Source organism: Cornus florida, unplaced genomic scaffold (genome assembly GCF_030987335.1).
Source record: "Cornus florida cultivar Cherokee Brave unplaced genomic scaffold, ASM3098733v1 CherokeeBrave_3.0.0_Hap2_Chr11, whole genome shotgun sequence".
NCBI classification, from domain to species: domain Eukaryota; kingdom Viridiplantae; phylum Streptophyta; class Magnoliopsida; order Cornales; family Cornaceae; genus Cornus; species Cornus florida.
Window position 1 is genome coordinate 91,725,700 of NW_026775581.1, and position 51,385 is coordinate 91,777,084.

At 33.4% G+C, this 51,385-nt stretch overlaps 4 protein-coding genes across 5 annotated transcripts; 1 reads left to right on the top strand and 3 right to left on the bottom strand.

The window, feature by feature from the left end:
- Positions 1-2,488: 2,488 nt before the first annotated feature.
- Positions 2,489-7,684, bottom strand: LOC132282686 (protein HOTHEAD). The gene is made up of 6 exons (XM_059784436.1): positions 7,377-7,684; positions 7,146-7,243; positions 5,020-5,661; positions 4,165-4,553; positions 3,048-3,613; positions 2,489-2,912 (listed from the first exon to the last, which is right to left on the bottom strand). The coding sequence occupies exons 2-6, from the start codon at positions 7,234-7,236 to the stop codon at positions 2,858-2,860; spliced, it is 1,743 nt and encodes a 580-aa protein (XP_059640419.1). The 5' UTR covers positions 7,237-7,243; positions 7,377-7,684; the 3' UTR covers positions 2,489-2,857.
- A 2,211-nt stretch (positions 7,685-9,895) lies between these two features.
- Positions 9,896-26,713, bottom strand: LOC132286956 (SPX domain-containing membrane protein At4g22990-like). Of its 2 annotated transcripts, none has more exons than XM_059789397.1 (12): positions 26,426-26,710; positions 26,240-26,315; positions 24,896-24,962; positions 22,857-22,977; positions 20,499-20,810; positions 18,481-18,585; positions 17,867-18,321; positions 16,780-17,081; positions 14,702-14,886; positions 12,187-12,377; positions 11,111-11,244; positions 9,896-10,272 (listed from the first exon to the last, which is right to left on the bottom strand). In XM_059789397.1, exons 3-12 carry the CDS (start codon positions 24,946-24,948, stop codon positions 10,034-10,036), a joined length of 2,097 nt encoding a protein of 698 aa, XP_059645380.1. In that variant the 5' UTR covers positions 24,949-24,962; positions 26,240-26,315; positions 26,426-26,710; the 3' UTR covers positions 9,896-10,033. The 2 variants fall into 2 exon arrangements, with proteins under 2 accessions (XP_059645380.1, XP_059645381.1); XM_059789398.1 differs by lacking the exon at positions 9,896-10,272 and adding an exon at positions 10,285-10,525 and having other exon boundaries at positions 26,426-26,713.
- Positions 26,714-35,370: 8,657 nt separating this feature from the next.
- On the top strand, positions 35,371-40,480 carry LOC132284483 (calcium-dependent protein kinase 26-like). Its single transcript, XM_059786594.1, has 5 exons — positions 35,371-35,526; positions 35,982-36,925; positions 37,054-37,350; positions 39,108-39,527; positions 39,938-40,480. The coding sequence occupies exons 2-5, from the start codon at positions 36,337-36,339 to the stop codon at positions 40,201-40,203; spliced, it is 1,572 nt and encodes a 523-aa protein (XP_059642577.1). The 5' UTR covers positions 35,371-35,526; positions 35,982-36,336; the 3' UTR covers positions 40,204-40,480.
- Positions 40,481-41,208: 728 nt separating this feature from the next.
- LOC132286067 (UDP-galactose/UDP-glucose transporter 4-like) lies at positions 41,209-44,506 on the bottom strand. The gene is made up of 7 exons (XM_059788320.1): positions 44,072-44,506; positions 43,557-43,585; positions 43,229-43,430; positions 42,777-43,019; positions 42,565-42,666; positions 41,921-42,028; positions 41,209-41,794 (listed from the first exon to the last, which is right to left on the bottom strand). The coding sequence occupies exons 1-7, from the start codon at positions 44,195-44,197 to the stop codon at positions 41,534-41,536; spliced, it is 1,071 nt and encodes a 356-aa protein (XP_059644303.1). The 5' UTR covers positions 44,198-44,506; the 3' UTR covers positions 41,209-41,533.
- Positions 44,507-51,385: the final 6,879 nt, after the last annotated feature.

Consider the following 51,385-nt stretch of genomic DNA (forward strand, 5'->3'; position numbering starts at 1 on the left):
TTTTTCTTCATACACTAAAGTAATTGGTTCTTGAGATGAGTTATTGTGTTTGAGGATCATTGAGATGATAGGTCACTGAACATACACTAAAGTATGGCTGAGTGATTGGTGGTTGGTGATCGGCGACGAGGGCTTGGATTTGTGGTCGTGTTGTGCATTATGTCCGGCGAGCAGAGAGCTCGGCTATGATCATTGCTGGATTTGATCATTGTTGCTGCAAGGGATGGGTTTGATGGAGATGAAGTGTGTGTTTGGTTATAACGATAACAAGGGTATTTTTGTCCTTTTATGTGAATAAGGGCATTCCGGTTTTCTATTTTAAACATATGCATCACGTGATGACACATGCCATCAAAACCTGTCGGATTTCTGCCGATGGAGTCATCTGCAACAAAATTGAATAGTTCAAGGGGTTAGTTGTAACTTTTGTAGTTCAAGAGGGTTAGTTGCTGATATGCCAATAATTTAGGGAGTTTTTTTGCATTTGACCCTTTAATATATAAGATCTTTATAGATCTTTAAAAGTTCAAAACTCAAATCAATAATTAATTAAAGACATTATTAATGTAACATTAAAATGAATGTTAACATGGAATCTAATTGAATAATGGAGCTCACAGCATTGGAAAACACAAAAATAAATAATAAAAAAAATCCCATGAATCAAGTGTCAGTACTTACCAAAAAAAAGTAGCACTAGAAGTTTGCGTATATACCACCACATCTGAACATAGGGAACCTCAAGGTTATTTAGAAATCGAAAATGAACCCAAAACCAAGTTAATTCTATCACAGATTATATCTCTCATCAAGATCAGAATTGCATCTGCAATGCTCAAGGATTCTAGAGAGGCTGGTCACATCCTTCTCGACTGGGATTTTCCTCCCTCTTGTCTCAGCCCTCCGCTGCAACAACTATTTCATCTAGCATGGATGTATAAATTAATGTGATGTATTATATGGCTACTATTCTGGTTGTGACATCAAGATCATATCATTAAAGCCCACCACAACATCAAATATATATCAACAAGATATTAGCTAGACAATAATATTTTATGCAAGCATGCAATTATGCACAAACGCTCCACAGCATGCGCTTTATGATAAACTTTCCTACATATACCAGCGCTGATGTAGGAAAGTTTATCATATTAATACAATTTGCTTAAAAAAAAAAACTTTCAGACATCTTATTCAATTTCAAATCATGAATAACCTCTTCTTCTTCTTCTATTTATTTTTATTTTTTAAGATCATGAATGACTTGACCTGGTTTAATTTCTAGAATATTTACATACAATTTTCTAAAGCAAGAAGCTGATAAGACCACAGCTAACATAGAACATAACTTACAAATTAAGGAAATATATGCATGAAACACACATGCACTATAGTTTTCTGATCATACCTTTTGCATGAAATGCAAGCTATATATATATATATATAAGAGCCACCCTTCATATTACTTGTTTTAAGCTGAAACAGTCATAGGGCAACTCTCCTTTGGCAGCTTCTCCGATTTATGATCGTCGTAATTCGCCAGCAACTGCCAAGAGAGTGTTGCCTTACAACTGGTTCGCTCATCAGAACCAGACCATTGTCATGTTTCTGCACCCATGGCTTGAACCACCTCTGGTTTAAGTGGACATATATACCTTCAACTTCTTTATAGGCTTGAAGAAATAGCATATGCCATTGGGTTATGCCATGGATATCCTAATTTGATGCTTGCTTTTTACACATTCCATGCAGTGCTACTTTTATCTTAAAAGCTCCTTGCATGTTTGTGTATAGATTCTATTTAGCTTTATTTCAACCTCTGAATATTTTACATCTCTCTAGCTCTCTCCATTTGTGTGTGTGTGTGTGAAGGGAGTAAGATATAAAGGAGTCAAGGGAGATGCCTTCTTTTGCTTACAGGAGGTGACAGCAAAACTTGGGGGCCTTGAGGTATATCTTATGTCATATTCTATCTGATCATGTTTAATTTATGGCTTTATGTTTTGGACTTTGGGTGTGTTTCCTGAAAATCTGAAGTTTTTTTTTTTTGAAACAACTCTCGAATTAAAATGCAATTGATGATATCTAACCAGAGCGATTGCCAGAGAGTGTAAAATTATCTGCAATTACTTTTCATATTTTTATCTCTTTTCAGGAAGCAACAATTAATTTATCACTTTTAAAAGGTACAATACATACACACCTAAAAATTAACAGAGGGAGATTAATATTGGTGAGTTTGAAAAACCAGCAGCAAATACCTTTACAACTAGCAGGAAAAGGATTGTCTGTTTTATAGTTAGGTTATGGGGTTTTGCAATTGGTTTGCATTTGTACTCATGGGGTGTGCTTGTTGTTTTGCCTCATGCTTTTCCATCTCTTTTGGGGGCCCTCTGTACATTCCTTCTCTTTCTATAAAGCTTACCTTTTAACTTAAAAAAAAAAATAGCAGGAAAAGGCACTACCCTATCAAAGGTATAAGCAGTACTTGTCAATCACCAAAAGCACTAGAAATAAGCAACCAAACCAGATGCTCAAAAACACTACACTAGGATATTCCAAATTTTGGACAACTCATTTGTAGCAGCTCCAATATTTTTTAAGCCAGCCATACTCAAATCGACCAATTTACCGGAAAATGAAGTTCAACTAGCTAGTAACTGTGTATTTGTGTGTATATTTTCAAATAACCATAACCACTAAAGAAGCCACAAAGATGACCGAATTAATTTGTCCTTTTTTTTTTTTTTTGAGAGACGTTATTGTGAAATCCAACTCAATAAGTATTCATGACTCATACATGCATATAGGTCACATCATCCTCAAAATCAAAATATACATTTAAAGTTGATAATTACTTTGAATTATCGCTTGCAAGTCTCTCACTCAGTATCCTAACTCCCATGTACCTGCATCATAGCCAAAAAAAAAATTGTCTGAATGAACATTATAATAGTAATAATCATATAAATGACAATATATATATGACAACGCTAAATGTATGTTATATATCTAAATATATACATATATATTAAATTAATTACCTTCCAAGCATCATAACAGTGGCTTGAGGATTAGTTCCAGGAGAGTAATTGAAGGTGGAACCATCGATAACTCGTAGTGCATCCACACCAAGAACTTTATAGTCATGATCAACAACCCTATTAACTTGGCAGCCTCCATGGTAGTGCCATATGGTCATGACAGTGTCCTTACAAAATTGTTCCAGCGACGTGGAAGTGTTGTTGTGCCTAGGCAACAAGTTGACCGGAGACTGTGCTGTCATGTTGAGAAGGGCCGGCACTGATAAAAAATCGAATCTGAATTTAGAGAATGACCTAGATTCGATTATCCTCTCAATAATCCTAATGCCCTCGACACATCTGTGTAAGTCCTCAGGCTCCTTGAAGTAATTAAATGTGACGGATGGATTGTCGTTAGGGTTCTTATTTCGGAGCTCTAGATGGCCAGTTGAGAGGGGTCCCATGATCTTCTCAAGGATGAATCCTCCTCTAAAAGCTGCTTCATCAAGACTACTCATGCTTTCAATTGCTTTGGCTATGGCTTCTGGTGTTCTTTGTTTTGGCGGGACTGTAGAGAGCTGGCCAATCTGCAAATGTGTAACAAATTATACAAAAACTTAATTTCTTATTTTGAAGTAAAAATGTGATACAAATTTTACACTTCTTGGAGTGGTCTACTAGCCTTGAAATGGAATATATGTAACGGATAGTTTATAACTGAATTTCAGTTAGGTTTACTGGGCTGATTTTATTGGGCTGCTCAATGGCCCACTTTGATTGGAAGGTTTTTCTAAAGTCTGGACTATTTTGTTTAGTCATTGACCAGTCTTGGGGATAGCCCAACTCTGTAAATATTTGCAATATATAAAATAAAAATACAAACATATGATCAAGAACCACCATTTTATAGCCCGCCCTCTACAATAGCTTTCTAGTTATACTACTTGGACTATGACATTAGTTATTGACTTATTGTTAATTATTAAATAGAGCTTGTATAATTCTAACTAATAATATATTATATATATTGAAAAAAATCCTTTTTCAAAGTTGAAATGATATGGAATTATAATATTTTTACACAATTATAATGACTTAATAAAAATTGGTGAAATGAAATAAGGTATATATAATATACCTTAGGAGAAAACATGCCAAAGTCTCTCTGTGGGCTTCCACCCGCGAAGTTTTCTCCACTGGCAGCTTCAATATAGCTCCCGAACTGAGTGATTCCGACAACTTGAATGAGGGACACCTCGACGGGGACGGGAGAGGGAATGAAAATGGCATTCATAGGGTTATCAGACATGCCTTGGCCAACCAAGGGCTGGTGGTGCACCACCGTGATGTTATGGGCCTTGAGGTGGTCTTGAGGGCCCACTCCACTCAACATCAGAAGTTGCGGGCTTCCAAGTGCACCTGCAGATACAATGATTTCATTCTTGGGCCCTCTATTTAGATATGCTCTGTGCTTAATCCCGGACGAGTCTCTGAAGGCCACTCCATGGGCTAACGGCCTTGTTTTACCTAAAGAGAGTGAATCATTTCACTTAATTGTAAAACAAATGAACCAATCAACCAACCATGTACCATAGGGCTTGTTGTCCAATGGTCTCAAATATTCCATGGTTACAATTCACGCTTTTAATTTTCATTGCCAATATATATACAACTAATTCTAGTTGGACCTATTTCCTCAAATGATTCTTATCTCTTTGATACAGTAAAAACAGAGTGAAAAAAATGAAAATTTATGTGGCAAATCCGGTGATGATAATAATGCAGTGGATTCAAAGTGTAATTCGATCCACTACATTAAAAAGATAAAAATTCTTTTAATTAATGGACAATAATCAAGATGGTACAAACTCTCTGACAAAAAGTGTTAGTCTCTATCAAATACCAAATGAATTATGATTGTAGACCATTTAATTATTTCTGAGAGTAAATCAAACAAACTTTAATCAAGTGGTTTGAGAACCTTTTTACGTACCTTTAATTCGAAACAAGATCTTATGAACAGAAGCATGCAGAAGAACAGTGAGTCCCTTAGGGTTTGCATACTGGAGCAAATCAGCAGCTGTATGCCGGTGACCGTCACGGTCGAATATGGTCCCACCAACCTTAGTCCCATTCAAATGATCATACGTGAAACCATTGTAAGGCAGAACACCAACTTCAACCAGTCCATCCCTCACCGCAGATTGCCACTGCATCATCGGTGGCTCAAATGCCACCACCTTTTCCACCCACTGGTACGAATCGTTCACCAGCCGGCCGTCCCATCCCACTTGCCTCACGTAGTCCGTGGCGGCGCGTGTGTAGAACCCTGCATTCAGGCAGCTCCCACCACCCAAAATCCTACCACGGGCGTTTATGACTCCGTCCTCGGAGATGAAACGCTGCGACGGAGATGTTGGGGAAGGGTCGGAGAGTGGTTGGCCGAATGCGGCCAAGTCGGTTATGTTAGGGTTTCCATAGGGCGAGCCACCTCGTTCAAGTAGTAGGACACTGTAGTTTTGGGAGAGAGTCGCCGCCAAAGGGCAGCCGGCGGTACCTCCGCCGATGATGATGTAGTCATAGTATGATATGTCCGGGGCTGAGGTTGCTTCATGCATGAATGTGTAGTTTGAGGCTGTGGAGAGAGCCAGAGAATAAAATTAGTTAAAATTATACTATTTTCGTTTATTCTTTCTTTCTTTCTTTATTTTTAAAATATATGTCTTCTTTTTTTTTCTTTTTCTTTTTTTGATAATTTAGACGCCTAGCTTGCAGAACTCTCTCTCGCACAAAAGTGGTGGATTTTGGTAGGTGTTTCGTTGTGAGAGAGTCAATTAAACCGAATCTTGTATGTCATTTTCATTTAATTAGAAAAACGTAGAAATTGACTACTCATATTTTTGCCAAACTTTGACAGAGAAGTACAAATGAGTGGCTAAAGTACTTTTGTGCATTTAGATTTCAAATTCAACCCCATTTGTGAAATCACTTTTAAGGAATGAGTTAAATTCTTACAGTATATCACAATTTTAGTAGAGGGCATGCACATGTGACATGGCATGAGTCGAAGGGTTATGAAAAACAAAAAAAAAAAAAAAGGGAGAAAAAATTGTGCATGTGTTCGTTCTCTAGAAATTGCAGTGAGAAAACAACAATGCATTTAAAGAGTCATTATGAGGGAAGGTGTTAGTTGCAACTAATTAAATGCAGGAAAGAAGTGGAAAATTTAATGATACCATCAGCAACTTTTGTTGGTAGTTGACACTTGACGTTACAAATTTAACCAAACTAAGTGTTTTCTTTCTGTATACAAATTAAAGTTTATTTACCAGGGGAAAAAGTGTGTAAAAAAATAAAAAATAAAAAAGTACACCAACGACTAAGACATCATGAGCTTTGGGCATGTAAGCCCCATAAAGGAAGTGCATTACTTAACTAACTTTTTTGCTTATTTATGTAACACACGGAAAGGAAGCCAAAAGATGAGCAAATAAATAAAATTTAAAAAAGAAAAGAAAAGAAATTAAACTTTTAATTGAATCGATCTCTAGCATTTCCCACTTTGGTGAAACCCTTATGTTTGCAATTCCTAGCATTTCCCACACTCCTTTTATATTTGTCAAACTCAAATAATTTTGCCTTCAGAGTTTTGACTTCACATGAGAAGAAAACACTACTAGGAAATTAGAAGAACTAAAGAAAAAATATTCTCACTTACTTACCAAAATATATATATATATATATTCTCACACACACACACACACACACAAAAAAAAAAAAAAAAAAAAAAAAAAAAAAAAAAAAAAGAGATCTTTAAATCCGGTTTAACCCAAAGAAAAACACAAGTCATGCATTCCTGGTTGTACATTTTGGACCAACAATTTCCGCCATAAAACGACATATAATTCCTTAATTATGTGAAAATTAATGCTATCAAGAGAATTTTCTGGTGACAACAATTAACCACAAACTCGATCTCTTTATATTAGTAATCACTGGATTGCGATGTTTATTATGCTTTTAATTTTAATTCTTATTCATTTCAAAAACTGTTAAATGTGTGATGAGAGACTGCCTAGCTAGAAAATTAGCATCAAAATCCAGGTAAATTTTTCATACCTGTTTCCGCGAAACAAACGCCATGAAAGAAGAGAATCCCAGCAAGAGCAGCAGCACATATCAATCTCCAGTACCACCCAAAATCCATCATGCCACACCTAATGATCAGTAGTACTCTCACTCAACAATATATTCCACCATAGATGAGTCTTTAATTGTATATATATGATATATATATATATATATATATATATATATATATAATGTTTGTATATTTAAAGGAAAGCAAACCTGATATTCCTTTATATAACCTTTGAAGCTGAACGATTTATGCGGCAGTAACTTCAAAAGGGTACAAAGATTTCTGGTTAGATATATGAGGGACCAATAGCTACTACAAACAAAGTATATGGTTGTAAGGACTAAAAACACGTAAAGATTGAAGAAAATGCAGGAAGTGTGAGACACACAATAGGCTAGTGTTTTGGCAAATTTAGAGCCAGACAAAGGCACACACTAGTAGTGGTTGTGCATTTCACTTACTTTGTAAAACCATATATATATAAATTAAAGAAGCTAGTCGATACTAATTAATAGTCGAAATGAGTTTGTTTGAGAGAGAGAGAGAGAGAGAGAGAGAGAGAGAGAGAGGGGAAGAGAGTGAGTGAGTGAGTGAGTGAGTGAGTGAGTGAGAGAGAGAGACGTTAGTCGGTGTGAGTTTATTGATAACTGCATTTAATTAATGCCTGCACATGGCTTTAAATATTTTTTCATAAATATTGTGGAAGATGAAGACATTTGTAGTCTTATCATGTAGGGCTTCAAATAAGTGTGGCTTTGAGCTTCAATGTTTTATTTGAAAACCATTTTAAAGTCTTAACTGTCTAACCTATTTGTTCAGACCAATAAAAGCCTTAATTGTTTTGTTTTAATGAATTGGTTAAATTGTTTGGCTAAGATAATGAAGTGACTAAATGGCCTAGACCGTCAAATTAAAATAAATTATCTATACTCTATTGTGTATTGTGATTTAAGATTTTGATAATGAAAAGAGAAAGAGTTTTTAGTTTCTTGTTTGTGAAGAGAAAGAGGAAGTACCATATTTTTCTTCTTTTCTTTTCTTTTTCTTTTTGCCCTTTTGAGCTATATCATAGATGACTCTTTCTTTTTTAACTCTGACGTAACTTAACCAAATCAAATTCGAAAAGTTTTCGTATTTTCTCCTTTCGATTACCTATCATTACTCAATTAAAATTTGTTAAGCTCAGAAGAGAGATTTAACGGGAAGAGGATCTTAAAAAAAACATGACTCTGTTGTGATGACGTTGGAAGGGAGTTTTTATGAGATTCAATCATTCAACTGCTCGTGTGAAGTAGTTCGGGTTCATTTAGTAGGCGGTTCATATTTTCATTTATTTTAGTTGGATTCTATTCTAACCGCACCACCAAACTCTTTTATCTCTCTGTATTTATTACCCTGACAAAATATATGTGGAATATTGTAGAAAAAAATAATAATAAATCCAAAACAGCTTATTTATCTCGACAGTTGGGCATTTGTTGCTTGTGTTGAATACTAATTACTACTATTTTTAATTTATTATGATAGCTGTTGTTTTACTATTTTTAATTTATTATTATAGTTGTTGTTTTAATAACGAAGAGTATCTCTACCTAAGGCATATAATTTTTCTCAACAGGTGTTACTTTCATGCTCCCGCTCTCACGCTCCGCGTGCGATCGCGCTCAAATTCTTCCTACTTATGACTTAATTCTGAAGTTCTTACATTCCCGCTCTCAAATACGCTTTTGCTCCCGTGACTTAGATCTCTACCTGTTTCACGAAAGAAATGTTATACTAACGAAAAGCTCTAATCTTAATCATCACAACTCATTTGAAAGAGAAATTATTCCATTATTTGTAAGCTCTAATTTTAATTATCATAGCGACTTATTCAGGAAAAAAAAAAAAAAAAAAAAAAAAATTATCATGGCGACTTTGTACTAACTCAACAATTTCCATTAAAAGTTTAATATTATTCTTATTGTAACTCCTCAAAATAAGTAATGCCGGTGCTAAAATGGTATTCATTAAGGACATGGTTAGTGACATACTACTACTTATATGGGCCCAAGTCATTCCAATCACTTAGACTCATTGACTTTCTAAGCAAACCATTGACTTTCCTGTTAAAAGACATTTACTTGCACATGCTTTTAGGTACAAATCCCTGGATATAAATCCAACATTTGATATTACTTTGAATATTTGATATTATTTTGTATCTTGTGTCACATTAAAATGTGTTACAGTATTAGATTTTTTTTTTTTTAAATGCAAAGTACTAATGAAACCGAACGTCAACTATAGTTTAATAGTACTTCCTCTCATTTCAAGGTAGAAAAGAGTTCAAATCAATATTTTCGAAAACCTCTCAAAATGACAAATGTGTTGGAGAAAAAGATGAATTTTCCTAGCAAGATTAATCTTCCAAATCTTGCTTTTTTCTCATCATTAAATGAGAACCAACTGCCAAAACTTATCGACTAAGGAAAAAAGAGGAGGGAAAAGAAAAGGAAAGGATAACATAGAAGAAAGAAAGGAAACAATAGTGTTAACCTCTTGTTGTATTTAGTTCCAGTATTTGGTTCCGTAACTCTAAAATTCATGAGAGTAACCAGATCCCACGCTAGTAGACTAATCTTAAGACACTTGCTGGAAAGCAATCATATAGGCACTTTTGACACTAAGATTACCATCACAAGTAAAACCCGAGACTACACAACTTTCACCACCCACAATGGACAGATTTCTAAAAAATTGAAAATTATATTAATAAATAAAAAATCGAGAGTTTTCTTTCTTTTCTTTTTCTTTTTTCGTTTTTTTTTTCCCAGGAGGATAAGAGAGAGAACTTGGAGACATTTTATCAGTACAACAGATTGAATCAGTACAGAGAATTGTAAGTACAGCAGGTGGCAATGATGGAGGATACGCAAATTAAGAGTGAAGGCAGTAAAGTGGCATTCAAGAGCTTGCTATCACCCAAGTACCCAGCCAAAGTTATCGTGGCATCTGCAATCACTCGAGCAATCGTCCCAGCTTCAGTTGAAAGCAGTCCGCCATTGTAGGTTCCACGAGAAAGCCTGGATGACATGACCCGGGAGAGGAGTGACAAGTTGACACCTGATTGATAACCAAATTATCGGCAAAGAAAAGTAGGTCAAAAACCACAAATACCAAATTCATAACCAACCCATGCTTCAAGCTGAGTTCAAAAATTAAGCAACTACAATCAATGTTTTACAACCATAAACGCTCCCCCCAAATCCTGTCTCAGCATGGGGATATAGTTCTACACCTTTCATTAGGAGCTGGAGAAATCACTTATTGTAGACAGCTGGTGGTTATGGGCATCAATCACAATAATAATATTTTTCTGAAATTTGTCATGAAATGCACAAATTATTACAATTTGGTTATATATGAATACAACTACACATCGAAGAAACATCTACTTCAAAAAACACAATCAATGCCTCTTCTGAGGTCTCATCATCTAAAATAGGGAATAACCTAACCCAACTTCATTCATTAGAAGGACCAATGTGCAACTGCGCAAGGAAAAAACTATTAATGCCAATGCTTGGTAAAGTGATGAGAGCTCAAGGTAATAGACTAACGGCCTGCACTCCATAGTCCCCTAACATCTTCCCACTCCATATAACAAAAGGCTGTATTATTTTTTTTTTCCTTGTTGGTACTCACACACACTTTCTCTTCCAAGACTTGAACCCCCGATCTCCCTTTGGGAGGTAAGAGGCTGATACCGCTAAGCTAATGACCCGTTGGTAACAAAAGATTATATTGCTAGGGTGCATCAACCATTTAGGAAAACAAGACACTTTTTCTCCTCCCGAGGAGAGTTCTTCCCCCTTCTGCATTCCTTTATCTTTTTCTGATATAACACTTTGTTGGCAAACATAATAAAAATAATTAAGTTCATTAACCATAAAAATCTTACCTTCTAGTACTTCCGCCGATACAAACATTATGAGCCCTGAGCAGACATATTGTGGCACAGAATATTGAATGAATATGTTGAAACTCAGGAGTATGCCCACGAAAACCATAATTTCAGATGCCAGTAATATTTGCCTGCAACCAGATCAGTGAGGGAAAATGAATCAGTATGCATCATGATATAAAACGTTCCCAGATCAGATGAGCTTTCATTCCATCATTATACATTTTATTAACACATAATGGGCAGTACTAAGTTCTTCTATTAAATGCAACAAATATTCATCAAGGTTTCAAACAAGCCTTCATTGGTTGACCATCAAATTCCAGATGATGTAAGACCTGTGTATGGACATACCAAACATTGCAGCTTAACATACAAGTAGAACCATCGGCAGACATGGCTTAACAGAGCACATGGTGCCAGATTCTAGATCCATGAATTTTCCAGAACTAGGAACAAGATGAAATCAAAAAAATTACCAACGATGTATCTTGAGAAATTAGGAGCAAAGCCTGTGGATGAGATATTTTTCACTATAATTCTGGTCATAATTTACCAAGGGGAGGGGGGGAGGGAGTAAGCAAGAATAGTTTTAGCCTTTTAGGGGAAGAAAAAATCAATATGTAAACTTTGTAATTCAGAAAAATAAATCAATATTCTGATTTTAAAAATAAAAATAATAAAATAAAATAAAATAAACTTTATACCAATGTTATAATATCATTGTCTTTACTAGCTTGCAAATGATAAGGAAACAAGGCTTATATTAATTTTAATTTTACAATGTTATTATCTTTACTATCTTGCAGCCATGTTATCATCAATACATATTCTCTGTCTCCATGAGTATTACAAAGTAGTTTCAGGAATATCTTGCTAAAGATAAACCAATATCTGCTTTCAATCCGACATGGGAATGGTAAATGTGATATTTTTTTTCCTTTTATCACTTTTGCAGGGAAACTCAATTGATATGTTAATATTACTTGTACATTTAAACATGTATACATCATATCAGAAAGTATTGTGGATGCTCGAGTCAATGAGATCAAAAGAACACCTTCCAAACTTACCTGTCTTCAAACATGTTGCTAATGTAGCTTCCAACAACTATGTTCACAGGAAGAACTGTTAGTCCAAGGCAAAAAAGAAAAATTGCCACTCCACTCGTAGACCATTCAAAATAGTATGTTGTAATTACGCTGGATTCTGAGAGTAAAATCTCCATTGCATATTTAAGCATGAAGTAAATCAGCAATTGAACCTGTAACATCATAGAAATTCTTTCTGAGAGACCTAAATTTGATCAACTTGTATCACCAGAAAAGAAAAAAAAAAAAAAAAAAAAAAAACTTCTATTTTGGAACTTCATATAAAAAAGATGAAATTGGGAGGGAAAAGGAAGTAATTGCCAAAAAAATGTCAGCACATAGGCAACTAATTTCTCCTGGTAAATTTCTATTTCATTTTCCTTGTGGGAAAATTTACAGAAAAAAAAAAATTATATAGTCTAATTGTTTCCCACGGAAGAATCAATAATTTTTAAGACTTGGTCGTTGTTGTTGTATACAGAAGTCTCCCAAGCAAGACTTGAACCCTAAACCTTCCTCTATGGAGGTGGCAGTAGATGCCATGCAAGTTAACAGCTGATGACAAAATCTTATTTAACAGAATTGGGTATGCCATAATGCATAATCTTGGGCTTTGATCTGTCTGATCCCTAAATCAGAGGGACGTAGTGAACAGCCGAAGATTGTCAATAAGCCCAGGCACCACTTCTAAATACATTCCATTCATTTCTAATTTTCTGTTTTTGGACAGCTGAACATTTCCTCTTCCACTCCATCACGGCAAATAGTATTTAAAATTTTTAGTTATTGCATTAAAGCATTTTAAGTTCTAAACTTAAGTCTTGCACAATTTAATTTCATATTCATGTTTTGACTCTTCTGAACAAATCACTTTTGAAGAGATATAACTGCAAAAAAATAAAAATGTAAAATGATTTTAACGATGATCATACTCTACTTGTCCACATTGTCAGTATTTAATCGTAGATAGAGAAATATAATAATCACATCAAACCAACAGCCAGTAACTATCTTCGTAACACAAACACAATAGCTACCCATCAGTTTCCTTGATCCCAGTGCATGCCTTTAAACTTCAGTAAAATTTCACATATCATCCAAGGCAACAAGAGATCAACTTAGACGTGATACCATCTTTGAGCTCTATCTAGTAACTTCCTTCTTAGATGTGATATGTCAAGAAAAGTGCGTTGAAATTTTTTTATGGAACTGATATTTCTTCAAAGTATTTGCCAAGTGTCTAAAGAGCTATGATGAGTGAATTAAATCCCATATTTCATGAAAATTTAAGAATGAGAGTGCAAAGGTCCTTCATACATAATGCAAATAGCAACTGAACTATGGCTTTCCAAAATTGAGACTGGCACAGAAGTCCAAAAACAATTCCCAATAATTCTCTTATGTGGTGTTCCATAGACTAGCATAAAATGATTTTTGCCAAAGAATGCATCCCTTGAATTCCAAAACTTAGCCCAGTATAAGAAGGCTACAAACATCTGTAGGCATTACCCTTTTCTACCAGTCCTTAACAATTTGAAGTTTACACACAACTAATTTGAATGAGGAATGATATCTTAACTTAACAATTATGACCAAGGCCTGTAGCTTAGTGGTACTTCCTAACCTTCCAAACTAAAAGGTCGGGGGTTCAACTCCCCCTAGGGGCAAAGTGGCTGAGCGAGTTTCTTGCCAAGATATAAAAACAAAAAATAAATCTTATCATTTATAAAGTATAATTCAAGTTTTGGCTAATGTTGACAGATTAATGTCATTCTTGGTCTCTCAATTGGGACATATATTGACCTAACGGTAAAGGTCAAAATTCCAGCCTGTGACTGCCTCCACAGAGAGTTCAGTTTAACAACTACAATAGTAGGATTATTTGCTGCATGGTTTCCTACAAACTATATCTTCCAGAGAACTCATTATGGAAAGATTTCTTAATGCGGAAAAATTTATATTAAAACATATTGCAGTGATAAATCAATGTTAAAGAAGATAGTCAGATCTCTTCTGGTGTAGACAGTCATGCAAGTATGGGACGGAGCGTTCAATAATATGCATTCAAGCTTTCTTGTATATATAGCCAAACATCTCTGTCAGACTGTCACAAGTCCTAAAAATAATTCTCCCGCCTTACATTCACTTTTCTGTGGTTCCAAGTTTTTAATTTGATTATCTAAAGAATATACAGGTAGGGATCTGGTCAACAACCTCAAAAAAGGAGGCTTTCTCGCAGTAGCAATTTGATGAAGAATCAAAGATCACATATACTGTCAGGTCACCTATTGCCGCTTTAACAAACAATGAATTTAATTTGGTATCACTGACACTCCTAGTTAATTTCTTGTAGGGTTGGATACCTAGAACCTTCTCTACACAATTGTTGCCCATTAATAATTGATATGCCATGTTAATAATGAAACCAGAAGCTTACATTCCAATGGACATTCAGGGATCTAGAAATTGAATTGAAAACTCAGAATCAAACACTTACCTTCACAGATGGTGTAAGTAATCTATATGCTGATCCTATAGAAGTGGCCGGTCCACGAGATTCCTCGGGAGCTTCTTCACTTTCATCACATTCTTGGTCATCATCTTCGTCTTTTTGGTTGTCCTCTGAACTTAGAAGTAACGGTTGTGCAAGACCTTTCTCTAGTCTATCATTCTGTACTGATTCTATCATTCAAAAAGGGAAAAAAGGAAAATCCATCATCTGCTGTTAAACATCCTTTTCATTTAATAAGTAATGCATGTATAACCCTGAAACTCTACGTTTAAGAGTGGCAGGAAATACCACTCAAGCTATCAGCTAGTGATCACTACTTAAACGTCTTTTCAATAAATTGATGATATATTTTTAATATTATAATCTGGAACAAGTGCGGCACCTTGATTTCCAGAATAAACTGTTTGAGTGATCGAGAAAAATAACAAAATTGATTGAAAATGTCAAAGTCAGATACGAAAAACAAGGAGAAATTTCTCATGTTTGTAACAAGATTTCATTTAGATTACTATATTAGCTTTGTCCCTGGAAAACTACCAGCTTCTCCAAATTACAACTGCATACTATTTGTTCTTCATAACATTTTATCAAGTAGAGAAATCCCAGTACTTCAAAAGTCAGGCTACAGCCTCCAGAACCTATGGGGTCCTTCAACGTTGCAAACCAAATCAATGGTTGGTAGGCCAAGAAATTGAAGGGTGCAAGGGAGTGATGGGCAAAACAAAATGTTTACACAGCAAAATTGTGGTTTAGCTAACAAGAGTTGTATGTGATGTGTCGAATCAGTGACCTAAAAATTCAAGTACGTACTCAAGGTAACATTAATCTATATGGTATAACTAACCTGAATCAGAGACTAAAAGACTCACTAACCAATTTTATTCATATTCTGCCCAGAAATCAAACTAACTTTTTGGTAGGTCAAAATTCAAGCTTATCCTGTGACTAAACATTATTTTGGAAAATAAGGAAAATAATAGAAAAATCAGTATCATAATTTAATTATAAATTGATAAGATTTCGGTAACCCTAATAGATCGATAAAGTTGGAGAGAACAAGTATTGCAATACTTACCACAGATGCGCGCGCGCGTGCGCACACACACGAACGGACCCAGAAAATTATGTGAGTGGGGGCAATAGTGCAATTTTATAGGTATATAATTGAAAAAGGGAAAATTAGCAGGGTATAATACTAAAAAAATATTCAGTGGGGGTGCACACGCACAGACCAACCTATATATAACACTGAGTTATATATAGGTCCGTGCATGTGCGCACACACACACACAAAAAGTCCCAAATGTTAATGTGATGCAACTATAATGCAATAAATAGATCAGAAAACTTTCTTAAATTTGTAGAAAGTAAGTATTATAATATATAAATTGAAGACATAACAGCCGTCACCTCCAAGGACAGAACAAAAATAGCCAGACTCACACTAATTAAGTTACGGACTATCTATAACTAAATGAAATTATCAATGTAAGGGGTGCAAACTTGAGCAAGTAAGGACCAAGACTACTATCATCAGAAAAGTCTGAATAGTTCAAAGTTTATTATGTATATATATATATAACACTGAGGGCAACTTTTATCTACATAATTTTATCTATTTATTTGTTCTGTTTGTTGGAAGAGCTCTCTCGTCACTGATAGAAATTTAGCTATCAAATTATCTGTGCAAAATCCCATCTATGGCAAAGAAACAAATGAGATACCTACTTCAAAGTTGAGCGAGTTCAAGGCTCAAGATTTTGAGCAACTAACACTGGGTTCTTTTAAGATACTAAACTACAACACAGTTTTTCTTACTTTTCTCTGGGTAGGTAAGTTAACAAAGTTATACAATGATCAGTACATATTATACTATTGGTGGAACCAAAAGTTCATGTTTCTGTTCTTTCATAGTTGGGTTCCAGTTGTTGTTTCTGGTCAATTCTACGCCCACTTACAAAACCTGATGAGTTATATTCAATTTTTTTTTTTTTTATAAAGAAATATTTTCAAAAGTCGACACACAAAAACAAGAACAAGTGATATGATAGAAGTCAACATACCAGCATTCGAGCCTTGTGGCATATGAGTCTCCTGAGTCTCACGAGAAGGTTCTTTAAATGAGATCCACAACCACATCAAATAAATTAGCCATGCAACAGCCATAACCCAGCCAGGCAACGTGTCTTGATTTATTGTGATCTTATAGATCTTAAAATTAGTTTGAAGTAAGCCAGCAAGTGCAGGGCCACATGCCATTCCAAGAGCACTGGCACTAACAAAACCTGCTGAAGCCTGCATGCGAATTTTAAGTGGTACACAATCGCTAATATAACGCCGGTTTACAGCTCTAGCAGAACCGAATCTGCAATACAATTGGGTTGAATTAAATTATGAGGTTCAATTATAAAATTAACTACCACGTAGTAGCCATGCCTGGGCCATAATAAGAAACATACAAGGCAGGACAGGATTTAACTATTTATTACACACACACACACACACACACACACACATATATATATATATATATGACTATTTTTAAATAATGTTTATATTCTCTTTTAATGATTACAAATCAAAATTGGGCCTAATAAATGGATTTGAGCGTGAAAATTAAAGGAAAGAATGGATGAGTACCATACATATTGGTACTTTAGTAATAAGGGTAATACTGGAAAAAAGTTTAAATTTGAGCTTATGTGGAAATAAATTTCAAAAGTAGGACTTCTTTGTCCTACTAAAATTTTTATAGGACGTCAGTGTCTTTAAGCTGCAAAAGTAGCACTAGATTGTAATTTTCCCAATTATTAACTTAGAACATTACCATATATTATTAGTTACTTCAGAAAAATAAAAGCCAAGAATAAGGTAATGAACTAAAAGTTGTAGATTTTGATTAATAAGAAAATTAAAAAATGCAAAATAAAATCAAATGTATAAAATGTTCTAAGAACCAAACACTATTTTGTCATGCAATTGTGGAACTATTATTTCAATATCATACAAAGTTCAGTAAAAGCAAGCAGCATAAACTGTTAAGAATTAGATTAGTATAAATTCAATGTTGTGCATGCTGAACTAATCAAAGAATTACATATGCTTTAACACATTCAAAGACACACACACACGAGAGAGAGAGATACTTACCCACAAAAGAGACGGCCAATTAGAAGAACCCATATCGAATTAAGATCATAAGCCAATGCATATAAGGTATTTCCCACGAAAAGAACTATACTGCTAAATATTAGAGGTCTGTAATATGATTTATTGGACCAAGCACTGAAATACACCGACGAAAACACCTGTGCAACAGCCATTGCACCGATAACTACCCCACAAACTGTTGCTGCAGCTCCAAGGCTCATAGAGTAGTCATCTGCTGTTGGAACAATAATATATGTGTTGACCATATAAAGAAATGTATTTACTAAGTTCAAAAGAAGCGACACAAAATGGTATCTCTCCTCATCAACTTGTTCCTCAATAGGAGCAGGCAACTCTTCTTGCATAATAAGTGCATGTTGCGCCAAAAAGTGAAGGAAGTTTGTTGAGTGGGTTAATCTGTCTACAGCCGCTTTTATTAAATCAACAACAGGATCCTGCAGATAAAATCTATTAAATACCAAATACGCAAATACAGTAGTGCTGCCCAGACAAAAAGATTTTAAACAAAACTGTAGGTTGCAAGGAAATACTGAAATATAAGCATAAACAATTGGAATGAGCTTGGATCAAGTAGAGTAGATGCAAGGAAAAACCTGGAGGGGAAGAGCAGGTTGGTCATAAATTGATAGGTAGCTTCCCTGACGGTCCTGAAGATCAGCAAGATTGCGAGAGATGGCTCCCACAACTGCCCATAATCCCTGCAAGTTCAGTTCATTGTCAATGAGAGCATGGTTCATAGACACTGTTAAAAGCAATATATGTAATGGGTTAAGTTGGGGGAAGTTTTTGTACTTTTTCATATATTCTTAGTAACAATATACAAACACAGAAGCCAGTTTGAATTACTCATTCTCTCCATACGCTACCCTCTTTCTCTGATGCAGTTTTATGACATGAAGCAAGGAGTCCTAACATAAACAGCTGGTCCTTTTCTTCTTTCCTCTTCTTTTCCCTGCTGTTCTTCTCCTTTCTTGGTCTCATATCAACCAGAACCTATTGTTGTAACTGCAGAACTTCAATTAGAGGCTGACCAACGAATTATATCGATTTGTCCATAAGATGTCAGTTTTTAGACAGTGTAAAGACACAGATGATCTCACATGATTGTACTTGTACTCTTCTACTGTATTCCAGTTAAAGAGTTATGGTTTGATGTCGTTTGAGTCCTAAACCCCTAATTTTCAATACTAGGATGTGACTTGGTTATGTTAATAATCAGATTTTTAGCTGTTGGAGTGGTATCAATTGGTTGGACTGCTTCCGGAGGTTGTATTTGAGTCTACAAATGTTTAGATTCGCATGCCTTTCTTTTGATGTCTTCCTTGCGATTGTTGAGTTTTCTTGATATGGTATTGATTTCAAGACAACAGCAGTGGAATGTATTCGTCATGTTATTTGGAGAAATAAGATGCAAAATGTAGTGGAGCGATGGCCTCGATCAAGTTAAGAAGTAGAGTTTAGAGCAATGGCTCATTCAGAATTGTGAAATGTTGTGGGTAAGATTGTTGTTGAGAGAAATGGGATTGCATTTACTTGACTGTCATGTTGTTTGAAATATGGTTATGACAAAATATCCTGTGAATTGTGAGATGTTCTCACAAAAGCATTTAGCGAGTCTATTTTCAGATTTGTGGCTTGCTGGAATAGACATCTATGTTTTCACTTGAGAGAGAGATAAATCTAAAATAATTTTCTACTTCATATATTCTTAACAATACTACATAAACAGAGGATCTAGCATAGCCGTGGGTTCAACTTCTTCTGTTTCTCTCTCTATAACAACAACCAAGCCTTTTTCCCAATTACTTGCGGTCGGCTACATGAATACTACGTTTCCATTCCTCTCTACTAAGCCTCTTCTGTTTCTCTCTCTCTCTTTATATATGTTACAGCTTCATGACAGACAATTTTCTGAAGCCTAGTGCCACAGTGTAGGATCAGAGACACAAGAAAGGAGCCATGTGGCTCTTGTTTCCCACACTACAAAGCAAGCTCACCATTAAAATCAAAATTGAAAGTGCACAATAGTGCATGACAAAGTAACAGAAATATACACGAAGAACAGATGATAGTCGATATAACTTTTAATAATATGCAACAAGGGGGTAACGTAGGCAACATGTGTCCAGACTAAATTATTGGGGTACGCAGAGCTACAAAGCAAGGGACCTGAAACTTACCCAACTAGCCTTACCATAATATAAATTTCTAAGACATTACAGGATTTGCAAGAGGAAACATCCAGATTGTCTGAACAGTCATAATGCAAAAACATAGAAAATACAGGAAATATAACATGTATAACTATTTACAAAAAGCCATCATACAGCATGACAAGTTTCGCAGGCCGTGGAGCAAGCAACTTGACACACGACCCATCACCCTAGACATGCTATATATTGCTCGTCTGCCCCAAGAAAAAGAAAAAAAAAAAATATATATATATATATATATATATATATATATATATCCATGGAGATAGAGGAGGGTCCTGACTAGAAGCTACTCTGATCCAGAAATTCTAGAAAAAAAAAAAAAAAATGGCCAAGAAAATGAACACACATATAAAAAATGAAGAAGTAAAGCAGAGTCTCTGACTTGAGCATATTACCACATGCTTGAAAACTTGCTGCAGCTGAGAATAAGGATGATTAGCACGAGTTTTGACATAGTAATCAGTGAATCTATAGCCAAACCGTTTGTCAAACTTCTTCAATATCTTACGCAGACCAATAGCATTGATCTCAACAAAAAAAAGAAGCTTTAGAAGATCTTGCCCCACTGCTCTATAAGCTACTCGTAGATCAGATATTTTTGATATGTCGGGCTGCACTTGAAGAGAATCCTGTTGTTCTGCAAGCATGGCTATCCTGCTTGCAAGTAGCCCTTGTTGCTCCAACATAAAAAGGACAATCTTTTCAATCTGCCAATGTAATAAGATGAAAGTGATTGCAATCAATTACATTCAATTTTTAAGCATAAAACAGCCAAGGTTAGATTTCTATGTGGTATGGAAATAATTACACGTAAGAAGCCCGTCTTTAACCTTTATTATATATCAGTTGACAAGGCTCTCAACAAAATTATCTATTTTATAATAAAGCTAACATTACATATCAGTATGTTGTCCGAATGCCATTGACCACCCCATATCCTTATTCCAGAAAGAAAAAGAAAAAACAAAAATTAAAACCCATCTGTCACTACAATGTGTCCCTAAAGCTAGAAGCAGCTCAGAGGTCTTTGACATCCAACAAGACAACCACAATCTACATGGCAAAAGCAGTCAACTGAAGCATTATCTTCCTTACTTACATAGAAGGTTTAAATTATTATTATAGAAGTTCTCTAAACATTGTAGGTTTATATTTTTAATGTTAACTGAACTCTATAGATCCCTCCACGAGATGCCAATAACAGAAACAAAAAACTCCTGTTAACTAAATTTTAACGTGTTTGAACAGCCAGAGCACCAAGGCATAAGTATGATCTGGCAACCAATTTCCTTGGGGAAAAAAATGTCTTCCCTTATAGAACCCACAAATGGAGGCCCATGAAATATAAAATTGTTATTCAAGACTCTGATATAGGTCAGAATACACACGGTTAGTTAGATATAGAGGGAGGTGAATTAGTCCTATTGGATATTAATTCACAACTAACTTTTTGAACTACTGATAATCCTTGTTTAAAACTTAGTTAATTAGTTTGATTGCATGTCTCAAAAATCATACACACAAGCATATAAAGCAGTAAAAAAAAGTAGAGCAAAAATACAAGATTTTAATGTAGAAAGCTCTAGAAACAAAAAACCACGGGACCTCGTCCAACCATGAACAATCCTCTATGATAAAGAGGTTTACAACTAAGTTACCAGATTCCAAACCTTAGAATCACATACTCTCTCCTGACTTAAACTAACGCAAGATCTCCTCAAATCTTCTAGCCGTTGATCCATCAACAAATTTTCTCCTCACGCAAATCTACTTCTTCATGGTCCATTTAATCCTAGATTTTCAAAGTACTTGGTTGAATTGCTCTTCATTTGTTGTCTCTGATGTGCTCCTTGCTTTGAATCTCCAAATCATATATAGTATATGTATCTATGGTAAACCCTAGGTTGAATCTCAAAACTCTCAGTCTATAAAATATAAATTTTCTCACTAGATTATGGAGTTAATCACCCTAGACTGATTATAACCAGTATTTATAGCCAATATAGGAGTCCTATGTAGAATAGAAAGTAAAATCTTTTTCCAATTATAATATGAGAGAATTTTAAAAAATATGATTCCGCAAAGGTCAATCGTCGAGCCTTCTCAATTGGTTATCCATCGGTAGATTAAGCTTTCAACCGACAGCTACTGTCTAGGGTTCAATTGAGCTACTCTGGACTTCAAAATGGAAAACTGTCAATCAATTGAGGTATAGTGTCTTTTTAAAAATCCCCCAATTTAAAAACTCATTTGAATTATTTGGAAAAACTTAGGATCAAACCCTAATTTTGAAAAACATGTTCATAATATAATATCGAGCCTTGTAAAAATCAAATTTAGGTCAAGAATAGTCTCTATGGTCTCATTTACCTTTAACATAGATATGTCATTTAAGTCTTGGGAGGTTTGTGCCGTGTTCTTCACTGATCATTTAACTTCATCATCTTCGTGGTTGTAACTTGTAAATAAATGACTCGACACTTTGACACAACTGCAACCTAAGTTTTGAGTAGAAATTCTCTAACCCATGACTCATAATTTAACAGGGTATTCATTATAACATCCAATGAGAACATCAATGCGATTCAATAGACAAAATACAAATGCATCCACAAACAGTTAGCCAATGGATAAAAGACGACTGATATGTATAGATCTAACATGTATTTGTGTAGACTATACATACACGCGGTTGATTAATGAAGGCATAAAATTGTACACGTGCATAGTTTTTCACATAAACCCTAGAATACCTGGTTATCCAGCATTTTTGAAAAATCCTTGAGAACTTGTCGGCGATCGAGTGCTCCAACTTCAATTTGACGACCATACTGTCTAACTTTCTTCTTCATTAATTTGTAGTTGATGTAGTAACTGAAAAATACAAAATAACATCATATCAACAAACAAGTATACAAACATGTTGTCTGATGTAATAATCAACAATAGACCTCCAATTTACATAATAGTCGTATCAGTAACTCCATTTCAAATTCCAATTAGTTATTTTATTTGGTTAGCTTCATTAGTGACTTATTTTAAGCAAATGGATATGCTGAATCATGCATCCATCGATGTATATGGATAGATAGAATGACCAAGAGATTTAACACTTGGTGTTTTTTCACAGATAGTGGTGGAACTGGCGATGCTCCATCCAGAGGAAAAGTCTCTATTTTTTTCTCACTCAAGAACTCATATATATTATCATAACTAGTGCAACATCAAAGATCTATTCCATCCTTATATATCTTTACATCAGTGATTTTCTTCCACTCAATTATCATTTCCTAGTTTTCCATTAATGAATTCACAAACAAGGATACCTCATCACCCATACATTACCAAATTAAAATTGAAATATTATGCCATCCAGGAGTTTGTTCTACATTCATCTTTCACCAAGTGTATCTGATTTCGAACACCCTAATCCTAGTACCATGACTGATGCATCCATACATTCGTCTTTCTCCAAGTGTAACTGATTTCAACACCCTAATGTAGTACCATAACAGGTGAAACTTCAAGCATCTCTTCAATCCTTATATGTTTTCACATCAATGATTTTATTCCATTCAACTAGCACTTATCAGTCTTCTGTTCACTTCACAGGCTAGCGCATCATTACCAAACTCAATAGTCTCAATTAGGACACCATCCAGTCCTATAGTTTGTGCTACATTCCATATGTCTAATCTCAAACACCCTAATTCTGGTACTCAATAGAAAAGCTTTTCGATTATAATTTCACTAAAATAACAGAATTCTCCACAACCTAAGCTTGTAGCTTGCTACAAGCCTACAAGATTTTTACTAAAAACTGAGGAATGTAGCTCTTCCATTTTTTTTTGGTCCTTCATAATCAAACTTTCGAAAAACTATTATCTTCACTCTTCATGCACAAAATATGAAGGTCAGGTCTCCACTTATTTTTAGTTCTTTTCAAATTTACCATCTATATTTGTATTTTTCTCAGCCTTAGTAACTTACCATAAGTTGTTTTTTAGCCATTTACAAAATCACTAAAACTTTTCTCATTCCAACTTTGATAAATCTAATTAAATTGCAAGTTTCCATGACTCCATGAAATGTTCACTTGTTCAAAAAGGTACAATCAATATCTCTTAACTAGTCCATTAGACAAGGGGATGATCTAAAAAGAACAAAGAAAAAATACTAGTCACCAACCAATGCTTAAAAAGACTTAAGCACCTTTCTCTTATTTTACAAGTTTAAGTATTTTACGTACACTTGGATGCATGTGTGAGTATGAATATGTGTGTCTGAGTGACACGTGTATCAAATCTCCATATATAAGGACTTATGAACGCCGCTGAATGTTCATTTTAAAAAATATTCTTATCGTATATCTTAGGGTAAAATGGTGCTTTCTGTAAGGCAATAACATGGAGTGTTTAACATTGGCACTTCAAACGTTTTAAAGTATAAACTTAAATTAACATATATATATATATATATATATGCTTGTTAGGTACATGTTCAACTGGACATAGAGGATGCATATCCCATACACATACAGCCATACTAATGTGTCTTTTGTATTACATGGTACTTCATGCATTTGAAGCATCCAGTAACATAATTTTCCAATGGAATGTTTTCATAATAACAACCACACTCAGGCATCATGTGTATTAAACGGGTACTTCATGCATTTGAAGTGTCCGTGTAACATGATTTTTCAACGGAACTTTTTCACCATGCCAATAAAAATGCATAACAAATACTAAGGAACACAAACTAGATTGAATCATAATGCATGTAGACATACCCTTGCCATTCTTGAATTTGTCTGTCCTTCAACTTTTTCCCAAAGGCAACCATCTTTCCTGAGTAAACTAAAAACAAATAACAATATAAAAGAGAGAATATCAGTAAAAGAAAATGAAGATGCCACAACAACCTTCCTATGGCAAATTGTGCAGTTTATCACATTTGTTTCACTGTACAAGATAATATTGACAACTTCTATTTTTAAATCATTTGCCACTTTGCTTGTCAGAGAGAGAGAAGGCAACCCCTAAAAATGTGCTACTTTGAAAATGCATATAGTAATTTCTGAGTGAAAACAAAAGATTTATTTCAATATTTTGAGGTTGACGAGTCATATCCTCATTAACAAGTTAAAAGTAGAGCCAAATTAATGGAAACAAAACTACATCTTTATTATATATGTTTAGAATAAATAAACAAAACAAACTAAGTAATAAATAAACAAAACTATATATATATATATATATATATATATATATATATATATATAATAAATAAACAAGACAAACTAAGTAAGTAACCATGTTTAATAGCCAGAGAATTGCAATCACCACATATCTTCTCTTCATTTCTACTAATGACCATACAGAAACTTCTTCCCGGCAGATTCTTATTTTTTATTTTCAAACAAGAAAATTAAGAACTTCCTACTGAAAGGAAATGAAACAAAAAACCAACAAATTTAACTAGGAAAAAAAAAAAAAACACGACAACAACAACAACAACAACAAAAAATTTGGATCAACAATGTTTAATAAAACACTACAGATATAATTTTAAGTGTGTATTGAACAAAAGTACAAAATGTTACCCAACTTTGGATATTTATGCATATGTATGGCTTGTGCATTTTAGGAGAACTAAATGGAAATTAAAATCTCTTCTAATTTTGTGGTGACTCCCATATTATAAATCTCATCAAAAGAATAGGTCACTGCACGAGGCTCCCGAATTGCACAGCCTTACCTCCACACATGCAGAGAGACTGTTTCTCATCTCGAACCCACCTCCATGTCACAATATATATTGTGAAGTCTTGTCAAAGACCAAATTTTTCCTAAACACAAACTACATACTTTTCAAATCGAAATACAACCACAAAATCAATGCCATTGGTTACACGACAATTGTATCACTATTCTTACAATAGGCATAGTTATAAAAATTAATAAAAATCAAGAAAAAAAAAAAAAAAAAAAAAAGAAAAAGAAAGAGACGAGTACAGAAGAATATAAGCACAAAATCAAAATCAAAAGGCAATGATGATATTTTAGTGAAGTACAGAAAATACATGTACAGATTACGCAAAACATACCAAAAAAAAGAAAAAAAAAAGCATTACCGAAGTGGAGATTCCGAATTCTCTATTTGTTCTGAGGCTTGTATCAATATAACAATCAACAACAGAGAATTGTGTTCTGCGAAACAGCAAAGTTGGAGAATTAGTGTAAGATTCGAGGGGAGAGAGAGTAGAGTATGCAAAAAAGAAAGATTCGGATTCAAATAATTGAGCTGTAATTTGAGTTACCGTATATGAATCTACATAAGCCGGAATTGTCTGAATAAAGAAATTGGATCTCCGAAACAAATATATGAAATTCACCGTTCAAAGTAACAAAAACGATAAGTTATCCTTCACTCTCGACTTTGATTGATTTGGTTGGTGCGTATACATGTACAATTTATGTGGTTTATATACATATACGTTTATATATATAGATATACATATATATAGAGAGAGAGAGAGAGAGGGGTATGGAGGGCGCGAGTTCTGATATGCTCGAAGAGTTCCTGCGGATTCCGTTTGTTTGGACCTTGTATGGGACCCTTTTTGCTTGTTAATTTTATTCCTTTCTCTAATATCCGTTTTTTTTTTTTTTTTCTTTTCTTCTTTTTCTTTGTCTTTCAAAAATCATATGCCACTCAAGTTTCTATTTATGCATCCTAATTAATTTCAGTAATTAAATAATTGTCCTTTCTGAGTCACTCATATAATTAGAGAAATTATTTGTATCAATTTTATTCAATTTTTACTTACAAGTGATTGATTAGATATAACAAAGGTGAGACGTTAATTAATAATAAATAGATATAATTATTAAATTTAAAATGGTGGAGTATATTTAAACTGATCCTATCATTTATAATTTGGGGTATCTATGTACCTTTACATATTCATTTATTATTGACCATATCAACATGATGGTGTAAGTATTATCTATTTCGAAAATGGTGTTGAATCCTATGACCGTTTATTATTACTTTCATCCCATATTAATTACCCACTTTAAATATTTGGACTTTTTAAATAGACATGCAATGAATGCATGGTTCCTTTTTAAAATTATGCAGTTGTCCTTCCAAGTTTAAGCAGGCATGCTATTGGGTTTTGAAATTTTTGAAAACTCATAAAGTAAGAGCCCGTTTGGATTGCTTCTCTACGGCTTAAAAATGCTTTTATTTTGCAAAATTGCGTTTTAATGTGTTTAGTAACAATTATAAGTGCTTTGAATTGTTACTGAATTTAGTTTAGTAAAGTGTTTGAATTTGGGGCTTAAAAAACATTTGTTATCAAACAAATTAAAAATATAATTTAATTGTGAAAAGTATTTATTATATTGTGTCATCAAACACCTAACATGTTTATTATTGACCGTATTTTTTTTACAGCTCTACCTATAAAAGTATTTTTTTTATTCCAACAGCAACTCCAAACAAGCCTAAATTATAAAAAGATAGTCTTATATTGTTTTAAATTTTAAATAAGACAAGTAATATGAAATATCTCAACATAAAATAAAAAAGATAAAAAGAAAAAGATGACTACTAACATAAGAGGGGGTACATTCTTGTATATTCACTTTTTTTAATGAGATATTTCGGAATTGGCTCGACCACTAAGGTCATGTTTGGTAACATTTTTAGTTTTTGTTTTTTGTTATGATTTTCAAAATTTTTAAAAATGGCAACAGAATTCATTTTTACATGTTTATAAATAAGCTATTCTGTCTTTTTGCACTTTTATATTTATTTATACATGTTGATTGGGAGGCAAGTGACACGCTGTACTCCGAATCAGCAACGTCAGCATAGCTTCTTTCCAGCTGTAGCTTTTCCTGCAAATTGATACTAATATAAAAATGTTAAACATGTGTCCCATGTCATCTACACTTGCCTCCCAATCAACATGTGTAGGTGACATGGTCCACATACCTCTGTGCGTGAGTTGGAACAGTATGGCGTTTTATAATCTCTTTCGCAACACAATATCACGTGCAATTTGAGAAGATATGTTAAATAAATGAACCGTGTCTAATCATTTACGTAATAAACTTAACATTTAGGTTATAAGTTCTGTAGACTAGGGTTAGATCATAGATGTGCTTGATTAAGATATAATTTAAACCATCAAATAAAAAACAAAAAAAAAAAAAGTACCACCAAGCATTAGAATTAATAATATTTCTTTTTGTCTCCCAAATTATTGTTGAAGGTTTGAAGTTTCATGTGAAGTGTACTTGAAAATTCATTGAAAAATTAATATTGTTTCTCTCTATCTCATGTATATTTGTTGTTAAATGGGTACCGATTAGGTCATTAAAAGCAAAATCGAAAACGGTAGAAAATTAGCCCAATTTTCAAAGGTTGAAAACTTCTAATTACAGGGCTTTGAACACAAAAGTCAAAACCTAGTCTCTTGATATAGTCAGTTAATTTTAGTCGATCATTTCTTAATTTCATGAATTTTTTTGATTTTTGGTGAGTTCTCTAATTTCGTGACTTGGGACTTATTAATATTTTTATTTTATTTTATTTTTTTTATTTTTTGGTAAATTTAAAGGTCATTTTGCTTGTGACTAATTTTTTTTTTTTTTTAAATATAAATAGTTCTAAATTTCATCATTTTTTCTTCATAGAACACTTCGGCTTCCTGATGTGTGTATAAGCAAGAGCAAAGTGTTAATATAATTCACAATTGTTTTATTCAAAGAGACTTTTAATACATATTATAGAAGTTATAATATAATATATTTATGATAAAACAATTTACAAAAATGTTTAGAAACACTTCCTATTCCTGTATTAATGTATGTATGTAGAATTATATATATATATATATATATATATATATATATAAGGGCAGATATGCATACCATTTTGAATAATACTACTTTAAGTGGAGAGTACAAGTGATTGATGCAGGCATCTCCACTTTGTGGCAAATTCCAACACGAATTACTTGTACCGTTCTTCAAATGTGGAGAATCGAGTTGATAATATGAGTCCCAAACAATTGGTAAATGTTGAGATAAAAATGAAAGTTACGAAATCATTGAGATGCGACACTGTTAGAGTGTTTATCAAGTTCATCATAGTGCTTTTATTTGAGGTGAATAAATCTTTAGTTGAGGTGGAGTTATAAAGAGCTTGAGGTGAAGTTATGAATAGATCCTTATTCTGTCCAACAAGGAATTGGGTTTGAAGACACTGTAAATAAAGATGGGTAGGAGAGGTTGAGAGAGAGAGAGGTAAAAGGGACTGTTGTGAGGAGATGAGTGAATATATGTAATTATCAAGTGTATACATGTAGTCTCATAAGAGATGATAAGTGAGTGAGTAGGGTTCTGACATGTAATTGTATATTCTTTTTCTCAATTCATAATAGTGAAATCTCTTTATCTCACGGACCTAAACCTAGAGTTAGGTGAATCATGTAAAATATTTGTATTGTACGTGAATGTGTGTAATTGTTATTTTCATATATACTTGTGTTGATGTGATGTAATGTGATGATAGTTTTGCTATATGTGATAAAAGAGAAATTTAACTCTCAATAACAGTCAGCTGTTGAGTGTGTGAGAGGGAGTTAAATTTTCTCCAACACACACCACCTCCCCACTCCTTATGGCCGTATAGCTATTTATATAAAAAAATATATATGGACATATATATGTTTGAGAATTAAATAAAATAATAATTTATTTTAAAAATTAAAAAATATTTCAAGACTCCATCTACTTGTAATATACTAGTAAAACCTACGTGCTCTACACATGAGTAAAATTTAATTTTAAATAATTATTTTTAAATAGTAATTAAAATTAATTAGTTATAAGTAATTTGTGTTAGAATTTTTTTAAAAATATTTTTATATTAGTTAAAAAAATATTTTTTATATTAATACTAAAATTCCTTACACTTTTAATAATATTATTAGGTGATTCACCTAATATATTTTATATAAGTAAAAAAAAAAAAAAAAGGAAAAAAAAAAAAGGAAGTCCATTAAAGTTATTGATAACCTTTTTACTTTAACACAAGTACGTCAGGGTAATTAATAGGTAACCTTTTTACCCAACAAGAGTCCATCAATAGCATTGATGATCAAAACTTTCAGAACCAATAGAACCACATTATAAGAGAGTAACTTTTATGGCATTAGTCCAAAGTGGGTGAGAACAAAAAACATGTGTTGTGTGGGCCATCAAAAAAACAAAGACACATGTGGCTGCTCTGCAATTTCAAACCTAACATTCATACACCTGATGGTCATCAGCCCACTTTGTGAAAATCCATTCAAATTCGGCATCATTAAAATTGCCCACTTGATCCAATTCAACTGATAGTGACCAGAAATGGGTCGAATCCAATTGAGTATTTAATTATATAGTGACCAACTGACCAATCATTGAAAATTGTATGATAACCCCATTCCCTTTCCTCATAATGTAAGCAATCTATATGTGGAGAGGAGGCACACACGAGAGACAATAGAGAAATCTGTATATGAATTATGCTGTTAAATTTTCCTTTTTTACTTGCAAAGAGTACGAAAATATTGTAAAAAATATATATATAATTAATAGATATATTTATGTGAATCGTGAATGGTATATATATTTTTATTAATATATAAGTAAATTTTCTTTCAATTTGATTATTGGACTTGGTTCTCTTATTTCAAACGACATTGTAAATTGGACATAAAAATATGACATGAACCCACATCAATATTTATAGTATTAGTCATTTTTTTTTTTGGGTATCAATTGGTCCACCCACCTTTTTAGTTTGGTTGACACTACTCTGGTGTTGCAAATCATTTTTGTTTTTTTGAGTTTTTGTGTTTGTTTTCTCAAATCTATTTTCTAATATTGGAAGGGTAATGACACCTTAGAGCAACTTTAATGGGCTGCAAAATAGGATGTTAGCAGGTGAGTTTAACATGGGCTCTCAAATAGGCTGCTAAAATATAACTTTGTCAAATTTTGTGCCAAATATAGCACAAACTATAGCTATTGCTATTGCTATTGCTTTTGCCAAACTGAAATATATGGGTTTTGAACTTTTGATTCTTGTAAATTTTGTAGTTTGGTGTTGTGCTTGTCTGTATATATATATATATATATGTCACTGTTGGTATATATGTGTGTATAGACTCAGTTGGATTTGATGATTATTTTTTTATTATTTATTTTTAATAAGGCAAATAAGTTAAATAAAATACAAACACTCGAAGAAAAAAAATAAAAAAAAATAAAAAATAAATAAAAAATTTGGTTGTTGAAAATTAATAGTTGGGAATGGTAGTTGAAAAATAATGGTGGTTGTATAAAAAAAAATTAACATTTTGGATGAAATACATTATTGAAGTAGATTTGTTAAAATACAACATTTTGACACTGTAACTTCTTTAAAAATATTAATTTGGTATACATAAATGGCATTTTACATTGACATGGTCTTAGACACATTGTGATGATAATGTGTGATGATAATGTATCCTATAGTATAGTCCATCAAATTCAACATCACCCACAATGTCAAGTTTTTTTTTTGGACATAACTGAAAATATTTGATCACAATTCATTGCAGAAGGTTACACGGAACTTCTTCAACGACCTTTCAAAATAAATTTTACAAAATCATTGCTATCAAAATTTTTTGAGACAAATCCTACTTGAGGCTTTAGCAAATTTCTAATTCATGCAAATCTTGACAAATTAAGTCAACTACTGCCAAATAAACAATTGATATTTTGAGATTACTTGTGATTATTGAGGAATTGATTTCATCCTATTACATCATAGGGTCAACAATGAAGATAAGTTATATTACTTTTTAGCTAACTTGTGCAGTTGTCCTACTTAGCTTAGATAACTATTTATATTAAATTCATCAATCAACCTCTAGATTAATTTTTCCTTTTAGACACTTAATTGTCACGGACATCATAATGAAGTAAATGGAAAAAACGTGTTCATCAATTAAGCATAATTTATACTCAATAATTTGATATTATTAAGCAATTTTAAAGGTGATTTTGTTCACTGGAGAACATTAAAGAAAATCCGTGGTCTATTCTCACCCCACAAGAAATATTTGAGATATCAAAACTATCCACACAACAATGAGGGTGATAGTGAAAACTCGTGCAAAGCGTGACAGCATGCCATTTCATTTTGCAATGTTGAAGCTATTATGAGAAGGGCTGGTATACCCATCTCTTAAGCCCAAGGATTGGGCTTGGGCTTGGAGAGAACCTCCATAGCTATAATGCCCCAAATCAAACGAGAGGGAGAAGCTTGCGACACTTGTATGTGTGTTCATCTGACGCGTTTTGAAAATAATCCTTCATGATTTTCATATTTGCACAGTGGAGTAAAAATAAGAAAATGATAGTTTAATGACACATGTCACAATTTACGTGATCTACAAATTAGAATTTTAATGTTAATTATTTATTTAATTTTTCCCACGGGAAGAAAGTGATTTCCATTTCCATTAAGCTCGTCAGCAAGCACAAAAAAAGAATAGCTGACTCAAAATCCCAATTCATCTGTTTAGCTTCTCTAGCTTCACAAACCCACTATAATTGGTATTTTTGTCGTCGTGGGCTTGGGCCAAAAAAATAGGTACATGCATTTCTTTAACTGTCTCTCTGGTTTGTCTTTTGGGATTGCTCTCTACTCTCTAGGCTCTAAGTAGACAGCCCATTGTATTCTCTTTTCATCTGTACATTATTCATTAAAAATATATATTTATAGGTCTAATACAATGTCTTTTTGCGAACTACTTGGGATCAACGACGGAGCCAATGTAGGCTCAGGCAGGCAGGCAACCCCCTGTTCGGTTGGTCCTAACTCCCGAGCCTACATTGACTAAAAAAATGTTTATTTGGTAATTTATATGATACATAATTATAACAAAGAGTGTATATAAGGAATGACACTGTGGAAGCATGTCGAGTCAACATCTAATGAGTGTATTTGATTTTGAAACAAAAATAATTTGAACATTACCACAACTTATGCCTTGAATACAATAAAAATAATTTCCATCTATTTTTGAAGGACAAAAATAATTTGAACATTACTACATCTTAAGCCTTGAATAAAACAATACAAGGCATTTCCATCTATTTTTGAAGAACCATGGATCATGTTACAGTGACACCTACGAACGGACTCTGCTTCTTCATGATTGTTTTGGGCCTGTTTAGGTTTTGTTTTGGTTCTGGTTAGGTCTTGATTGGGGTAGCCCAATTATTTCCTTCATCTAGTTGCTCTTGTGCCCTGTTTGGCTGGCTATATGTGTGTGTGTGTGTGTGTGTACAATTTTGGCGAAGCAAAAGAACTCAATGCACAATCTATTTCTGTGATGGACAAGTGACCACTACTATAATGCCTTGTAAAGAGGTTATCCAGTAGGTTCCATTTTTAAATTTGAATAAAAGCCCACTTTATGATGCCATGTTGGGATCCAACAACTTGGATCATATTTATTAATGGAGCTAATGTCACAAGAATGGAGTGCAGTGCATCAACGATTATAATTCATTTGTATGCATACACTAATAGTTTTTTTGTAACATGATTCAAATTTCTTAGTTTGTCCATTTTCCAAAAATGCCCATATAACCCTTTAACTCATACTATAAGATTAGCTTAAAAAAAAATTCTGTCCAAAAAAGATATACCTAAGGATTAGGTAATGCAGATTCAAAATAGCAAATTGTCAACTATCTAAATTCACGTACAGCCTTAAATAAGTTTAAGTCTTTTTGAAGAGTCTAAAGTGTCAACAAAGAGATTTGTTAAACTAGCCTAATATAATAATACTTTACCCGACCCTCAACACAATCGAGACTCGAATGTTGGGTATTTTTGCATTTTTCAATGATATTATAATTGTTTAGTTGAAATGAAATGACGAGTTGTTCATTAAATATGTTTAATTGGGATCGTTCAATTGAAACTTACATGACCTAGCTGAAGCCCTCGAACACATTTAACAGGTGAAAAGTTGTTGGATTCCTCATTTCGTTTTTACACTTAGACTTTAAAATCATGGTCCACAAATTAGTGTTAAAAAAATGGGGGTCCCACAGATCCTTATAGTGGATTGCAGCCCATATTATCAAAACCTTAACAAGTCCACTAGTAATTTAATACGGAGTACAAAATTAGAATACATGTACTGCGTACAGCTAAGTGAAACATGAATGACAGCTGGTATTTGCCCACCAACGTAAATTCCAAATCAAAGCAAAAAAAAAAATGACAATCTAATTTATCATACAGGCAGGTACACATCAAGGACGCTCCACAGCCACTCGTATCACACCACGTGTGCAAACCAAAAGTTGTAGACACACCTATCAAAAGTAAATGAGATTTATTGTGATACAATCATTCCCATCAAACCCTCGTCACTTCCTGTGTTGGGTTCTGACGGACCATACATAAATAGTTAAATACCCACCCACCCACCCACCCACCCACCCACATCTCTCTATATGTCCTCTACCACTTAAATACTCTATTAGTATGTATATATAAAGAATAACAATTTCTTACAAGATTTAATCGGAGAAGTTTCCTTTGAATATAAAAAAGTAGTATGGAATAAAAGTGAGTCTAATAGTCTAATTAGTTTTATTTTTATTTTTATTTTTATTTTGAGGCAAACACACACTCTTTCTGCATAGGTTCAGATTCCAAATCCTTTATAAAAATAGAAAAGTTATACCTTTAGATTAAAAATTCTTTAATCTCTAATCAACTTATATGTCTTAAAACTAAATATAATGATATTAAAAATAATAATTTTAATACACTTCAATTTATTTTCAACACATTTATTTTATATTTAAATACATAGAACATATCTTAAAATTTAAAATGTGTTGAAATTAAATGTTACAAAGGATAACTATATAAATTCATTTCAATATAAAATTTATACACAATAAATGAAACAATTTTTTTTTTTTTTTTTTTTATACACACATATATCATGTGGGTACATTTATGATTTTTATTAGTATTATACAACCTGAATCTAGTGATTTGATAGCACTTAAAGTAGCATCGACACCTTTTCCATTTGTGATTGGGATCTGAAAAATAAAAATAAAAAAAAATAAAAATAAAAATAAAAAAAAAAAAAAGTGGTTGAGAGAGCACTAGTATAGGACTTTATATTACGCAGTAGGAAGGAACCGGTTGTCCCGGTTTCCTGTTCGAGACAGAGCTTTTGAACTGAGAGAAGATGATACTGTTGCTTCAGACTCGGGAGGCTGTGCGTGCTATAACGGGCTTCTTCTCCAGTGCTTCTAGCAACAGGTTTCTCCTTCTCTCTCCATAAATATGTATATATGTATGTAACTATGTATGTAGATATAGTTGTAGAATGTGGGTCTTTGTTGTGTTACATGATCTAGTTGGTGAATAAATCTGATTCTCATTGAGTAATGAAAAATGTGTTTTTCTAGTATTTGTGTACTAAAATTTTCAATTTGTTTCCAATTCTGTATATTGGCTATTGGGTACTCCTGAAATTATAAGAATTTTTTGTCTGAAGGTGAGTTCTTATGTAATGGGCTGAGGTTGAAACCTGGTTTGCGATGAATTTTTTTTTCTCCATTGATTTTGAATTCTATTCTAAATTTCCAAAGACTAATTTGATTGATGGGTTATTCTTGGTCTTTGCTGTACTTCAACGAACACTCTGAGTGTGTGTTTGTGTGTGATTTAGGCAAATTTTCTGAAATTTGAATACTCTATTTTCTGTATTCCAGCATAGGTTTTTGGTAGGACAAAATAAAGTTTAAGGCTTTGAATTATGGGGCGCATTCTTGCTTGATCATTTGCTCTCTCTAGACTGTCCTAGAGTACGATACTGGTTCGCCATAGGTCCAAAAGCCTGTCTCAAACTGTGGGGTTCACCATCTTGTCTGTCACAAGAGTTCAACTACTTGAAGTAAGAAGCTATTTTGGTTTTTGACTTTTGAGTGTATTTTTGTGAGTGGGAAGTGATATTGATTACCTTTTTGTGAGGAAATGATGAACTTATGAGATGGTGATTCAACAATATGAAATGGAATTCGGGTTTCAATTGGTGTTTTCTTATTATTAGAGTTGTGAGAATTTGGTATGGACATAGCCAAGAGTGATAGCATTTGGGAGCCTTCAACTAGACCCTGCAAATGTTACTCAGCTTCGATCTTGACTGAAACAATTTTGGACTCAACTCAGACTTCAAATTTTAAGGACCGATATATTCTTGAGGAGCAATTAGGATGGGGGCAATTTGGCATAATTAGGGCATGCTTGGATAAGTTGACTGGTGAGGTGTTGGCTTGCAAGTCTATTGCTAAAGATAGGTTGGTAACACTGGATGACGTGCGCAGCGTCAAGCTTGAGATTGAGATTATGACTAGGTTATCTGGACATCCAAATGTTGTGGATCTCAAGGCAGTTTATGAGGATGAGGACTACGTGCATCTTGTGATGGAGCTTTGTGCAGGTGGAGAAGTTTTCCATCGCCTTGAGAAGCACGGGAGGTTCTTTGAGTGTGAGGCTAGAGATCTTTTTAAGCAACTGATGCAAGTGGTTATGTATTGTCATGACAAAGGTATTGTTCATAGAGATTTGAAGCCCGAGAACATTCTCTTGGCAACAAAATCGTTCTCCTCACCCATTAAGTTGGCAGACTTTGGTCTTGCAACCTATATCAAACCAGGTACATACGTATACACACAGACATAATATTTTCTTTCTTTCATTTCTATTTTCCAACAACTTTAAATGTTGTCAACACATTCTTTTGCCCTTCTAAGCATAAGGGTTTTGGTCTTTTGGTATCAACAGGGCAGAATTTGAATGGTACTGTTGGGAGTCCATTTTATATAGCTCCTGAGGTGCTGGCAGGCAGTTATGACCAATCTGCTGATGTGTGGAGTGCTGGGGTTATTCTTTACATTCTTCTCAGTGGGATGCCTCCTTTTTGGGGGAAGACGAAATCAAAAATCTTTGATGCTGTTAGGGTTGCAGATTTACAGTTCCCTTCTGAACCTTGGGATCATATTTCAGCAACTGCCAAGGACTTGATCACAAGAATGCTAGGTGTAGATCCTTCTAAGAGGCTCACTGCTAAAGAGGTCCTAGGTATGTATGGCATTACCATTTCTTATATTGTTGTCTCTATGATGATTCTAAATCCCTGCTTTGGGGCTAAGATGCTCAAATTGTGTTCGAGTGTGGTTGATCAAGTTTTTGTTTTAAACATTCGAAATTTTCGTTAATAAATGATAGTAACGGTAGAAGAAGATTGGATCCATGACAAGTTGTCAAGACTTGAGAACCCAGTTTTGTGTGAACATGTTATGTTTTATACAGGCTTGCCAAATGGCATCTAGATTTGGTAATCAAACTCATTACTTGAGGGTGCATAAAAACTACATTGTTTTGTATATGAGCAGTACCTTTTATCTCCTTCAATTAATGTAGAATTTAAGGTTGTAGGTTGAGAAGAGTTGATGTTACAACTCAAGTTTATTACCAATCTTATTTTAGTTTGTCATAGAAATAAGTATTACTAGGTTTATTTAATTTTATTTATTTTAAGATTTGGTAATTTAGTTTGTTGCTTTAAAAAAGTGTTAGGAGGAGTCTATATAAAGAATTGTAATCACTTCTTTACTAAGATTATAATCGGCCGGGATTTTCTGAGTCAGAATTTAACCTTTAACTATGCCTAAAATTTGAAAGGATCTATAAAGCAGTTCAAAGTAAATGAAGTTATAGATAACAGAGAAAGAAATATATTAACTTTGATTGATGACCAAGAAACTTGCAGAAGGACGGTTCTTCATGATCAAAGATTGTTGCATGGTTGACAACAAGGGAAATAAATGACGAGGAGTTTCCAGTTAGTTACATGATGGAGGTATTAAATTATGAAAAACTAATTCCAAGTCCTTAGCGGAATGTTGGTGAATCAACTCAATCAGGTTGAACGAGAGCTTATTAGTGGATCCAGGTCAAGGGTGGGTGGCAGTTCAAGTTAAAACAATTAGGATTTAATGTTTAAATTTGAAGGAATAAATCAATTGGATTGGATATAAAACGGTCTTTCGTTAAGATGCATCGCCCTACTCTACAAGTGCACTTTCTGCTAGATTTGGAACCTTTAACTTCGCTAATCCAGGAGGAGTACTTTCCAGATAACAACAATCTGGGTTAGAGGGTTGGTATGTGATTGTCAAACAAGATTTTAGCTTCTAGAAAATAGCATGCTTGCACTCCTGGGGCTCCTGATTCTTCTTTTCTTTTTGGTGAATTTCAAAAACTTGGGGAACATAAAGATGACTTCTTTATGATTCAAAATTGATTAAAAGCAACAAAGGCTTGGTAGTACTAGAAGGTTCAAAGATGAGGTGTGCAGTGATCTGATCCTTCAAGACATAGGTTAATGCTGTGGTGCGATTGTTACAACTCCAAATTTTTATGTTAATCTTATTTAAAATTTTTGTTAGAAGGCTTACTTAGATTTATTTACTTTTATGAGACTTTTTCTTTTTTATTTTCCTTTTGTCTAGGAAAGTAGGTTTTCAATTTGCTTTTTAGTAAATTCGTAATCATTTTGGGAAGGAATAGAATTAATTTGTTGGGGGATAATCGGCCTAGAATTTTATCTCTTGTATTTTTTTCTATTTTGATTGCAATTTGTTGGTATGGTACCAATTAAATTGTGTGTGACTGATAATGCCAAAAGTCATTTTCCTCAGCATGTGACTGACTGATCAAAGGAAAAAAATCACGCTTTCAATTATGCTCAAAATTGAAATTTGGTTTCAGATGCCAAAAAAGGCCTTTATGTTCCCCAAGTTTCATTTTGTAACAGGATCTACTGTCATTTGCAGCTCACTCATGGATGAAGGATTGTGCACAGGGAACTCAAGGACCAAGCAAGCATGATTGCTCAGATTTCGGGCAAATGGAAGTGGGTGGTGGTTCTTTCTCTACCCCCTTCATCGCCAAAACTCGGGACTATATCTTCAGTGATGGATTGCCTGCAACCACTTGTAGCAAAGAGGGAAACTCACCTGCATTCACCTGCAGAACATCATTTACGTCTTTCCCAGTTGACAATACCACACCTTGTTCAATATCTGTAGGTTTTTCCTTCAGCAGCTGCTGCGAATCAAATGCAACAGAATTCTCATCTCCAGTTCCCTCGATGCCAAGCTTTACATTCTTCAGTCCATGTTCTGCATTTAAGCATGGCAATGAATCATTGGGTTTTGAAGCCAAAATATCAACACGGGATGCAAGGCATGAAGGTATATTTTGTTTCCTGTATAACAGGCCATTGTGTTTTGATGGAAGTGTGAGAAAAATAACATTTTAATTCATTTGGTGGTTGCTTTAAGTTGCTATAGTGATGGTTCTTTATAACTGCTCAAGTGGTTCACACTCAGATGATTGAGTTATAAGAATTAGTTCACAGTTCCCACGAATAAGAGATATTACTACATTGTGATCTATCAAAAACAAAAATATTTTACTTCACTGAGAGATACTGGAGCTTGTTTCAAGCTAGAATCAAATTTTTATTGCTCTACATGTTGGAAGACCGAGTTTTTGACACTTTTTACCACTCACTAATCTGTACTACCACACAGCTACCAATTTAATGCATTTTTTTATCTAAAATACTTGAGCTGAACTGTTCTCCTCTTGGATCATGCAGATTCAAGCTTGGGAAAGGCATTTGTCTTATCAGATCCTACACTACCCATTGAACACCAATTAAGAGAAATGGAGCAGAGGACAGAACTTCAGAGAGGAGAGACAAGTGGTTCTAAGGTTTCATGCATCCACAACAGAAGGAATCATACAATTGGACTTGGTGAGCTTGATCAGCTTGATCTCATAGTGTCCGAGTCAGTTATCCGTTGGGCATCTTGCACTCATACTCCCAGTGCTCCATCTCTTAGATCATCCCTTGTTTGCTAGAAGAGTTGAAAAGGGTACCGAATGAACCAAGAAACTGCACTCATAGGGGCTTGATACAGTATTTGGTAAATCCGAGGAGCTGAACTCTGCTGTCTAGGCTTGCATGGCTTGTTTGTGTGTTGTGTCGAGTGATGATGCTTTTCTGATTTGGAAGGTCATTAATTTATTAATACAAGGAATGTCTTTTAACAGTTAGTTGTAATGGTTACTTGCAATCATGTTGTGAACTGGGAAATTCTTGCAATATTTCATAGTGCCATATTAGCTTGTTGGAGAATTCCTTCTTTTCCATTGCTGAATTATTATATAGAAACCTTTTATCCAATTGCAAACACAACAACCTGACCCTTTAGACCATGCATTGTTTTAGGTGCCAGTAAGACCCTTATTGTTGATTTGAAATGCGATATGTTTTTATGTAAATTTTAACAAGAAATGGAATATATATATATATATATATATGCACATGCCGAGAATCACTAGTTGATGGCCTCATTGATGCCAAGATACAAAAAGCTAAAAGCACATTTCCATCCAAAGCAATGAAAATATGCCCTTGATCCATTCTTCTCAGAAAAGCAAAGGGAGATGCTACTGCACACTGCATATGTGAAGTAATGAATGGTAAATACTTTTTAAAAAATAATAAAGTAATGAATGGTAATAATAATTTTTAGAAATATTTAACAATCTAAGGTACAAAATGACGTTGACATATGCATGGACTAATCTTTGCTTTCTATTACATTGATTAAAATGGGTTGTGGGAAGTTGGCATTAGTTTTTTTTTTTTACAAACTAACCATTTTTCATATTTAAAAAAGGTTTAGCACTTTTCTTTTCTTTCGTTTCCAATCTCTCCTAACTAACGGTCTTTCTTTCCTTTCTTTTCTTTTCCTTACTACAAGAGGCAGTCATACACAATATAGCTTGCATTTCAAGAATCCTAATAATTCTGTATATCTTCTGTGAACAAACTTTACTTAAAACTGATGAGACAATCTATATCTGAAATGAAGAATAGTTTTTTATATTTCTGTGCACAAGGTACAAGACTTAGAAGCAAATACAGGGTTGATTATTGAAGAAGATATGAACCCATTGGGGTTTTGTAATCAAAAACCTAAACAATCCTCTAACCATGATTCAATCCCATGAAAATTTCATTTTCTATTCACATTACAGAGAAAAATCTTAAGAAATGTCTAAGCAAGGAAACAGATTCAATACGGAAAAAGCTACAGACTCTATCTTCTTTTATTTCACACCTCGATCCCCTGGTGTTGCAAGGGAAAGGAGAAACAAAACAGCAACCGGCAGCAAACTAGATTTAGACTAATGGCCTTTTCTCTTCGTGGTCTTCATCCTTTCCAATATCGATTAACTTCTTTACTTCTTTAATGGAAGACTTCCCATGCTTGGCAACAACATTCGAGACTAGAATTCGAGTAGGGGCTTTATTTTCAGGCAACAGTTTCATTAGGATTCCCATGGTAATGAGCAGCAGCCCCGTGACATGCTGTTCGGTGAGTGGCTTTGTAAATATCAGGTAGGACAACAGCAGAGTGACAGCCTTTCTTGCAGTTGTTATCTGCACGACAATTAAAAAACTCATCAACCTATGGCATTCATAAATAATTAAACATATTAATATGAATTCCTAGTGTGTACATAACTTTAACAAAATAAACAGAAATTAAGAAGACAATGCAATTACCATGGCAGTGGTGGCAGCCCCAAAAATAGCAATGAGAGACAAAACAGAGACTTGACCAACGAATGTCGCCATGGCTTCAAACACCAACACTCCGTACACGTAAGGGTGCTGCAAATGCAAAACAATAGACATCACATCTTCAATAGAACTTGAAGAGAAAAACTAGAAATAAAGTAATGAACAACACAGTCAACACAACACTGATGAAACAGTCTTTCTTTTTCTTTTCTTTTTTTCTTTTAAAAAAAAAACCCTAAAGAAGGGAAACATTTGGATCAATACTGTCTCAATAAGTACTGCCTCTTTAGCTTTATCTTTTGATTATAACAAAACCATGAAACATTAATATAATGTTCCCGTTCATTAATTCTTACTTTAGTAACAAAGCAAATGGATAATATAGCTAGCAGTTACTTCCTTCCACTTTATTTTCTAATATAAACCAATGAAGTGGATGGCCAACTACAAAACAATTAATTTCTCCTTGAAAATTCTTAGAACTGAATGTAGTGGGCACATTACGCATGACTAACATCAACACTAATCCCACCGAAATTCCACATGAAGATTTATCGTTTTGAAAATGAACAAGGGTAAAAGAAGGATGGGCGGGTAAAAGTTTAATAAGAATACTTGCTATTCACCTCAGCACACGAATTCCACGCTTTGAACAGTTCTCCGGTAAAAACCATGGGTGGAATCAGGAAAGGCAACCCAACCACCGTGGAGCAGAATAACATCTCCATCTGCAAAGATAAGGATCACAAAAAAATTAACACAGAACGAAATGCAATTTTGCAGTGCATCCTTCTCATAGTCACACACCCTATAAGCATTAACAGGAAACAATAATCACCTGTGTGGTTTCCGGATTCATTTTAAAAATCGCTTCCTGCAAATTACCCAGAAATGCATCCATGATTAGAGCACCCGAGATCATCAAAACACCAATGATGCTGAAATTTGGAGAGGTGTGCGCATCTGCTAAGGTGAAAAAGATAAGGCCAACTACTAGAAGAAGTGCGGAAACGTATTCGTTAGCAGAGTATTTCCTTCTCAAGCCAGGAATGAAGGCACCCATGACCATAACAGGCAGTACCTGCATTATCGAATTTTAGGAGCTCATAATAGTATGAAGAGGAAAAAATTCACGCATGACGCCATGACCAGTGCCAAAATTGAGAATTCAAGTAATTGAACAAAACATCTAGAAAACTTGAATAAAGTAACGAACATTAGTCTAATTTTAACATGTAATAGTGAAATAAAGACAAAAACTGAAACGTAACATGTTATCAGTTAAGAGACCTTTGTGGATTTGAACATGATCTGTGCTGGGTAGTTGAGAAAAGCCAAGGATCCTTTAGTTAGTCCATGAGAACCCATAAGAACTGCTGAGAGATTCACGTATGTTTTCCAAGGGTTCACCATTTGCTTGACAGTGAAACCCTGTAAGTATATGAGTGCCAGATATACAAATCCTTGTACAAAAGTAAAGTACCATCCATAGCTGAAAAATAAACATAATTTGTATACACTTAATAAAAAAATGCAAGCCAAAATCTACAATTAATATTATTAACAAAAACTTATGGAAAAAAAATTAAGGTTTGTCACAAAAGCAACTTTAACAAACCTGAAATGAAGCCGATTATACACATACTCCTGCAATGATAAAATTTATTGCACGGTTAGTAACCTTTGTCCTTTTCTTTTTTTTCAAAAATTCATGAATCATGAGAAACCCTTTTTGTTTTGTTTTTTTTTCCTTCCATAAAATGAACTTAACAGGTGATTTGAGATGGACTAATTTGATTATTGAGAAATAGTAGGAACATAAAAGAAGGCCTGAATTTTACAATGGCGAATCAACCCCAACTGCAAATAGAAATCCAAATATTAATCCCTTTTCTTACATTTTCTAAGCAACCAAACCAGTTAGAATACCAATTAAATAAGAAACGACAATTTAACAGACCAAGTATCAACAATCCAAAGTAAGTATTATCAACACAATCCACTAAGAAAATCATGAATAAATAAATAAATATATATATATATATATGTGTGTGTGTGTGTGTGTGTGTGTTTATAGCTATAAAAATGGGAAATAAATATAGTTAGACGACAAAAATTAGAAATTGAACAAACCTCACAAATGCCATTAACGAGGTAACCAAAGAAGAACCCAGAAGAGCAAATGAGGAATTGTTGCCATTTGGGTTGATCAGATAGCGAAATACCAAACAGAGACCTTGCTTGGTCTTCGTTCTTCATCTATACAAAACCCTGATATTCAAATCGAGTGGAATTGAGAGAGAACACAGGTGGAATCAGACGGCTTATCGAGATTGATATGCTGGGCTAGCGTTGCATGGTGAAAAAGCAATCTATCTTTGTTAGATGAACAAGAAAAGTATCAGAAATGGAGTAAAACTTCTTGCTTACTCTGTATGAATTTGATACAAGTAATGTATAGACATATTCATTTCTATGAATGGAGAGAGAGAGAGAGGGAGGGAGAGAGTGAGTGATAGAGAGAGATTGTTCATTTTCTCTCTCCTGGAACCTCTGTTTTTTCAGCCTTTGAGGCGTAAAAGTAGGAGGGTTTTAGGAGCTTCACATTAATGGGTTCATTTCTTCTACAAGAATTTTGTAATTTTTATTTTTATTTTTTAACAAACAAGAAATTTGTATAAATTATATTTATTTAATAGGCTAGGTAGTTTTCATTAAAAAATGCCAAATTAACATTAAAGTAGTTTGAGAGGTCAATTTGAGTCTAATTAAAGTTAATTTTTCCTCCGAAAATTCAAGTAAATTCTCATTCAAGGTATATTTAAATTCCTATTCAAGGTATATTTTTGTTCCTACTAAGCTAGAACACTCTCATCTTCTGAAATAGCAAAGAAAAAAACTTATTTTATTTAGGCCCGAGCCTATTGGTGAGTCCAATCAAAATTACATACACTTTTTTTTAACTAAATTTGTTTTTTATTTTTGGGTAAACTAGAATGACACCCAAGTTTACCATAAGGACATATATATGCAAATTAGTTACTTGTTTTTTTTAAGACAATGACACCTACTGTCAAAATTATCTTCCAAGTAAGGTTTTAATTGATTCAAAAAGATAAATTGCCCCTTAATAATAAAATCAGTTCTATTATAAAATATCAAACATGTTGAAATATCGAAATTACCCTTTAGTAAATATGAGTCACAAAATGGCACTAATTTATTGTGTTGAAATTCATTATTTTCTCTAAGATATTATAATATTCCGATTGATATGAAACTTTTACCAAATATTTCTATGCATGTCCAGTTACTTTTAAATTTTACATAATTTTTGGCCAAACAGATATTTTTATAAAAAAATCCAAAAACAGTTGCTGTCTAGAATTTTTCTCTCTTTGAAATTAGGTTTTTAATTTATTTATTTGACACCCTTTTGAACATTGATCATTACCAAAATATTCAATTTTATACTTTCATACGTCTATTTTTCAAAACATTTTCGTTTGCTTCATTTTGATTTCAATGAATTTTTTATAATTTTTTTATTCACTATTGTACATATTTTTAAGGGTAACAATTCGTATTCGCGGGTCGTAATCGTATTGTGTTAACTTAAGAGTATTATACTAAATAACTTAATCCGAACATGACTCGTTTAATAATCGTATTCGGAACTCTCAACACTAACCCGACCTGTTTATTAAATGGATTATACGTGTAACCCGTTTAATAATCTATTTACAATATATATATATATATATATATATATATTATTAAAATTATTAATAATGCTCAATAAAATAATAAATACTAAAAAAAATATAAGTTTTAATCAATCAAATTACTAAATAATTTTTAATTTACAAAATATTAAATTATAAGACACAAGTTTATATAGTTGGGTTGAACCCCTTAACCAAAACACGACACGATTAACTAAACGGGTTAATCGTGTCGACCCATTTATGATCCGAATCCATTTAAGATCAATCAAAACCCATTTAATTCGTGTCGTTTTCGAGTCGAGTTGGTGGGTCGTGTTAACTTTTGCCACCTCTAATATTTTTTCTTTCCACTTTTTTGCATCAAATATTAATGATGGGTAGATTGGTCCAATTCATTAAGTTGTAAAGTTAAAAAGGTCTACTAAACAGTCAAATGGTAAGTTGGTCAATTCTCAATGTATTATATTGGCTACAGGGGTATCTTTGTCAAATTTCTTAAAGGGGTGTCATTGTTTGAAAAACAGCCAATTTGTATATGTCTGTGCTTATGGCAAATCTCGAAAGTTGTCAATGTATTTTATCCTTTATTTTTATAGAATGTAAAATAACAAAACAATACAAAAGTTTATATGGTTGACTTTTTAAAAAAATAGGTTTCTTTTTTTATAAAAAAACTCAACTAAAATAGAATTGTTTTAAATAACAATCTTTTATAATTATTCTCTTAAAAACAGTTTTTATTTTTTTAATTCTTGAAAATTATTTTCAAAAAAACTATAAAATCCGTGTGTAACTCGACCTCCAACTTAAAAGGTCAAATTTATTTATTTATTATTTTTTTATCTAGACACAAGTTGATCGGATTAAACTTAAACTTGATCAGTTCAAATTGATCTTCTTCATTTTTTATTTTTTTTTATAATCTAGTTTAATCAATGAAAAAATTATCAACGCATGAAAAGTAGAATTGGAGATATTTTATTACGAAAAATGTACTTGGTTGTATATAAAAGATAGAAAAGTTTATGTTTAACACTAAATTATTATCATGATAAAAATGGAGATAATATAAAAATGTACTGTTATCATGATATTTTCAAATAGTCTTATATTTCACAATATGGTCAAATATCAATCTACTACTTTCTTAAACAAAACTGCTTTATTGTTTTTTTTTTTTTGGGCGAAAATAAAGCAACTGACATATATATATATATATATAAAGATTATAAGGAGGGCCTTCGGCCGAAACAACCCCATGAGGGGGAACAAGTCCAAAAGGACAACCAAACCCAACTAAGCCCAAGGACCAGCCCAAGACTAACAAAGAACTGCTTTATTGTTTTGTTAATGTTTAGTCTTATCCTTTTTCCATCGTTATTTTAGGGTGTCTCCAACCAGCAATCTACTACACCACATATGTAATTCAAAATCTATAACCGACTCAACCGACATCATATCCAATCAATCCTCAAACCACTCGGGCATTTGAAAAAGCTTTATTGTTTATTGTTTCGTTATTTGAAAAAGCTATGACCTACTCACCCGACATCATAGCTAATCAATTCTCAAACCACTCGTTATTTATTGTTTCGTTATTTTAGGGTGTCTCCAACCAGCAATCTACATCACGCGTACACCACATATGTAATTCATGAGCTATAACCGACTCACCCGACATCATATCTAATCCTCAAACCACTCGGGCATTTGAAAAAGCTTTTTATATTATCTTTATCTAAATTGGATCAGTCTTAATAAAGTCATTTCACTTTGTTGACTTTCATATTTGGTTTTTCAAAAATTCATTCGATCTTTAGCAACAAATTTGTATTTATTTTTCGCCTCGCATCCTAAAAATTGAGATAACAATGGAATATTTGTCTAACATTGAATTTTGATAGGATTAAAGTGTATATAAATAAGTGGGTATACAACACTACCCTATAACTTAAACTTTTGAATAAATGGACAAACGTTCATCCGTTATAGTTAATATCAGACTCAAATTCAATCCTTGATCCGGTGTCAAGTCAAGCCAAGCGCCTGACCCTAAAGGCGTCTGGGTTAGTCCAAGGGCGTTGCGATAAATGGGCCATAACATTAAGTAATTTTAATTTTTCTTATTTTCAATTATATACCTTTGAAATTTTATCATTACACCCTAAGAGTATTAAAAAAACCCCGCCGCCCCAATATTATGGATTTGTCTTAGGTGTTCCAAAAAAAAAAAACTTCAAATTATAAAATGATCTATCAACCTTGCGTCATTTCAATTAAGTTAGGCTTAATTACTGCTATGTTAACTGGTTAGGTTATTCTCAATGTTTGAGAACCTAAGTTCAAACCTGACACCCTTCTTCTCTCCTTTAACCACTAACTATTAACATTTTTACTATTAAAAAAAAAAAAAAAAAAAAAAAAAAAAATTTGGTTGATATCATTTAGTCTTAGTTTGGATTAGTGTGGGGTCCTTTAAAACTCGAATCATTATTCAAAATTCAAACATAAACCTTAGTGCACCATTACCAATTGAAAGAAGACTTGGTCAAGACAAGCGAAGCATTCTTGAAAAGAATGGCGCAAGTGGAGATAAAGTATTCATATGATAAAATCATAATCCAAATCACTCCATGATGTAGATATATGAATATATCTTAATTTGCACACTAGTGAAGCTTAACTGCATTGGATTGCTTGTACTCCACTGTAGCAGCAATCTTCTTGTCCGTGGGACTGTAATTCCTTATCCATTGTTGAAGTGAGTCCCACATCAAAAGTGATCCGCTCCATTAATTTGTATGGTTTTTGGAGTAAATAAACTAATGGGCCAAGTATGCATAGAGGTGTGGTCCTGAATAATTATACTTCCCACATTTTCTATGAAATGACTATAATACATTTATTATATTGTATGGTTATTTTATTGTGTAATATCAAATGGTGTGAGCAGGGACAATTCTGTTCAAATCTAATAGTCTAACTCAAAATTTTAATCCGCTAGACTATTAAGTCAGAGAATCATTATTCAACAAAATATTGAGTCTGGAAATCATTATTTATAGCAAGTTCACAAAAAATTTGCTCACAAGGCGTTAAATTGTTCCCCTTTAACCTCTTCCTTTGAACCATGAATTAAAAGATTAATTGTTTATGTTTGACTTTGGTTAATGGTATAATTTTTTCATTCTCAAAGAGAAGGTGAGGAGTTCAAGATCTAGCGTAAGCAAAAGTGTGTGCGCTTTATCATTTCAAAAAATAAAATCTGATTCCTTAAAGATTTGAGTCCTCAAGGTTATTGGTTAATTGACAGTCAATTATGTTTGCTCTGTTTCCATTTCTACGAATTATAATTTTTCAATGGTTATTAAGTTTCCCATGTAGAATTGAAGAAGTTTTTACCCATCTAAGATTTGTTCTTTACAACAACAAACCAATAGAATTATACCCTGAATACAAAACAAATTTATATTACACCTTAACTTGTCAAACTATACATATTTTTGAATTAATCAATATTTGTAGCTCTGTTTTAGTATGAAGAAAATAATTGGGATGAGTTGGGTAGCTGAGTTGGTAGAGATATTCTCCTGAATTGTGTGGGACCTCAGGTTTGACTCACTCCATCCTTTTTCTCACTCTCCTTGTTAGGTGAAAAAAAAAAAACTTTTCACTCTCGTTCTTATGATTTAAATTTTGTCGCTTTCATATTCTCGATAAAACACACACTCTCTCTCTCTCTCCACATTGCTAGTATTGCACATTAGCATGTCAGACATGATACAAACATGTTCCCTTATGTACAGAAGCATACGTGCTCCACTGCTACTTAGTTCTAGTCATGATTTTCTATAAACTCAAAAGCTTAATAATAATAACTACATTCGATTGCTTCTATTGTTGTTATCAAGTGTAAGGATTGAATTCCACTCTTACTAGTAGCAATCTTTTTAGAATTGTTGAAGGGCCAAGTATACACATGGAAGTGTGATCTTGGTATCTCTGGACCACACTTCCATTGAGGCAACTTAGCTGCGATGGTGATGCAAGTGGGTTGGCGCCGAGTCCCACGAAATGGAGGCAAATTAGTTTTGTTCTTTGTGACAAATGAATATCAAATAATTTTTTTTTTTTTTTTCTTATTATAAAATGGTTATTAGGTCTGTTATATTATATGAAACATAACGTAATGTTGAAAAAAACACAAGAACAATGTATTGATGTAGCAAAAATAAGAATGTTACAAAGTAAATTTAGGTAGTATGGTAATACTCAATGTAGATCTAATAGTGCGCCGTTAGAAGAGGAAGAGTTGTTAGCCTTGAAGATAATTAATATAAGGATTGATCAAAAGATAATTGGGACGAAGTAATAAAAATTGATTGTAAAAAATTAAATTTAAAAGTACACATGGTATATAATAGGGAAGAATAAAAAAAAATAAAAAATTGAATCCATGTGCTCCATTCCATTTAAATGGAATAAAGACAAATACAATGATACTTTTTATTGTAAATTACTAGGTTGTGGAGGTGACATGGTATATCCCGTAAAAAAAATCAATATAACAATTAGTTTAAAGTAGTTTTTAAAAAATAAGTAGGACTAATTTTATATAAAATTATATTTGCATACCGATGACATATTATATCTGATGCATTAAATATCTTTTGATTGGGGAGGTGTTCCCTTTCGAGTAATTTATTTTGTAATTAACAAATAATATATTTTTTAAATTTGAAAATGTCCAGTGAATATTGTGTGAAACCATAACATAATGTCATTTGTGATTGGGCCCACACTTCTCTGACATATTCTCTATTTGTATTTGTATTTATATACGAAATATTGCATTTAATTGAACCTGCAATTTGATTATGTAGTCGTAGCAAAGTTTTCAGTTCATGTACTGTTGTCATTCTCAGAAAAATATAGCTGGTCACGATCACACCACTTCTGCCGATGAAGCATTAAATTGTTTCCCTTTGACAACTTCCAATTCCAACAAGACAAGGGTGTTGGTGGATTTGCAACCACAACAATTTCAACAAAGGGTTGTGTGGATCATGTGTTGGCAAAATGGTAACTTGAACCTACAAAAATGACAAAAATTAGATAAAACAACACACAAGTGGTGTAATTGCTTCTCGCATACCGTGTGTGATTTCTGCGGCGGGTGTGATACATTGAACCAGTTATTACATTGATTGGTTACAAGTTATCATGATTTTATATTATTTAAAAAAGGTGAAATGCGTTCTAAAATTATTATAACTGTGGAGTCTTTAAAATTCTAAAATTAAGGGTGCTTACCTTGAATCAGTACCAAGATGGGTAACTTCATGGGAAGTCTCTACTCGATAATATTATGTCCGAAAAATGTGAGAATTGTTACAAATACAAACATAAACTTGAGTTTAGTTGATGATTTCAAGTGAGCAAGGTGTGGTCCTTTTATAGACATCTTATGAATGCTTCATATATGTGTGTTATTTTTTAAATTCATTAATTAATAAGTTGAGTACTGTTGTATTGACGATAGAATTTTTGTTCTCGCTATTTCAACCTTAAACTCTTAATTAATGATGGACAATGACTGATCTCTTTCCTTTTTAAGTATTCAAATCAATAATAAAGTCGGTAATTATATCGATTTGAAACTTTTATCATGTTTATGCACCTATGGATCACACTAACAAATAGTAGGCTTTACATAATT

Excerpts from the sequence above, each read along its gene's own strand:
- LOC132282686 (XM_059784436.1), bottom strand. The coding sequence starts at position 7,236 with ATGATGGATTTTGGGTGGTACTGGAGATTGATATGTGCTGCTGCTCTT. Across the intron at positions 3,614-4,164 it reads TTGGCATGTTTTCTCCTAAG|ATTGGCCAGCTCTCTACAGT; the intron begins GTATATTATATA and ends ACACATTTGCAG. Across the intron at positions 2,913-3,047 it reads ACTGTTATGATGCTTGGAAG|GTACATGGGAGTTAGGATAC; the intron begins GTAATTAATTTA and ends GCTATGATGCAG.
- LOC132286956 (XM_059789397.1), bottom strand. The coding sequence starts at position 24,948 with ATGGTTGCCTTTGGGAAAAAGTTGAAGGACAGACAAATTCAAGAATGG. Across the intron at positions 20,811-22,856 it reads CAAAAATGCTGGATAACCAG|ATTGAAAAGATTGTCCTTTT; the intron begins GTATTCTAGGGT and ends TTACATTGGCAG. Across the intron at positions 10,273-11,110 it reads ATCGGCGGAAGTACTAGAAG|GTGTCAACTTGTCACTCCTC; the intron begins GTAAGATTTTTA and ends GTTATCAATCAG.
- LOC132286067 (XM_059788320.1), bottom strand. The coding sequence starts at position 44,197 with ATGAAGAACGAAGACCAAGCAAGGTCTCTGTTTGGTATTTCGCTATCT. Across the intron at positions 43,431-43,556 it reads TATAATCGGCTTCATTTCAG|CTATGGATGGTACTTTACTT; the intron begins GTTTGTTAAAGT and ends TTTATTTTTCAG. Across the intron at positions 42,667-42,776 it reads TGAATCCGGAAACCACACAG|ATGGAGATGTTATTCTGCTC; the intron begins GTGATTATTGTT and ends TTATCTTTGCAG.
- LOC132284483 (XM_059786594.1), top strand. The coding sequence starts at position 36,337 with ATGGACATAGCCAAGAGTGATAGCATTTGGGAGCCTTCAACTAGACCC. Across the intron at positions 36,926-37,053 it reads TGCAACCTATATCAAACCAG|GGCAGAATTTGAATGGTACT; the intron begins GTACATACGTAT and ends TGGTATCAACAG. Across the intron at positions 37,351-39,107 it reads CACTGCTAAAGAGGTCCTAG|CTCACTCATGGATGAAGGAT; the intron begins GTATGTATGGCA and ends TGTCATTTGCAG.